At 38.3% G+C, this 72,089-nt stretch overlaps 3 protein-coding genes across 5 annotated transcripts; all 3 read right to left on the reverse strand.

The window, feature by feature from the left end:
* Positions 1-4,680: 4,680 nt before the first annotated feature.
* Positions 4,681-12,962, reverse strand: LOC306883443 (tripartite motif-containing protein 16-like). 2 transcript variants are annotated; one of them, XM_079438712.1, is made up of 6 exons: positions 12,284-12,962; positions 11,738-11,833; positions 11,424-11,657; positions 10,479-10,638; positions 10,305-10,352; positions 4,681-5,780 (listed from the first exon to the last, which is right to left on the reverse strand). In XM_079438712.1, the coding sequence occupies exons 1-6, from the start codon at positions 12,854-12,856 to the stop codon at positions 5,254-5,256; spliced, it is 1,638 nt and encodes a 545-aa protein (XP_079294838.1). In that variant the 5' UTR covers positions 12,857-12,962; the 3' UTR covers positions 4,681-5,253. The 2 variants fall into 2 exon arrangements, with proteins under 2 accessions (XP_079294838.1, XP_079294839.1); XM_079438713.1 differs by lacking the exon at positions 4,681-5,780 and adding an exon at positions 9,856-10,052.
* Positions 12,963-30,582: 17,620 nt separating this feature from the next.
* On the reverse strand, positions 30,583-36,803 carry LOC306883449 (tripartite motif-containing protein 16-like). The gene is made up of 6 exons (XM_079438723.1): positions 36,159-36,803; positions 35,610-35,705; positions 35,296-35,529; positions 34,888-35,047; positions 34,714-34,761; positions 30,583-31,724 (listed from the first exon to the last, which is right to left on the reverse strand). The coding sequence occupies exons 1-6, from the start codon at positions 36,729-36,731 to the stop codon at positions 31,201-31,203; spliced, it is 1,635 nt and encodes a 544-aa protein (XP_079294849.1). The 5' UTR covers positions 36,732-36,803; the 3' UTR covers positions 30,583-31,200.
* Positions 36,804-53,915: 17,112 nt separating this feature from the next.
* LOC306883442 (tripartite motif-containing protein 16-like) lies at positions 53,916-59,821 on the reverse strand. 2 transcript variants are annotated; one of them, XM_079438711.1, is made up of 7 exons: positions 59,166-59,814; positions 58,614-58,709; positions 58,300-58,533; positions 57,369-57,528; positions 57,195-57,242; positions 54,831-55,031; positions 54,173-54,721 (listed from the first exon to the last, which is right to left on the reverse strand). In XM_079438711.1, exons 1-7 carry the CDS (start codon positions 59,736-59,738, stop codon positions 54,696-54,698), a joined length of 1,338 nt encoding a protein of 445 aa, XP_079294837.1. In that variant the 5' UTR covers positions 59,739-59,814; the 3' UTR covers positions 54,173-54,695. The 2 variants fall into 2 exon arrangements, with proteins under 2 accessions (XP_079294836.1, XP_079294837.1); XM_079438710.1 differs by having other exon boundaries at positions 53,916-55,031; positions 59,166-59,821.
* Positions 59,822-72,089: the final 12,268 nt, after the last annotated feature.

Genomic DNA, 72,089 nt, shown 5'->3' on the forward strand with positions numbered 1-72,089 from the left:
AACAATGCAAGTGTTTGCTGGTGCCTCCATGTCCTGCAGAGCGCGCTTTAGCTTCCACTCGCCGCACAAACAGATATAGCCTAGGCTACACACATTATTATTATAGCACAGGCTTAGCATTTAAACATTGTTATATACTTGAACTGTTTTAGTATATCTATAGATTTAATTTTAGGCAAGTCGTGATGATATGAGAAGGCTAAATTGATCAAACATAGGCTATGATCAGCTCATGCCGCTGGCCGCTTCGTCGTTACTTAAAAAAAAATAACTTATAGGCTATTTCACGAACAAAAATGCTCCAAACGTCTTTCTAAATTAACCTGATAAAAAAACAAAACGAAATATAATAATTTTGCCATTACACACAAAACTGAAATATTTTAATAGCCGAAACAGTAGTATAAACTCTTTTAGTGGGGGGGGGGGGGGGCTCGGGTCGGTAATTCTGATAAGCTGTCGGACATGGGTCGGGCTAGGGCCTAAATTTGAGGCCCGTGCAGGGCTCTAAGTCATTCTAAGTCACAAAGTCCACAATCCCATAGACCCCCAGGAGCATCCCCCCCCCCCCCCCCCATAAAAAAAAAAAAAAGAAGGTAGGCTCCCCCAAAGTCCACGGTATAGATCGAACTTAAGAGCACGTGACATTGCAGAGCTATTTGGAGTTTGCGAGAGGACAATTCGTTATAGAATGGCACAAAATGGTTTAAGGTTGAGGCTCTTTACGGTACTCGATATTACAAATTTAGTTTCTGTGTTTACATATAAGTTTATCAATGAGTCAAAAGGGATTTATCTCATTTTGCAAGTACATTTTGTGCAGTCGTGGCCTAATGGTTAGTGAGTCCGACTGTTAACTCAAAGCTTGCTGGTTCGATTCCAGTACCGGCGTGCGGCAGGAAATGACTGAGGTGCCCTCGAGCAAGACACCTAACCCCCAATCGCTCCCCCGGGCGCCACAGTATAATTGCTGCCCAGTGCCCACTTGTGTGAGTGAGTGAGTGAGTGTGCGCGTTTTTGTGACAAATCAGGACATAGATTTGTATAATAACAAGGGTATGACACGTGTTACAAGGAGAAGGTGACTTTTCAGGACATTACCCCATGTCCCCACTTTTCAAAACCCTTATAAATCACACAGAATGGAGTGTATTGAAAATCTGAAATAGCAGAAAGTCTCCTGTAAGGGGTAGGTTTAGGTGTAGGGCAATAGCACAAGCAGTTTGTACAGTATAAAAACCATTCGGTTGTGAAAAAATAGCAATTTTTACATATGATTTACAGTAGATTTGAATAAATATAATCAGATTTTTTTTATATAAACCTAAGACAAACTAATCTAACACATGAACACACGCATTCACACGTTGCAGAAAGAGAGAAAGTGAGGAAAGGATGAGTTTAAGAGAATGGAAATGTGAAATCCCAAGTTTAGTTGTATAGTTGCATAGACCTGAACAACCATCAATCACTTATTTAACCCTCGTTTTGAGTTTCTCAATGAGGCTAAGATTTATATATATATATATATATATTTAAACTCAGCTTTCAGACTGTCCCATCTGGACGTCTTGACCAATTAGATACTGTCCTTGCTTGGGGTATTGCTTTGTTCCTCGACCCCCCTAATAAATCAATTTGTTATCTGTTCAGTCAGAGGTCCGAACTTTACAGGCTCTTGCAAAGTATACTTTTAACATCGATTTCTATAACAAGACTACGATACATTTGACAAAGAATTGATTGGAAGAAACATTTAAAGCATGAATTTTCAAACTCATACATATCAAACATGCATCTGAATCCTTCAGCTATTCAATAATGATTAAAAAGACACATATTATTTGATTAAAACATGATATGTGGGTTACAACATAATATGGGGTTCTGTATAAAAATGTCCTTTTAGGATGATTTTATGTGCATATGAAAAAGAAAATCTTTGTGTGGTTCTAAGGAGAACGAAGGCATGTTCTTTAGACAAAGGGATTTTGGTTTGGTCTGTCTTCTATGTGTGGAGACCCCCCCCCCCCCCCCCCCAAGAGAGTCTGTAGCTCGTGATTTTCTATCACAGGTTTACATGTGAACATCAGTCTTGATTACTTGCAACACATTTGACAGTCTCCTTCCTGAATTGGAATTATCAATAAGTGTTCTTTTGTCTCAAGGTTGTAAGCAATTCTGTGAAAGAGGCTTGCTGGTTAGTTTGCTTGTTAGGAGCCAGGAATCTGATTTATGACGTTGTCCTGTTACAGCTTTGAGGCCTCTCTGCATTCCAGCTCCTCAGGTTTCAATCTTCTGATGCATCTTAAATTCGTCTGATTCTGTCTCTGATATCTTACACCTATGACAGTACATTGCTCTATATCAAGAGTGTTATTGCCATATATGCTACTTATAAGGCGATATATAGCATCATTTTCACATACACTTCTGGGTGAAGGTATAACTTAATAAAATAGTCTATATAAAATCCCCCTAGTAAAATGTATGTATATATGTTAATAATGTTTTTGGTATTTTATTGCAACCATATGTCAGAAATATTTTATTTATATATAAAACTTATTTAAAACATATACAATCACCTAAAGGATTATTAGGAACACCTGTTCGATTTCTCATTAATGCAATTATCTAATCAACCAATCACATGGCAGTTGCTTCAATGCATTTAGGGGTGTGGTCCTGGACAAGACAATCTCCTGAACTCCAAACTGAATGTCAGAATGGGAAAGAAAGGTGATTTAAGCAATTTTGAGCGTGGCATGGTTGTTGGTGCCAGACGGGCCGGTCTGAGTATTTCACAATCTGCTCAGTTACTGGGATTTTCACGCATAACCATTTCTAGGGTTTACAAAGCATGGTGTGAAAAGGGAAAAACATCCAGTATGCGGCAGTCCTGTGGGCGAAAATGCCTTGTTGATGCTAGAGGTCAGAGGAGAATGGGCCGACTGATTCAAGCTGATAGAAGAGCAACTTTGACTGAAATAACCACTCGTTACAACCGAGGTATGCAGCAAAGCATTTGTGAAGCCACAACACGCACAACCTTGAGGCGGATGGGCTACAACAGCAGAAGACCCCACCGGGTACCACTCATCTCCACTACAATTAGGAAAAAGAGGCTACAATTTGCACGAGCTCACCAAAATTGGACGGTTGAAGACTGGAAAAATGTTTCCTGGTCTGATGAGTCTCGATTTCTGTTGAGACATTCAGATGGTAGAGTCAGAATTTGGCGTAAACAGAATGAGAACATGGATCCATCATGCCTTGTTACCACTGTGCAGGCTGGTGGTGGTGGTGTAATGGTGTGGGGGATGTTTTCTTGGCACACTTTAGGCCCCTTAGTGCCAATTGGGCATCGTTTAAATGCCACGGCCTACCTGAGCATTGTTTCTGACCATGTCCATCCCTTTATGACCGCCATGTACCCATCCTCTGATGGCTACTTCCAGCAGGATAATGCACCATGTCACAAAGCTTGAATCATTTCAAATTGGTTTCTTGAACATGACAATGAGTTCACTGTACTAAAATGGCCCCCACAGTCACCAGATCTCAACCCAATAGAGCATCTTTGGGATGTGGTGGAACGGGAGCTTCGTGCCCTGGATGTGCATCCCACAAATCTCCATCAACTGCAAGATGCTATCCTATCAATATGGGCCAACATTTCTAAAGAATGCTTTCAGCACCTTGTTGAATCAATGCCACGTAGAATTAAGGCAGTTCTGAAGGCGAAAGGGGGTCAAACACAGTATTAGTATGCTGTTCCTAATAATCCTTTAGGTGAGTGTATGTTGTATTCATTACATTTTCATATCTTATCTCATTACGGAGTTGTAGACTGTTGAATAGAGAATGTGCACTTGTGACAATTTGCCCCATCGGCAGGTAAGTTGTCACACTAGATTATCTAAAAATAAGAACACAATTACTTAATTGTGAATATAGATTTAAATTTTTAAATTGAAACCAGAACTGCAAATATAAACAATCATGCCTAGAGAACTTGGAAAAACAATTATTTCAATCCTAACAAATATTCTCTGGCTTGCACATAGATCCATGATAACTGAATGGAATGCTGCTTAACTTAACATGTTTAACTCTGAACAAAGCAGATGCCCTGTATCTGACTAATCAGACTCATCGGGAGTGACGTCATAGGCTGTCGCCGGCCAAAATTTGGTGTTTTTTGTATATATGCTTCAGACACGAGTCACGTAGATGGAGTTCCCCATAGCGACCTCTAGAGGACGCAGTGTCTCGTTCCCTCTCAGGGAACTATGGTTACATACGTAACCTGAGACGTTTTGATTGCTTCTATTGTCATCATTTGTAAGCGGCTTTGGATAAAATCATCTGCTAAATAAATAATGTAAATGTAAATAATTATTGCAGTTGCAACATTTCTTTGATTTGTTATGATTTAAATAATAATGAAATATGATTAATATTTTGGTAATTGTTATGTATTTGTATTATTTTATATTATTGAATAGTCTCTTTTTATTTGATAGCAGAATTATTGTATTTGTAACACATTTCTGTAAGTATTTGTTATAACTGAATTAATAATTAAATGAATAAAAATTATTATATTTCAGCTAAAGTCATATTTGCTTTATTTCTATGGTAATATTTGTTTAAATGAATTAAGCAAAGCCTGCAGATGTTTGAACACATTTGGACATGTTTTAATAAATAAAAGAGCTGATTTGACTGATTCAGTGAATATACAGTCATTAAAACATTTCCCTACTCAGAAGAAAAGACATATTTCAGAAAGTAAATATTCTGTCATGATCTTTCACTGAAGATCTCATCATAATTGAATATGTCTTTACTGTAGTTAGAATGAATGTATTTGATTAAATGCTGTGATTTATGTCATATTTCCTGAAGCTGATTTCAGTCGATTCATAAATTTTATTCATAATTCATGCAGCATTCAGACATTTGACACATTCATCAGATGATTTGACATTGTGTTTTATTACAAACAATAGAGAAAATCAGATGAATGATAATATCAGGCTGAGTTTGATAGTAAGAATACAAATGACTGATGTGAGTTTGAGAAAAGCCCAGAAACACAGATCATCACTGATTTACTGTCTAGATGAGGATTTCTGATTCATGTTCATATTAATGTGATGAAGAGACTCTATAACATCTGTTACTGATTGATCCTGCAGCTCAAAGCATTATGGGTAGAATCTCTCATCGGTCTATTCTGATTCATCAACACAGTTTCACTGATGATCCAATATAACCAACCCAAAACCCAGGATAGAGGGTCTGAGTGAATGTGGTCTGGACTGTGTGGATGAGGCTCATTGTGTCAGAGACGCTGTAGAAGGACAGAGTTCCTGCTCTGGGATCCACAAACACTCCTATTCTCCTGCTGATGGGCTTCACAGAGAGATCAGTCACTATGTTATTGTGTTTGAATGAGTAACTGGAGGGAGAGCAGAACAAACTCCAGGACTGATCATTATATCCAAACCAACACTCTTTACCCTGTCCCTTCCTGCTGATGCTCTTATATGACACTGATATACACACACCATTATCTCCACTGCACTCAATCTCCCAGTAACAGCGTCCACACACACTCTCTCTACACAACACCTGACGATAATAATCAAATCTGCCTGGATGATCAGGATACGGCTGGACTGTGCCAGTGACAGTAATCACTCTGTTGTTCTCAGACAGATGGAGGCGTTTATGTGCTGTGTTCAGATCCAGAGTGAACTGATGAGAATCTGATGGAGATAAAACACATCAGAATCAGGAATTATGAATCTGTCTGATCTTCTCATGTAGCTGAACTCTTCATGTTCAGGGTTCACAACACCCAACCTATCTGAGGGGTGTCCTTGTCCCCCCTAAAATAGGATTAAAACCACGCTTTGTACTGTAAACAATGTTTTATACTTAAAATAATTTGAGTAGTAAAACAACACAATCGGGGCAAAAATGTAATTTTGAGTCTACCTCCCTTGACTCTCAGTGCTTTGGTCCAAATGCTTTCCTCTTTTATATCATAAACACAAGTCTGGTGAGAGAACAAGTCAATATTTGTGGAACTCCAGGCTGTAAATTGGCTATTTTATTCACTTAAACATCGGATGAAGTGATTATTTTCTCTTTGCGCGTGCACAGGACACAGTTTGCGCGAGCACACTTTGAGTGAGAGGAGAGACAAGTGCGCGCGTGCATCTGAGAGCGCGTGTCCGGTTTCGCGCACATTTCGGCTGTTTAAGGAAGTGACGTCTTTGTTCTTCGGACGTTTCCGGTTAGTGTTGGAGGGCATTCAAAACAATGGCGGCAAAAAAAAAGTAAGTAAAGTGAGAGGATGTCTTTTGTTTAAATGCAGTACTGGTCAAAAGTCACACTATACATTACTATTAGTATTATATTTATTACTATTAGACACATTACTATTTTTAATGTTTTTAAAAGACGTCTCATATGTTCATGAAGTGTCTTACGCTCATCAAGCCTCCATTTTATTTGATAAAAAATACAGACAAAACCGTAATATTGTGAAATATTATTACATTTTAAAATAATGTTTTGTTTGAATATTCTTTATATTTATTTCTGTGATGCAAAGCTGAATTTCCATCAGCCTTTACTCGTCTTGTGTCACAGGATCCTTCAGAGATCAGTCTAATGTGCTGATTTGATATTTGGTTATTGTCAGTGTTGGAAACAATTGTGCTGCTTAATTTTTTTCTGGAACCTGTGATGCTTTATACAGGATTGATTGATTGATTGAACCCTGGCAGGGATTTTCAAAATATAGAAATATTTCCTGACAGTATGTCTTTACTATCACTTTTTTAATCAATTTAAAATCCTTGCAAAAAAACAAAAAATTACTGACCCCAAACTTTTGAACAGTAGTGCAGTAGTCCGTCCAACGCTGGACGGACCAATCGGTGGCCGCTCTGCAGGACGCGCTAGATGACGCAGACTGGGACATGTTCCGGCGCAGCTCTGATGACGTCAGCTTGTTTACGGAAGCGGTTGTGGGATTTATACAGAAACTAATGGATGATACGGTGCAGAAAACCATCATCAGGACGTTTCCCAACCAGAAGCCGTGGGTGGATAAAACCATCCGCGACGCCCTGAGATCCCGCTCCGCTGCCTACAACACAGGGCTCATCACCGGGAACATGGATGATTACAAGACTGCATCTTACAGCGTGCGCAGATCGGTGAAGGCGGCGAAGCAGCGCTACGGGAGGAAACTAGAGTCGCAATTCCAACATGGCGGCTCTAGGAGTCTGTGGCAGGGACTTAGAACCATCACGGACTATAAAACACCACCCTCCAGATCGGGGAATGCGGACGCTTCTCTGGCTGATGAGCTGAACACTTTTTATGCTCGCTTCGAGGCTGCAGCTAATCACGCTAACGGCGCTAGCAGTGCTAACTGCATGCACGGTGAGGACAACGTGTTCACCATCACGGAGCATGACGTGAGGAGGGCATTCAGGAGAGTGAACATCAGGAAGGCAGCAGGACCAGATGGCATCACAGGTCGGGTTCTGAAGGCTTGCGCTGACCAGCTAGCACCGGTGTTCACCGAGATCTTCAACCTCTCCCTGGAACAGTCCATAGTCCCCTCATGCTTTAAGCAGTCCACCATTGTTCCTGTCCCCAAGAAACCGCAGCCCACCTGCCTAAACGACTATCGCCCTGTAGCCCTCACATCAGTGGTGATGAAGTGCTTTGAGAGACTGGTCAGAGACTTCATCATTGCATCACTACCAGACACACTGGATCCACTACAGTTTGCATACAGACATAACCGCTCCACGGAGGATGCCATCTCACACCTCCTCCACACCACAACAAGTCACCTGGACTGCAGAAAAGGGAATTATGTAAAAATGCTGTTTGTGGACTACAGTTCAGCGTTTAACACCATAATTCCCTCCACACTCACCTCCAAGTTGGAGGTCCTTGGTCTCAGCACATACTTGTGCCAATGGATCTCCAGCTTCCTGAAGGACAGACAGCAAGCCGTACGGATGGGTAAACACACCTCATCCTCCATCACCCTAAGCACTGGAGCCCCTCAAGGTTGTGTTCTGAGCCCCCTGCTGTACTCACTGTACACTTATGACTGCGTGGCCACTTCCAACTCCACCACCATCATCAAGTTTGCTGATGACACGGTTGTGTTGGGCCTGATCTCAGACAACGACGAGACGGCCTACATACAGGAGATTAAGAACCTGGAGAGTTGGTGCCAGGTGAATAGTCTACACCTGAACATCAGCAAAACTAAGGAGCTGATAGTGGACTTCAGTACGAAGCAGGAGCGGTCATACCAGCCAATCACGATCAGCGGGAATCCAGTGGAGAGAGTGGACAGCTTCAGATACCTGGGTGTTCACATCACGCAGGACTTGACTTGGTCCTGTCATACCAGCACCCTGGTGAAGAAGGCCAGGCAGCGTCTGTACCATCTGAGACGCTTAAAGGACTTTAGACTTCCCTCTCGGGTGCTTAAGACTTTTTACACCTGCACCATCGAGAGCGTCCTGACGGGCAGCATCACTTCCTGGTTCGGGAACTGCACTATGCAGGACAGACGAGCCCTCCAGAGGGTGGTGCGTTCAACGGAACGTACCATTCACACCGAGCTCCCTAACCTGCAGGAGATCTACAGCAAGCGGTGCCTGACCAGGGCCAGGAAGATAGTGAAGGACCTCAGCCATCCCAACAATGGACTCTTTTCTCTGCTGCGTTCAGGGAGACGCTTCCGCTCCATGAAGGCGAACACAGAGAGAATGAGGAGGAGCTTCTTCCCGCAGGCCATTCGGAGTCTGAACCACTCTCCACTATAATCACATCACCCCACACTTCCACTTTGCACATTTTTCAAGTACAATCTGCACTAATTTGTAAAAGGTTACGTAAGGATAAATGAGTGGGACTTACATACCATTTGTCTTTGTCTTTAGTATTCCTTTTACTCACTTATACACTTTACTGCACTGCACAGCACACGGACACTTTATCACTGACATACACTTTACTTTATAGAATCTATATAGAATCATATTCTATTTTTTATTCCTCATATCTATTTTTATTCTCATATCTATTTGTTATTTTATTTTATTGCTAGTTTATTTCTGTATATATGTTTACTGTACTTTTTCTATTTGTATTTTTGTAAACTTGAGGTTTTTCTTAAATTTTGTTGGACAATTTGTTGGACAGTCGTACAATACATTTCACTACATGTCGTACTACGTATGTATATGTATGTGACAAATAAAATTTGAATTTGAATTTGAATTTTTGAATTTGAATGTTGTTACAAAATATTTATATTTTAAATAAATGCTGTTCTTTCATTCTTCAAAGAATCCTAAAATTATCACAGGTTATAAAAAATATTAAACAGCACAATTGTTTCCAAAACTGATAATAAATCAGCATTTTAGAATGATTTCCGAAGGATCATGTGACACTGATATCTGGAGTAAATATGCTGTAAATTCAGATTTGATCACAGAAATAAATAATATTTTAAAGCACATTAAAATAGAAAACCGTTATTTTAAATTGTAATAATATTTCAAGATATGCCTCTTTTTTGATCAATTAAATGCAGGCTTGATGAGCATTGGAGACTTCCTTCAAAAACATTAAAAACAGTAATAGTGCCCACACTTTTGACCAGTACTACTGTGTGTGTGTTTACAGTAAATGTGCACAAAAACATGCATACCCACATATATGCTGTATGTGTGTGCATTTATTAATCTGCATGTAGGCTATACTTTTATCAAAAAAACAAACGAATATAGGTTTATCACCATTTATTTATTATTTTTTTAAATACCTGAACTGTTACGTCTTCGCTAGACTTAAATAGTACGTGCTTGTTTTGACAGATCTGAGATTTGAAGATGGCGCTACCGGAAATGCTTCAGGACCAGACATGCGCAGTAGCTTTCCAACGCCTTTGTTATTGTTTACGTCCGGTTTTCATCATTTTGAGTCTGCAAAACATTGAAATGGTCTATTAATGTGCTTTCGCTCTACAATAATGCGCTCTCGACATTTGTCATTAAAATAACGCAATAGTCTCCCTGCTACACTAATAGTAAGGTTTGCCTCTGTGTATATCCTTACAAGTAAATTTTAGCTGTATTATTTGTGTCCCCTTCAAAAACTGCTCTTGAGAAATTGTTTATTGTCCCCCCTACTGTTAGACCAAATGAGTTTTTCTGCTTGTTTTCTTACTGACTTACATTTTAGGAAGTCGTTCCTGGTCCAGAGATCAATGTTGGTGAATGTGACTGTGGAAATCAACAGACATGAACAGTGTGATTCTCATGATCCTGCATCCATTCCTAACACATTTCTAATATGATGTTCTCCATGATATGAGATGATGATGAGCAGATGAATCTCCAGGACTTTACCTCTGTCTGAGATCTTCTTGAGCTCCTCTTTGCAGAAATCCTCCAGTTTGTCTCTCAGCTGATGGACAGATTCTCTCAGATCATCAAAAGAGACGAGAGAACTGAAGAGATCATCATTTACGTCTGTAGATTCAGGAGGAGCTGAGAGAGACTGGAAACTCTACAGAAAACAGAAATCAAAACTCATCAGCTCCACACTTCACCCAATAACCTGCTCCAACATCAGATTTGACTGATCTTTAGTAACGTAATCCAGCATTTTCACAGCATCAGCTTTATTCTTCTCATATTCATTACATCACATTAGAGCTACAGATTCTAGTATTTGCTGCTTACACTATATGTGAACTTTCTAGGAAATAGTTTGTATGATAAAACATCTGCTAAGAACATAAATGTCCATCTAACATATCAAGCACATCAATGGAGTCTGATTGTAGAGTTGAGTAGATTTGCTCAGGAAAAGCAGCTCAAAGGCTATGATTGGATTGACCATTATTTATTACTTTACAGCAAATAGAAACACTGAAACAAACTAACACTGACCCTTAAGACACACTCAGGTTTGGTTTCAGTACACTGAAGCATTGTTCAGTCAGTCAAGTAAACACAGATTATTTGTGGCAGCTTGCATTTTGGTCTTTTTTAGTAATTTTGAGAGGGGGAGGCAATATTGTAAAGTGAGCAAGGATGGACTGACTATACGGAGCAGTGGGACGCCGCTTTTACAAGTGATTTAAAGAAAAGTACTGACATAAGACCCATCTGAGCAAGATTTCTGGTCCTTAAACCTAAGAGGCGTCTCTTTTAAAAGAAGATGATCAGATGAGAGTCTGACTGATGATTATATAATAAGACACTCATGAAATGTTTCTCTGTGAGTCTGGTGTCACAGCAGGATCTGCTCAAGTTCACTATGATCCTGTTCTTCTAGATCTGTGTTACCTGCAGGAACTGGATGTGATCCTGTGTGTGTGAAAGCTGCTCCAGCTCAGCGTCTCTCCTCCTCAGATCATTGATCTCCTGCTCCAGTCGCTCCAGTCGTCCTTCAGCTGGACTCACTGCTTGCTTTTCCTGATCTCTGATCAGCCGTATCAGCTCAGAGCGGCTTCTCTCAATGGAGCGGATGAGCTCAGTAAAGATCCTCTCACTGTCCTCCACTGCTGTCTGTGCAGAGCGCTGTTAGGACACACAGTGATTCAGGCTTCAGTGAGTCTGAACTGAGACTGAGACAAACTTCTCTTCTTCTCCAGACTCACCTTATGAGACTCCACAGCCTCTCTCAGCTGCTGGAGATCTTTCTCTCTCTGCTGGATTCTCTGCTGGAGCATCTTCTGTGTCTCCTTCAGCTGGTGCTGGAGGACAAACAGATGATAGTGAATCTCACAAAAAAGGGCTGTAGATTAAAACTCTAGAAGGTATGATTAATCATTTACCACTATTGTACATGAATTATTATAAAGATCAAGGCCTGTTTCACACTGTAAGTGTAACTATCATAAAAGTTAACCTGACACATACATAGCTTCACACTGACAGTGTTTCTGTGTCTGTCACTGCATTTAACCTGCATTTTGACTGATAGAAGTATATATATGTTTCTTAATCAAGGCCTATTTTATGAAAGATTATGTTGATAAAGGTTTATGGTTCATTTTCAGCAAACAGTGAAACTCTTCCTGCAGCTGCTATTCATTTCTGCTGTCGTGTTCAGTGTGAATGCTGTAAGCTGTTAATATGGTGCTGATATAAACACATTTGAAATGAGTGTCAGCAATATTTCACCAGTGTCTAGTGTTAAATACCTGTTTCTCTGTCCTCTGTGCTGCAGCTGATACAGTATCATGGTTTTTATGTTCATCCACCAAACACAACATACATATACATTTCTGATCAGTGCGACAGAAAACCTCAAGGAGCTTCTCATGTTTCTGGCAGATCATCTCCTGCAGTCGTCCAGTGGCTTCAGTCAGATTGTGTCTCTTTCCTTTAAAGAAACTCTCATGTTGTTCGAGGTGATTCTGACAGTAAGAGTTCAGACACATCAGACAGGACTTGACGGCTTTGTATTTTCTTCCAGTACAGACGTCACACTGAACATCTCCAGCTCCAGCAGGAGCCACACTTTGAAGATTAGTCTTCTTCAGTTTCTCCACCATTTCAGCCAAGATGGTGTTTCTAGATAAAGTAGGTCTTGGACTGAAGGTCTGCCTGCACTGAGGGCAGCTGTAGACTCCCTTCTGATCCTCCAGATCCCAGCAGTCTGCAATACAGCTTTTACAGTAACTGTGTCCACAGGGAATAGCCACTGGATCCTTCAGGAGATCCAGACACACTGCACACAAGAACTCATCCTGAGAAACTCTGGCTTCTGCCATTTTACTGCACTAATACAGAGACACAAACACACAACGGCTCAACTACACTTCAGTTTCTGTTTCCCTGAACTCACGTGTTTCCTGTTTCCTGGTTCTGTGTTTGAGTGACGTGTGCAAAACAAGTGTGTCTGTAAAACAGGTTCCTCATTCCTGAGTTTAGTTTCAACACACCTGACTGTTATTAAAGTAAATGCAAAGACCTTGACTAGTTTTTTCAGGTGTGTTTAATTAGAGATCAATCTAAACTCACAGGACAGGACAGATAATAAAATAATAAAAAAAATAGAACAAGTACATAAGGAATAACAATATACAAATTGACAATTGTATGTGCAACAAGTATATTGGGGGCAGTCATGGCCTAATGGTTGGAGAGAGTTGGACTTGTAACCTGAAGGTTGAAGGTTTGAGTCTCAGGTCCCGCAGGAATTGTAGGTGGGAGGAGTGACTGTCCAGCACTCTCTTCACCCTCAATACCACGACTGAGGTGCCCTTGAGCAAGGAACCAAACCCCCAACTGCAAATTCCAAGCATGGGACACCATACTTGGCCACATGTCACATACTTTCCTTTCCTTCCAATAGGCAGTTTTGTATGTACAGGTATATTATGTGCAAATTGAAATGTAGACTAAGTATGTGTGTTAGATAAATAAGTGTATAAATAGTGTGTGTTCCACAATTATTGCTGGGCCTTTTTAAACAATGGACTCAATGTGATTGTGCCACTTCAGGTCCTGAGAAATTGCAGTGCCCAGGAATCTGAATGACTCCACTGCAGTCACAGTGCTGTTCATGATGGTGAGTGCATGTTAGCTGAGCGCATCTCAGGGTCTGCTCTCCCCTCTCTGCAGGACATCAACCTCAAACGCTGCAAAAGTAGAGCTCTCAAAATCATCAAGACTCAAATCACCCTGGTAACCATCTATTCACTTTGCTACCATCTGGCAAGCGCTTCCGTAGCCTGATGGCAAAAACTGAGAGACTTAGGAGAAGCTTCTTCCCCCAGGCCATCAGGCTCCTAAACTCTAACTCTGTGTCATAACATCTCATGACTCCATGTAAATATCACTACATCAATAAGCTATTCATAATTTTTTCTACTCCGTATTGCTGCTATGTAAATACCCTGTACAACGTTTTTGCACATTCTTTTGCATATTCCTCTTATACCACCATTTAAGTCAACAACATACTGACCTGAACATTTATATTTATATTTTTTATCTTTTATTTGATTCTATTCTTTTAATTTTTTCTACTTTTCTTTTCCTTAATATTTATGTACATTCGGTGTTTTGTATTCTATATAAATGCACTGTCCTTGGAGCAGACCTGACTTACATTTCACTGCTGGTTATACTCTGTATAATTGTGTATGTGACAAATAAAAATCTTGAATCTTGAGTGGGGGGAGAGCAGGGGGGGTTTTCCTGAAGTCCACTATCATCTCCACAGTTTTGAGCGTGTTAAGCTCCAGGTTATTAAGACTGCACCAGACAGCCAGCTCCTTAACCTCCTGTCTGTAAGCAGACTCGTCACCGTCCTGGATGAGGCCGATCAGTATGGTGTCGTCTGCAAACTTCAGGAGCTTGACAGAGGGGTCTTTAGATGTGCAGTCATTGGTGTAGAGGGAGAAGAGCAGTGGGGAGAGAACGCAGCCCTGAGGAGCTCCAGTGCTGATGGTGCGGGTGCTGGATGTGAATTTTCCCAGCTTCACTAGCTGCTGCCTGTCTGTCAGGAAGCTGTTGATCCACTGACAGACGGAGGTAGGCACAGAGAGCTGAGTTAGTTTGGGCAGGAGGAGGTCTGGAATGATAGTGTGTTAAAGGCCGAGCTGAAGTCCACAAACAGGATCCTCACACAAGTCCCTGGTCTGTCTAGGTGTTGCAGTGTGTAATGCAGTCCCATGTTGACTGCATCATCCACAGACCTGTTTGCTCTGTAGGCAAACTGCAGGGGGTCCAGTAAGGGTCCAGTGATGTCCTTCAGATAAGCCAAAACCAGTTTTTCAAATGACTTCATGGCCGCAGACGTTAGAGCCACAGGTCTGTAGTCATTAAGTTCAGTGATTTTAGGTTTCTTTGGGATGGGGATGTTGGTGGAGCGTTTGAAGCATGAAGGGACTTCACACAGCTCCAGTGATCTGTTGAAGATCTGTGTGAAGATGGGGGCCAACTGGTCAGCACAGGATTTCAGACAGACTGGTGTGACAGCCTGGTGCTTTCTTTCTCTTCTGCTTCCGGAACACCTGGTGCACATCGTCTTCACTGATCTGCAGTGCTGGAGGGGGGGATAGGGGGGTTGCCGGAGGTGTTAATGGTTGTGTGGAGAGGTGTTCAGGGCGGGTGTGGGGTGTTTTTTCAAACCTGCAGTAGAACTCATTCAGATCGTCTGCCAGTTGTTGATTCTCCACAGTGCTGGGGGATGGCGTCTTGCAGTTGGTGATCTCTTTCAGACCTTTCCACACTGATACTGAGTCGCTGGAAGTGAACTGAATACTTAACTTTTCTGAATAATTCCTCTTTGCCACTCTGATAACCTTTTCCAGTGTGTATTTGGCCTGTTTATACTAGACTTTGTTCCCCTTCCTGTAAGCATCTTCTTTGGCCTGACGGAGCTGTCTGAGTTTTGCAGTGAACCACGGTTTGTCATTGATGTAAGTTAAATGAGTCCTGGTAGGAATGAACATATCCTCACAGAAACTGATATAAAATGTTACAGTCTCTGTGAGCTCGTCCACATCGGTGGCAGCAGCTTCAAAAACAGTCCAATCAGTGAGAGAGAAACAGGCTTTTAAATCCTGCTCTGCTTCATTAGTCCATCTTTTACCAGTCTTTAATACAGGCTTAGCTGATTTCAGTTTCTGCCTGTAGGTCGGAATAAGATGAACCAAACAGTGATCAGAGAGCCCCAAAGCTGCTTGTGGAACCGAGTGGTATGCGTCCTTTATCGTTGTGTAACAGTGATCCAATATATTACTTTCTCTGGTGGGACATGTGATGTGCTGTCTGTATTTTGGCAGTTCTCGGGAGAGATTTGCTTTATTAAAGTCTCAGAGAATTATTAAAACAGAGTCCGGGTGTTGTTGTTCTGTGTCTGTGCTCTGATCAGCGAGTTTCTGTAAAGCTGTGCTCACGTGCGCTTGCGGATGTAGCATTTTGACCAATCAGACACACAATTTTGCATTTGATTTAACAAATCAATTAGTTATTAGATTAACAAATGGTCACAGACCCCCCCACCCAATACACATACTGGTGCTGGTGTGTCTGTCAAGGACTCCAGGCCCCTGGTTTCATGGCAACCCATCTGATAACACTTGTTTTATTGCTCAATGGAATGCAGGTAGAGCAACACTTCCTCTTAGGAAAGACACATTACTTCATAAAATAGAATCTCCTCTAATTAATTCATAGAAAAACCTTTCTTTGAATGAACACACATACCTTTAGGTCATTGTGTATATTATTACTGTTCTTGTATATGTTTTTGTGTATTGTACACTGTTTTCTGCATGCTTATGATAGATCACTAGTTAATATCACTTTAGCTGCATCATGTTTAGTCTCTATCAATTTGTCTTCGGATTATCTAATTGAGAGTGAATATTACATGTCGATACCTATGCAACATATTAGTGTCCTAAGAATCTTTAGAAGTTTGTGCATTAACCCATAGGCGAATTACCTATGCAAATTACCATGTTCAGAGACAAAGGGTCGTAAAACTTTCCCTCCAAAAATCCAGGACTCCATTGGGTATTTGACACCCCAGAGGTGTGACCTCTATAGCAGATAAGCTCTCACTTCAGAGATGCCCAAGCAGTCTGCGGTTTTGTTAGATCCTAAGAGGATGTGAGCTAGAACTTTTTCTGGACCCTCTAAGTTTTTGTACCAGGCCTTTGCTGCCTTGTCTTTCCATTCAACCATGCTCCTTGGACCTCAGCAGATCTTTTTTTTTTTTTTTGTGCTCTTTTTCCATTCAATACTCAGAAGAAGATTTCTACCTGAAAACATCTTTGGAATTCATCACTCTTCAACCCAGAAGAATGTGATCGGGAGTCCAAAACTTTGAAACCATTAAGACTTTCATCTGAGACAGCATTCCGGACACTCGACCCGACAAAAGGCAGTGCAAGTATAACATTTAACGATAACACTTTAGAATACTGATCCTTTGTTAATGAATAACTACACAGGAACAAGTCACCAATGCACTATTAACATTGTAGTAACTACTATTACCTAACAAGAAACTATGTTTAGTGATTTAGTAAGTAATAGCGCTCAGTTGAAACTGGTAGTTCACTATTAGCTAATCAATAACTACTATTTTTTTAAATATATCCTGGAGAACTACTAAGAACCACTGTATACAGGTTCATAATTAATGTGAATTATGCATAATGTATAATTAATTCTAAAATGAAGATGATGGTAACCCACTAGTAATGACTCAAGAATTATCAAATTATTTTAAAGGAACTACTAACTACTTGGATCAGTATTCTAAAGTGAAAAGCATCATAACTCCCTAATATTGACTGACGTGATTTAAAGCGTTTGAGATATATGTAAGGGTTTGGATAGTAATGACTCAAGTGTTACTACATTCTTCTGAAGAAGCTACTAATTATTTGGATCAGTATTCTAAAGTGAAGATCACGGTAACCCACTAGTAATGATTTAAGTGTTACCAAATCTAGCAAAATGAATTACTAACCAAAACCTTACAAAAACCTTAAAAGTTTACAATGACTTCAGTAATTACTAGGGAGTTATCATGATCTTCACTTTAGAATACTGATCCAAACAATTAGTAATTCCTTCTGAAAAATGTTGTAATACTTGAGTCATTACTAGTGGGTTACATGACCTTTACTTTAGAATTAATTATTCATATTAATTATGAACCTGTATACAGTAGTTCTTAGTAGTTCTTAGGGAGGTATGAAAAAATAATAGTTACTGATTAGTTAATAGTGAACTACCACATTCGACTAAGCACTATTACTTACTAATTCATTAATCAGAGTTTCTTGTTAGGCACTAATAGTTACTAGAGTGCTAATATTGCGTTACTCGTTTGTTCTTGTGTAGTTATTCATTAATGATGGAACAGTATTCTAAAGTGTTACCCATTTAACTAAACGAAACATAGGTTTAGTATATGGTTTTACTCAGGTGGCTAAATGACTTTCTCCATAACTGCATTCTCTGGTTTTCCTGATGGTTTCATCCATCAACGCTCATTAGCCTTTCCCATGTATGAGTGATTGTATGTTTGTTTGTTAGTTAGTTAGTTTGCTCAAGCAAAACTCCCACGGCGAGTAGAAAGCCTTACAGTTAATGAAAAGGGCTTCTAGATCGGGACAGCACATCTTCTTTAACACTGTTACATCTGTACAACCCCTTTCATTGATGTAGAAGCATGTCCCGCCGCCGTGCGATTTCCCCTTTGATTCTGCGTTGTGGTCTGCTCTAATCAGCTGAAAGCCCAGCAGATGTAACGCGCTGTCTGGAATGGCATCGTTTAGCCAGATTTCCATGAAACACAGAGCAGCAGAGTTTGAAAAATCTTTATTTGTCCGGGAGAGCAGAAGGAGTTTGTCCGTTTTGTTGGGTAGAGAGCGGAGATTTGCTAGATGGATGCTTGGCAGCGCTGTCCGGAATCCGCGCTGTCTGAGCTTCACGAGCGCTGTCTGAGCTTCACGAGCGCATTGGCTTTCTTCCTCTATCTGTGCTTCCTGAAGCGTTTGATCAGTGCCGCGCTCCACCAACTACTATGTCCAACAAAACATCAGAACAGTCGAAAACCAGTGAAATATCGTGTGGTATCTACTGCGGAATGTCTAGCAATTCGTCTCTGGTGAAACTGATTGCAGGGATCTAACTAAAGACAGGACAAACTAACAAAAACAAAAAAACAACTGCGAAGCACGCCACGGAGGCTGCCATCAGCAGCACCATCTTGATTTTTGATTCTGTCTAAAAGGGCAGGCTGGTCAGAGGGTGGAGCCCATGGCCTTGTGCTGTCTGGAATGAAATCTCTTGATACACTGCTGTAATTCTGTCTCAGAGCTGTTAATGAGCGACCTTTGAGACGTTATGAGCACACAGAGACACACGGCCGTCATGTGGATACTGTATGATCCTTGAGCCCAGCGTGTCTGCTTTTACAGTGTTTGTGTGGATGTGAATCACCGTCGCTTCACGCTTTAGTGTGTGTGTGATCTGACAGATTACGTGTTAAAGCTGTGGACAGCGTGACCTGTTTTTACCTGCATGCATATTTGGAAAACAGTGCTGTGTGTGCTAAAACTAAGGTTCATGAAACACAATAATAAATGAATTATTTTAAAATAAAAACAATCAAAATAAAATGAAATGCATATTGAAAAAAGCTTAAATATTTTATTAAATATTTTGTTTGTCTCGTGACTGTTAAATACATCAGAGAACCATGAACATGCAAATTTGTTAAATTATTCAAATATTAACTAAATCATAAAATTTTAAATTAAAATGAATAAATATGATAAAATATCAAAATAAATTATTTTTAAATATCCAAATGAAACACTAAAAATGCTCAAATATTTTATTTGTTTACCTGCATGTCATGTGACCATTGACCAAATTAAGAGAACCTTGAAAGTGCAAATGTGTTAAATTATTGAAATATTAACTACATCATAAAAATGTAAAATTTAAATGCATAAATAATTTTAAAACACGTACAAAAACAAACACAAAAAGTGTACCTGAACCATGAACATGCATGCTGTTATTGAAATATTAACTATATCATAAAAATGTCAAATCAAAATGCATAATAATTGTAAAAAATACAGTATATATAAAAAAAGCTACAAAATATGTGAATGCTATTAAAATATTAACTAAATCCTGAAAATGTCAAATTAACATGAATACATAATTTTAAAATATCAAAATAAAACACTTGCTAGAATGAATATGCAAATGTGTGCAAATTATTGAAATAACAACTAAATCATGAAAACCTAAAATAGATCAATAAAATTAAAAAATAAATATATATATATATATATATATATATATATATATATGTATATATATATTTTTTAAACAAATCTAAAAACACTAAAAAAGATTAAATGTTTTCAATGGTTGATTATTATGTAAAAACTTTAAATTTCAAATATTAACAAATTTTAATTTATTTTCATGTCAAAAGGGGTTCAGCTGATAAAAAGAAATTGGGAATCCATATGCTAAATAATTTTGGGTTATATCAAAGTGATCATAATGCAGATTTTGCTTGGTATTTAAAAGTTCTTCGAAATTGCGTTTTTAGACTAAATTCATGATCGGTCTTTGTACTGAATAGATGTTAACTGATGGACTGGAGTGGTGTGGATTATTGTGATGTTTTTATCAGCTGTTTGGACTCTCATTCTGACGGCACCCATTCACTGCAGAGCATCCATTGCTGAGACACTGATGCAGAGACACATTTCTACAAACCTGATGAAGAAACAAACTCATCCTCATCTTGGATGGCCTGAGGGTGAGCAGATTAAAGGAAATGTTCATTTTTGGATGAACTGTTGCTTCAAACACAGGAAAATATGCATAAACAAAGTAGAATATCATCCTAAACACTGCACATAATTAAACAACAAATATATCCAGATCGACATCTGGTTCAGAGTTAAAACGCTTTGAAGTAAACCAGGAAACACAATGCACTTTAAAATGCACACATTTAAGTACAGCCAACCTGAAAAGTTGCATGTGATAAAACTGCATACAACCCAAACCCTAACTAACCCTGAAGCTTTCACACCATACGTGCAGGGATACAAGAAAAGTGCTTTTTTCCATCTAAAACAGTCCCACCTCAAAATATGACACGATACAGCTCAAATAATGCACTTTGACAAAAATACAAGCATCACATTTCTGCTTCAAACTCTCCAGAAGTTATCTTTCATTGAGTGATTCTTCAAGGGATTCTTTCATTTAGTTCCTCAGTAAATGTTTGACTCAAGATCTTGTCTTGAACCAAGAACGCTGCTTTCAGGAAGGTTTGTGTATATTTTGTGTAATATTTCTGGAGGAGCTGTCTCTATTCTTGCAGAATCGTCCATCAGGAGCAGCTGCTGCATCTGAATCCACGTTGGTTGGTATTTGTTCAAAAGATTAATGCCCGACTTTTACTTTTTGATGGATTTTGACTGAATTTTTAAAGTGAAGGAAAATGGAAACAATTCAATGATGAATGTGTGCTGTATATTCTGTAATACTGTAAATAATAATAACATTAAATAATATTGTTTAAACCTGCTTAAGATCAAGCTGTATCAAACCATCCATATGGAAATGTAATAACATATATTGTCTTGTTTCAAGAGTGATATTGCCAGTGTTTATACAGTATATGTTATCTGTAAGGCGATATATGTAATTTGCACACACGTACATTCTCTGGGTAGATGGAAATGTTTTTGTAACCTTTGTGTAAGTGAGTGATACCCAAAAGTCACACTTGATTCCAACTCCACCACCGGGGATTTATACCCACGGAAATTAAGTGAATTTATACTTGAAACAAGAACAAATATGTATCAGTGAGCTATGAAAACCTTTTGAATTACACTGAATTTTTCTGAGCCTGTTGGCAGATGTTTTAATCATAAACTCACTTAATTTTTATCAGTTAACTGCTTTGATTTTCAGTTTGTCTTGATTTCAACTTTATACATTTGCACTGGAGAACAAGACAAAATGCAGCTTTATCCATTAAGAGCCCATTAAATATATTGATGTAGTCTGATAAAATAAAATATGCTAAAAACAATGGAAATGTTTGAAGGATTGCAACTCAAAACTTGGACATTTTCTTATTTTAATTATTACTATTAAGTCCTGTTTATGGAGGACCAAACCTGCAAAAACAATAAATAAATAAATACGCAAATAAATAAATAAATACATAAATAACTCTACAAAATAATACATAAATAGATAAATAAATAAATGTGCAAATAAATACATAAATAAATATATAAATCCACATATTCCTGTATAAATAAATATATAAATAATTAAATATGCAAGAAAATAAATAATTAAATAAATTAAACGAATGTTGGGGGAAATAAGCCCCCCCCCCCATCAAATGTTTATTCATTTTTGAATGTAGTTCCGTATTTATTTTTCCTCAGCTCAACATGCTAATGAGAGGGTGTCTATCAAGCATCGGAGAAGGCGGTCTTTATGCCACCATTGGTTGATTGTTATAAAAGTTCTGCGTTCGATTGTTTGCCTGCGCAATGCCCGTTAACGTAAAGGCAACTGACAAGCATCGATTCAGCATTGTGTTTTAGAGAGATGGTTGAAGTCATCATGCAAACAGTTGCCAGAGACTTGCGAAGGCTAGCTGACACTGTTGAAATTAGTAGTACGCTATCTGCTGATTATATTCTCTTCAGAGTAGATTCATCTATACACTCTTTAGGTCAGTTAGCAGCTACATTTGATGTGGCTGTAGATCCTTTTGTCCTCGAAAAGCTGGAACAGGTTACTCTCTTTTTAAGACATACGGGTGTCAACAGAAATGTAACTGGACGTCCTTTACTCCCTATTCCAGCAAGTGCAATTGAGTCTTATTTATTATCAGGCTTAAAAAAAAAGTTGTGACGTATTGTCGAGTATGGTGACCCATACTCGAAATTGGTGCTCTGCGTTTAACCCATCCAAGTGCACACAGACACACACCGTGAACACACACACCCGGAGCAGTGGACAGCATTTATGCTGCGGCGCCCGGGGAGCAGTTGGGGGTTCGGTGCCTTGCTCAAGGGCACCTCAGTCGTGGTATTGAGGGTGGAGAGAGCAGGGTGCGAACTACGGGGGAGCTAGGGGGAGCTCGGCTCCCCTTAATAAGACATGGGCTCCCCTGAAAACGTGATTTGTGAAATGTTGGGGGGTCTCAAAAAATATTGACAATGTGTTATTTTTACGTGCAATTTCAGTTTTGTGTAATGTGATCATCTTGGATTAGTATGTGTAAAATCGCAAAAATATTCATTCATGCATGACGGCGATTTAAACCTAATTCACTTCAATAAAGATAACTATACATGCTATTCTTGTCATGAGCATCAAGGTGTGGGGGCGCTGCGGTGCAAATTCATTCCACTCATGTTTAATACGTTAACTCAAAGATTCGTAGGAAAAATATAAACGTTGGATTCAACATTGGCCGTAGTCCTTGAAATCCATTCTGCAGTTAGCATCATCATACAGCCACCATGGCAAAAAGAACACAAGGCAGTTTAATGGCACGACCGAATCACCTGCTGCAAGCCCTGTTAGCACACCTCCCTCCGGGATGACAACCCAAGAAGTAAGTCATTGTAGAGCCCTGGATTTCTGCCCGACTTTTTTACGCCTCTAGGGCCGGGCTTCGGGCCAATTTCCACGTCATAGTTCAGACGCAGGCTGGGCATCGGGCCTGTTTTGGGTTTCTCATTATTTTTATATTGTAGACATCCATCGATGAAAAAAATTGGCAGGCTGGTGGAAACAACACGAGAACGGGACTGAGAGCAGCTCGATGGTGTTTAGTGTCCCGCAGCAGCAGCAGGTGCGCAAGTGACTTCAGCGCAGCTGAATAGTTCTGCGTTCAAATGCACGCAATAGACCAAAGCTTGCTGAAAAACCCCAGCAAACATAACCATGAATGTGTCTGCGGGAAATAGTAAGGAGATATTTGAATTATTTACTAATAAACTAATGTTTTCTGAGTCTGTATCGCAAGGATGAAGTTGCTGATCCTGACTCGCCGTCTCCTCATTAGACGCGCCTTTAGAGAGAAAATGCATCTTTATTGATTATGATTAAGATTATAATAAAATAGTTTTTGATTTCGTATTTTTTTATTTCATTAAGTAATAATTTTAAGCTTTCTATAGATATATTTATCATGTCTGTGAGGCATGTATTCGCTCAGCTTCGGTTCATTTTTATGAAGCGCTCCTGTTCAAGACGAGACGGCAGAAAGCGCATCATGTTTGTTTTCTTTGGTTTATAAAAGAACTACCTTTTGTTGGTATTGTGAGTGCGCACAAATACAAGTAGACCCTTGACAGGTCCGAATGATGCATTACTCTTACCTTTATCAAAAAATAAATAATAAAAATAAAAAATGAGGGTGTATGCTATTTTAATTTGTTTCCACTGAAAGCAATGCAAGTGTTTGCTGGTGCCTCCATGTCCTGCAGAGCGCGCTTTAGCTTCCACTCGCCGCACAAACAGATATAGCCTAGGCTACACACATTATTATTATAGCACAGGCTTAACATTTAAACATTGTTATATACTTGAACTGTTTTAGTATATCTATAGATTTAATTTTAGGCAAGTCGTGATGATATGAGAAGGCTAAATTGATCAAACATAGGCTATGATCAGCTCATGCCGCTGGCCGCTTCGTCGTTACTTAAAAAAAAAAAACTTATAGGCTATTTCACGAACAAAAATGCTCCAAACGTCTTTCTAAATTAACCTGATAAAAAAACAAAACGAAATATAATAATTTTGCCATTACACACAAAACTGAAATATTTTAATAGCCGAAACAGTAGTATAAACTCTTTTAGGAGAGGAGGGGGGGGGCTCGGGTCGGTAATTCTGATAAGCTGTCGGACATGGGTCGGGCTAGGGCCTAAATTTGAGGCCCGTGCAGGGCTCTAAGTCATTCTAAGTCACAAAGTCCACAATCCCATAGACCCCCAGGAGCATCCCCCCCCCCCCCCCCCCCCCCCATAAAAAAAAAAAAAAGAAGGTAGGCTCCCCCAAAGTCCACGGTATAGATCGAACTTAAGAGCACGTGACATTGCAGAGCTATTTGGAGTTTGCGAGAGGACAATTCGTTATAGAATGGCACAAAATGGTTTAAGGTTGAGGCTCTTTACGGTACTTGATATTACAAATTTAGTTTCTGTGTTTACATATAAGTTTATCAATAAGTCAAAAGGGATTTATCTCATTTTGCAAGTACATTTTGTGCAGTCGTGGCCTAATGGTTAGTGAGTCCGACTGTTAACTCAAAGCTTGCTGGTTCGATTCCAGTACCGGCGTGCGGCAGGAAATGACTGAGGTGCCCTCGAGCAAGACACCTAACCCCCAATCGCTCCCCGGGCGCCACAGTATAATTGCTGCCCAGTGCCCACTTGTGTGAGTGAGTGAGTGAGTGTGCGCGTTTTTGTGACAAATCAGGACATAGATTTGTATAATAACAAGGGTATGACACGTGTTACAAGGAGAAGGTGACTTTTCAGGACATTACCCCATGTCCCCACTTTTCAAAACCCTTATAAATCACACAGAATGGAGTGTATTGAAAATCTGAAATAGCAGAAAGTCTCCTGTAAGGGGTAGGTTTAGGTGTAGGGCAATAGCACAAACAGTTTGTACAGTATAAAAACCATTCGGTTGTGAAAAAATAGCAATTTTTACATATGATTTACAGTAGATTTGAATAAATATAATCAGATTTTATTTATATAAACCTAAGACAAACTAATCTAACACATGAACACACGCATTCACACGTTGCAGAAAGAGAGAAAGTGAGGAAAGGATGAGTTTAAGAGAATGGAAATGTGAAATCCCAAGTTTAGTTGTATAGTTGCATAGACCTGAACAACCATCAATCACTTATTTACCCCTCGTTTTGAGTTTCTCAATGAGGCTAAGATTTATATTAAAGTCACCAATTCAGAACTTGGAGGCATTACTTGCTTGCTTTGGGTTGTGTCGTCGTTGCAGACGGGGTTCCCCGAAGTGTCTGATGGGTTGAGGGTTCAGTAGTCTTTGAAGTGAGGTCTTGGGCGTTGGCTGAGGATGCGGAGTTGGTCTGGTCGAAGTTTGAAGCGAGTGCAGTCGGAGCTGGACTTTGTAGCAAACTTACATTAGAACACGATACTCCACGGAAAGAAAAGAAACTAAAGTAAAAGACTAAAAGGATGTAACGAGACTAGGGTGGTTTTCTTTCCATCACGGTAGCAGCTGGCATGTGGGCCAGAGCACGCTCAAAGAGCAGCACGCGGTGGCAAAAGTGAAGCACAAAGGGCGTAAGAGAGTAAGAGGTTTTGAAAAAGAGCGAATAAAATATGGTGTCCTGAGCTTTTAAACACGGCTTTCAGACCGTCCCATCTGGACGTCTTGACCAATTAGATACTGTCCTTGCTTGGGGTATTGCTTTGTTCCTCAACCCCCCTAATAAATCAACTTGTTATCTGTTCAGTCAGAGGTCCGAACTTTACAGCCTCTTGCAAAGTATACTTTTAACATCGATTTCTATAACAAGACTACGATACATTTGACAAAGAATTGATTGGAAGAAACATTTAAAGCATGAATTTTCAAACTCATACATATCAAACATGAATCCTTCAGCTATTCAATAATGATTAAAAAGACACACATATTATTTGATTAAAACATGATATGTGGGTTACAACATAATATGGGGTTCTGTATAAAAATGTCCTTTTAGGATGATTTTATGTGCGTATGAAAAAGAAAGTCTTCGTGTGGTTCGAAGGAGAACGAAGGCATGTTCTTTAGACAAAGGGATTTTGGTTTGGTCTGTCTTCTATGTGTGGAGACTCCCCAAGAGAGTCTGTAGCTCGTGATTTCCTATCACAGGTTTACATGTGAACATCAGTCTTGATTACTTGCAACAAATTTGACGGTCTCCTTCCTGATGTTACATGTCGGGTTTTCTGTTTTCCCCTGTGACTGTTCCGTGTCGGGTTTTCTGTTTTCCCCTTTGACCTAGTTCAGTTTGATTAGTCATTGTGTTCACCTGTCCTCCCCAATTATCTGCCCCTTTATAAGTTCCTGTGTTTGTTAGTCTGACCGTCGGTTATTGTTGCTATCATTGATGTGTGTGCACTCCCCTGTTTGTATCTGCTCCTGGAATCCTGATTAAAGGAAAAACTATTGTATATCCTCGTCGTGCGCTCCTTGTTCCGCACAGCATCGTAACACCTGAATTGGAATTATCAATAAGTGTTCTTTTGTCTCAAGGTTGTAAGCAATTCTGTGAAAGAGGCTTGCTGGTTAGTTTGCTTGTTAGGAGCCAGGAATCTGATTTATGACGTTGTCCTGTTACAGCTTTGAGGCCTCTCTGCATTCCAGCTCCTCAGGTTTCAATCTTCTGATGCATCTTAAATTCGTCTGATTCTGTCTCTGATATCTTACACCTATGACAGTACATTGCTCTATATCAAGAGTGTTATTGCCATATATGCTACTTATAAGGCGATATATAGCATCATTTTCGCATACACTTCTGGGTGAAGGTATAACTTAATAAAATAGTCTATATAAAATCCCCCTAGTAAAAATTGTGTATGTACATATGTTAATAATATTTTTGGTATTTTATTGCAACCATATATAAAACTTCTTTAAAACATACACACACAAATCTGTGTTTATAAATGCTTTTGTCGTTAAAAAAATATATAATATCAACATGTATTGTCAGGTTTTCAAAATATATTACACATACATATACATACAACTTAACCTTTTACTTCTATTGAAATTCATTACAATGATTAAAAAGTTTAACTATTAATAAGGTCATAATCACAGTAAAACAATGCTCCTCGTTACCATGGATATATAAAATAAAAAATAATAAACTATAGAATTTAGAATAAAAAATAGTGTAAACACATGCAGAAATTATGAAAACAACCTCTATGAAAGTGATTTATATTCCCCAGTATTTAATTTAAGTAATAACAGCAACGTTTTATATAACACAATTCTGAGTCAAATATGATATTTGCACTTTTATGAGAGTATGTAAAGTTTAGCAGCGTGACAACTCTGTTCTCTCAAAGTTATGAACAAACGTTCTTCCAGTAACATTAACAGAATATTCATTCAAAGTTATCTGATCTTTAACAGCGTTCTCAAAACTTTAGCACAAAAACATGATTTATACGTTTATGGAGAGTTCTGAAACAGCTGGAGGTTCATCTAAGATGGTTTAGAGAACATTCAAAATCAACATCAAACATATAAGTTTGAGTTTAATGTTAAGGAACTTGATTATATGATATTAAAGTCAAAGTTAATGGATTAAAGCACGTGTTGAAGCACGGATGAATGGAGATTAAAGAACGGCACGTGCTTGATTGATCCTCTAAACCTGATCTCTGTGCACGCGCTCTGCATTCAAGTTCAGAAATGTGTTCTGATTCATAAACATAAACACACAGAGTTGTAAAATACCAATCTTTCTTAGTATTCTCATAAACACAGGTTATGTCTAAAATGAAGGCGAACAGTTAGGAGAAAACAGATGTGGATCAGTATATTAGATTCTTTCTTCTTAAAGTGACAGCAGCCTAAATAAACCTGCTGTGGAATGTTATTAATGTTAATCAAACAAAAGATAAAGAGAAAATAACTCTTTAATAAATAACTGTCCTTTACTAAATAACTGTTGTAGCTTGAACAAACTCTAAGTATTCTTTAATGGATATATATGTGTGTGTGTGTGTGTCATTTTAATGTTTTATTTATTTTCTATGCTTTTTTTATATTTATGGTCAGTTAGGTTTTATCTGCTGTTGTTCATGAATTAAGTGAGTTGTTTATGTGCATCATCATATTACAGACCCGTGCCTGCTGGATTAATATGATTTGAGCAGATACCAAAGCTGATTCCAAAGCAATACGTATATGAGGTTAGCTTCTTTAATATAATACAAAGTGCATGAGTGCAAATTATGCTAAAGATATCGATCATTAATGTGTTTTTTGTTGTTCTACAACTAATCAGTTCTTTTCTCTAAATCTCTTAATCCTGGCAGGAAAAACAGACAGCTTGGAGAAGGTATGTGATGACTTTGTTTGGCAGAAAAGGATGTTTTAAAGGGATGTTCTTGCCAAAAATCTAAATGATCTGATCATTTATTCATTCTTATACTGTCCTATGACTTTTTTTCTTCAGATAAATACAACGATTTTTAGAAAAATAATCCATCTATGTGAGACCATATAATGCTACAGGAAGGGACCCTTAAAGTTAATGCTTCAAAAACGAGAGCGATGTTGTGAAGAAGATGTCTTTAGCAGATATTTATTCCTCCTCATATGAATTACTGTCACAATTGCTGTGTGTGGTGTTTTTAAAGCATCAAATATGGACTCACAGAGATTGAGGATTTTTCTAAAAATCGTTGTATTTATCAGAAGAAAGTAATATACATGGAGGTTAGCATGAGGGTGATAAATGATAAGAGAATTTACATTTTTAGAAGGACTACCTCATTAAATGAAATGGATTGTCAGCAAATTAAAAACAATAAATAAGACATTCTTTATACAGAATAACATGGAATCTCATTCTATATACTCTTCCCTCTTTTCAGCAAACTGAGGTTACTCTTCAACACACTGCAGTTCTCCGTGGCATTGCTGTCCTGCTTGGGCACAACACAGAGAGGAAAGCTCTTGCGTGTTTATTTTCATGTTTTCTCTTGATTCAGCTGTTGTTTACTTGATGACACAAGTTGACATTGCAATACATGTCAAAGGAGTTAGACAGTATGAGCAAATGTTTTTGTTACTATGTAAGTTAAAGTATATTGAGTGTGCGTTCGTTTTATTGTTTTTACCTGCTCAGGGAATATTATTATTCTTAAATGCTCTTTTGTTGGTTTTCATTGCTTCTATTGTCCTCATTTGTAAGTCACTTTGGATAAAAGAGTCTGCTAAATAACTAAATGTAAATGTATTTTTTACAGTGCAGTAGCATTATTGTATTGCAATCATACAATTTTTATTTATGTGTTTAATTGATATAATAAAAAAATAACAATTAATATTTGGGAAATTATTAATATTCATAATTTGATTTTACCAGTGCAGTAACATTATTGCAAGCATACCATATTTAAAATAATAAAAGGTAATTTATATTTTGAAAGTATTATTATTATTGGTTTTATTATTATTAATATTATTGTTAAATACAGTTTTTAAATTTAGTATGAAATCAAATTAATATTTTGAAAGAATTATTATTATTATCCATTTTTATTATTATTATTAAATTCTGACTGATTTTTTGTTTTTAAATAGTGATTTTTTTTACAATGCAGAAGTGTTATTGCAATCATAATATTTTGTGTTCAATTGATATAATTAAAAATCAATCATAAAATAACATTTATATTTTGGAAATTATTATTATTATTATCATCATTATTATTATTAAATACTGACCTTTTTACAGTGCAGAAGCATTATTGCAATCATACAGTTTTATGGATGAGTTTATTTTATATATATTTGATATATAATGTTTTGATTGCTTCTATTGTCATCATTTGTAAGCGGCTTTGGATAAAATCATCTGCTAAATAAATAATGTAAATAATTATTGCAGTTGCAACATTTCTTTGATTTGTTATGATTTAAATAATAATGAACTACTATTAATATTTTGGTCATTGTTATGTATTTGTATTATTTTATATGATTGAATAGTCTCTTTATTTGACAGCAGAATTATTGTATTTGTAGCACATTTCAACTGAATTAATAATTAAATGAATAAAAAGGATTATATTTCAGCTAAAGTCATATTTGCTTTATTTCTATGGTAATATTTGTTTAAATGAATTAAGCAAAGCCTGCAGATGTTTGAACACATTTGGACATGTTTTAATAAATAAAAGAGCTGATTTGACTGATTCAGGGAATATACAGTCATTAAAACATTTCCCTACTCAGAAGAAAATACATATTTCAGGAAGTAAATATTCTGTCATGATCTTTCACTGAAGATCTCATAATAATTTAATATTTTACTGTATAAAATTAATATTTTACTGTCTTTACTGTAGTTAGAATGAATCTATTTGATTAAATGCTGTGATTTATGTCATATTTGATAACATCAGAAACTCTCCTGAAGCTGATTTCAGTCGATTCATAAATTTTATTCATAATTCATGCAGCATTCAGACATTTGACACATTCATCAGATGATTTGACATTGTGTTTTATTACAAACATCTGAGAAAATCAGATGAATGATAATATCAGGCTGAGTTTGATAGTAAGAATACAAATGACTGATGTGAGTTTGAGAAAAGCCCAGAAACACAGATCATCACTGATTTACTGTCTAGATGAGGATTTCTGATTCATGTTCATATTAATGTGATGAAGAGACTCTATAACATCTGTTACTGATTTATCCTGCAGCTCAAAGCATTATGGGTAGAATCTCTCATCGGTCTATTCTGATTCATCAACACAGTTTCACTGATGATCCAGGACCAACCAAAAACCCAGGATAGAGGGTCTGAGTGAATGTGGTCTGGACTGTGTGGATGAGGCTCATTGTGTCAGAGACGCTGTAGAAGGACAGAGTTCCTGCTCTGGGATCCACAAACACTCCTATTCTCCTGATGATGGGCTTCACAGAGAGATCAGTCTCTATGTTATTGTGTATGAATGAGTAACTGGAGGGAGAGCAGATCAAACTCCAGGACTGATCATTAAATCCAAACACACACTCATTACCCTGTCCCTTCCTGCTGATGCTCTTATATGACACTGATATAAACACACCATGATCTCCACTCCACTCAATCTCCCAGTAACAGCGTCCACACACACTCTCTCTACACAACACCTGACACCACTCATCAAATCTGTCTGGATGATCAGGATACGGCTGATCTGTGTCAGTGACAGTAATCACTCTGTTGTTCTCAGACAGACGGAGGCGTTTATTCACTGTGTTCAGATCCAGAGTGAACTGATGGGAATCTGATGGAGATAAAACACATCAGAATCAGGAATTATGAATCTGTCTGATCTTCTCATGTAACTGAACTCTTCAGGGTTCACAACACCCAACCTATCTGAGGGGTGTCCTTGTCCCCACTAAAAATAGGATTAAAACCACACGGTGTACTGTAAATAATGTTTTATACTTAAAATAATTTGAGTAGTAAAACAACACAATCGGGGCAAAAATGTAATTTTGAGTCTCCCTCCCTTGACTCTCAGTGCTTTGGTCCAAATGCTTTCCTCTTTTATATCATAAACACAAGTCCGGTGAGAGAACAAGTCAATATTTGTGGAACTCCAGGCTGTCAATTGGCTATTTTATTCACTTAAACATCGGATGAAGTGATTATTTTCTCTTTGCACGTGCACAGGACACAGTTTGTGCATCTGAGAGCCAATGGCGCCACCAGGGGGTGGCCCACCCCTGGCCGACTCCTGGCCACCACACTGGCCACCCCACTGGCCAGTATAAATTTTAGTAGCATCAGTTATGCATTTCATCCCTAATGCACAGTCAGGCAGGCATGAAAACGCGCGTTCTTAGCGCGCGCTTTGGGATTATGGCGAACGCGCGTCGGAAACGCACGGTTTTGTGTATCAAAACGCGCGTCTTCGACGTGTGATTTCCTATGAAACGCGCGTTCTTGACGCGCGCTTTGGAGTCACCAAAAACGCGCGTTTTTGACGTGCGTTTATCATAACAGGAAATGGGCGTCGAATGCGTGCGTTTGGAGTCGGACAAAACGCACGTTCTGAACGTGTTACAGGTAAACCACACAGGCAGAGCAAACGTCTTTTGAAGTATCCACACAGGCGAAAACAACGTGCTCTTTCTGTAGTGTTCTCAAAATGGCACGCGTCAAAAGCGTGTGCTGACTTCATTGCCGATTCTGTCATGTGTCCGCTATATCCTCCTGAGACCCCCCCAAAAAAGCTTTTTTTCATGTCATTACATTGTTTAGAGCATTAGAAAAAAAATGGAAAATTAAAATTTTTGAAAAAATATATTTTATTCATATTTTTTCCTAAAAAATAAAATGGCATGAATAGACATAAAAAAGGCAAAAACAATGGGATTTTTTTTTTTAAATCACCAATACATTTTTAGGGTTTATAGTTTTGGTGTGCCACCCCAAGATTTTAAGTGGCCCCATCTGGCCACCCCAATGAAAAATTTCTGGAGGCGCCACTGCTGAGAGCGCGCGTCCGGTTTCGCGCACATTTCAAACGGCTATTCGGCTGTTTAAGGAAGTGATGTCTTTGTTCCTCGGACGTTTCCGGTTAGTGTTGGAGCGCATTCAAAACAATGGCGGCCAAAAAAAAAAAAGTAAGTAAAGTGAGAGGATGTCTTTTGTTTATATGCAGTACTGGTCAAAAGTCACACTATACATCACTATTAGTATTAGATTTATTACTATTACAAAATATTTATATTTTAAATAAATGCTGTTCTTTCATTCTTCAAATAATCCTAAAATTATCACAGGTTATAAAAAATATCAAACAGCACAATTGTTTCCAAAACTGATAATAAATCAGCATTTCAGAATGATTTCTGAAGGATCATGTGACACTGATATCTGGAGTAAATATGCTGCAAATTCAGATTTGATCACAGAAATAAATTGTATTTTAAAGCACATTAAAATAGAAAACCATTATTTTAAATTGTAATAATATTTCAAAATATGCCTCTTTTTTGATCAATTAAATGCAGGCTTGATGAGCATTGGAGACTTCCTTCAAAAACATATTATTATTATTAATAGTAATAGTGCCCACACTTTTGACCAGTACTTCTGTATGTGTGTGTGTTTACAGTAAATGTGCATAAAGACATGCATACCCACATATATGCTGTATGTAGTGTGTGTGCATTTATTAATCTGCATGTAGGCTATACTTTTAATAAAACTAACGAATATAGGTTTATGCAAAACATGGTAGCCAGCACTGAACTGCATTCATCTTGTTTATTTATGACCACAGGATGGCTCAGATAGAGCACTCAAATTCTTTCTCGCACTGTTCCACAGCAACAAACTTGACCAAACTAAGCACACATTATAAAACGATTGAAATCAGTAATAATGGGATGTAGTGATTAGTTTATTAGCTTTAATTTAGTGTTGTAATAAACATGCATGTTCTGTAAAGCTGCAGTGAAACTATATGTATTGTGAAAACTGCTGTATAAATAAATATGAAAAAGAACATTTGCATAGATATACAGACTGACCCAGCAATGCAAGTGAAATGTCCACTAAAAACCTCCCCGGACATCTTAGTGACAAACCATGATAAGATCGTAAGTGACACTGTTTGTCTCGCTTCAGTTTAACCAAACATAAGACTGATGTCATCCATTGTACGAACAAATGATCCCAAACGTTCCGCTATGCAGTTAACTGTAAGCATCCAGACAGCAATACATTTAACATTACCACCATCTCTCGAGTAAACGCACGCATCAATCAGAGCCGTCTGGAAATACCTTAACTGTTACGTCTTCGCTAGACTTAAATAGTACGTGCTTGTTTTGACAGATCTGAGATTTGAAGATGGCGCTACCGGAAATGCTTCAGGACCAGACATGCGCAGTAGCTTTCCTTTGTTATTGTTTACGTCCGGTTTTCATCATTTTGAGTCTGCAAAACACTGAAATGGTCTATTAATGTGCTTTCGCTCTACATTTGTAGATTCGTCGACATTTGTCATAAAATAACGCAATAGTCTCCCTGCTACACTAATAGTAAGGTTTTCCTCTGTGTATATCCTTACAAGTAAATTTTAGCTGTATTATTTGTGTCCCCTTCAAAAACTGCTCTTGAGATATTGTCCCCCCTACTGTTAGACCAAATTTACACCCCGTTTACATCATCAATTATAAACTCTTCTTTCACCTTCTACAGAAGAACATGAACACACTCAGTGAGGTTTTCTGCTGGTTTTCTTACTGACTTACATTTTAGGAAGTCGTTCCTGGTCCTGGGAACAATGTTGGTGAATGTGACTGTGGAAATCAACAGACATGAACAGTGTGATTCTCATGATCCTGCATCCATTCCTAACACATTTCTAATATGATGTTCTCCATGATATGAGATGATGATGAGCAGATGAATCTCCAGGACTTTACCTCTGTCTGAGATCTTCTTGAGCTCCTCTTTGCAGAAATCCTCCAGTTTGTCTCTCAGCTGATGGACAGATTCTCTCAGATCATCAAAAGAGACGAGAGAACTGAAGAGATCATCATTTACGTCTGTAGATTCAGGAGGAGCTGAGAGAGACTGGAAACTCTACAGAAAACAGAAATCAAAAGCGCTTTTACAAGTGATTTAAAGAAAAGTACTGACATAAGACCCATCTGAGCAAGATTTCTGGTGCTGAAACCTAAGAGGCGTCTCTTTTAAAAGAAGATGATCAGATGAGAGTCTGACTGATGATTATATAATAAGACACTCATGAAATGTTTCTCTGTGAGTCTCCTGTCACAGCAGGATCTGCTCAAGTCCACTATGATCCTGTTCTTCTAGATCTGTGTTACCTGCAGGAACTGGATGTGATCCTGTGTGTGTGAAAGCTGCTCCAGCTCAGCGTCTCTCCTCCTCAGATCATTGATCTCCTGCTCCAGTCGCTCCAGTCGTCCTTCAGCTCGACTCACTGCTTGCTTTTCCTGATCTCTGATCAGCCGTATCAGCTCAGAGCGGCTTCTCTCAATGGAGCGGATGAGCTCAGTAAAGATCCTCTCACTGTCCTCCACTGCTGTCTGTGCAGAGCGCTGTTAGGACACACAGTGATTCAGGATTCAGTGAGTCTGAACTGAGACTGAGACAAACTTCTCTTCTTCTCCAGACTCACCTTATGAGACTCCACAGCCTCTCTCAGCTGCTGGAGATCTTTCTCTCTCTGCTGGATTCTCTGCTGGATCGTTTTCTGTGTCTCCTTCAGCTGCTTCTGCAGGACAAACAGATGATAGTGAATCTCACAAAAAAGGGCTGTAGATTAATAAAACTCTAGAAGGTATGATTAATCATTTACCACTATTGTACATTAATTATTATAAAGATTAAGGCCTGTTTCACACTGTAAGTGTAACTATCATAAAAGTTAACCTGACACATACATAGCTTCACACTGACAGTGTTTCTGTGTCTGTCACTGCATTTAACCTGCATTTTGACTGATAGAAGTATATATATGTTTCTTAATCAAGGCCTATTTTATGAAAGATTGTGTTGATAAAGGTTTATGGTTCATTTTCAGCAAACAGTGAAACTCTTCCTGCAGCTGCTATTCATTTCTGCTGTCGTGTTCAGAGTGAATGCTGTAAGCTGTTAATATGGTGCTTATATAAACACATTTGAAACGAGTGTCAGCAATATTTCACCAGTGTCTAGTGTTAAATACCTGTTTCTCTGTCCTCTGTGCTGCAGCTGATACAATGTCATGGTTTTTATGTTCAATAATCGTACACAACATACATATACATTCCTGGTCAGTGCAACAGAAAACCTCGAGGATCTTCTCATGTTTCTGGCAGATCATCTCCTGCAGTCGTCCAGTGGCTTCAGTCAGATTGTGTCTCTTTCCTTTAAAGAAACTCTCGTGTTGTTCGAGGTGATTCTGACAGTAAGAGTTCAGACACACCAGACAGGACTTGACAGCTTTGTATTTTCTTCCAGTACAGACGTCACACTGAACATCTCCAGCTCCAGCAGGAACCGCACTTTGAAGTTTAGTCTTCTTCAGTTTCTCCACCATTTCAGCCAAGATGGTGTTTCTAGCTAAAGCAGGTCTTGGACTGAAGGTCTGCCTGCACTGAGGGCAGCTGTAGACTCCCTTCTGATCCTCCTGATCCCAGCAGTCTGTAATACAGCTCTTACAGTAACTGTGTCCACAGGGAATAGCCACTGGATCCTTCAGGAGATCCAGACACACCGGACACAAGAACTCATCCTGAGAAAATCTGGCTTCAGCCATTTTACTGCACTAATACAGAGACACAAACACACAACAGCTCAACTACACTTCAGTTTCTGTTTCCCTGAACTCACGTGTTTCCTGTTTCCTGGTTCTGTGTTTGAGTGACGTGTGCAAAACAAGTGTGTCTGTAAAACAGGTTCCTCATTCCTGAGTTTAGTTTCAACACACCTGACTGTTATTAAAGTAAATGCAAAGACCTTGACTAGTTTTTTCAGCTGTGTTTAATTAGAGATCAAACTAAACTCACAGGACAGAACAGATAATAAAATAATTAAAAAATAGAACAAGTACATAAGGAATAACAGTATACAAATTGACAATTGTATGTGCAACAAGTATATTGGGGGCAGTCATGGCCTAATGGTTGGAGAGAGTCGGACTTGTAACCTGAAGGTTGAAGGTTTGAGTCTCAGGTCCCGCAGGAATTGTAGGTGGGAGGAGTGACTGTCCAGCACTCTCTTCACCCTCAATACCACGACTGAGGTGCCCTTGAGCAAGGAACCAAACCCCCAACTGCAAATTCCAAGCATGGGACACCATACTTGGCCACATGTCACATACTTTCCTTTCCTTCCAATAGGCAGTTTTGTATGTACAGGTATATTATGTGCAAATTGAAATGTAGACTAAGTATGTGTGTTAGATAAATAAGTGTATAAATAGTGTGTGTTCCACAATTATTGCTGGGCCTTTTTAACAATGGACTCAATGTGATTGTCCCACTTCAGGTCCTGAGAAATTGCAGTGCCCAGGAATCTGAATGACTCCACTGCAGTCACAGTGCTGTTCATGATGGTGAGTGCATGTTAGCTGAGCGCATCTCAGGGTCTGCTCTCCCCTCTCTGCAGGACATCAACCTCAAACGCTGCAAAAGTAGAGCTCTCAAAATCATCAAGACTCAAATCACCCTGGTAACCATCTATTCACTTTGCTACCATCTGGCAAGCGCTTCCGTAGCCTGATGGCAAAAACTGAGAGACTTAGGAGAAGCTTCTTCCCCCAGGCCATCAGGCTCCTAAACTCTAACTCTGTGTCATAACATCTCATGACTCCATGTAAATATCACTACATCAATAAGCTATTCATAATTTTTTCTACTCCGTATTGCTGCTATGTAAATACCCTGTACAACGTTTTTGCACATTCTTTTGCATATTCCTCTTATACCACCATTTAAGTCAACAACATACTGACCTGAACATTTATATTTATATTTTTTATCTTTTATTTGATTCTATTCTTTTATTTTTTTCTACTTTTCTTTTCCTTAATATTTATGTACATTCGGTGTTTTGTATTCTATATAAATGCACTGTCCTTGGAGCAGACCTGACTTACATTTCACTGCTGGTTATACTCTGTATAATTGTGTATGTGACAAATAAAAATCTTGAATCTTGAGTGGGGGGAGAGCAGGGGGGGTTTTCCTGAAGTCCACGATCATCTCCACAGTTTTGAGCGTGTTAAGCTCCAGGTTATTAAGACTGCACCAGACAGCCAGCTCCTTAACCTCCTGTCTGTAAGCAGACTCGTCACCGTCCTGGATGAGGCCGATCAGTGTGGTGTTGTCTGCAAACTTCAGGAGCTTGACAGAGGGGTCTTTAGATGTGCAGTCGTTGGTGTAGAGGGAGAAGAGCAGTGGGGAGAGAACGCAGCCCTGAGGAGCTCCAGTGCTGATGGTGCGGGTGCTGGATGTGAATTTTCCCAGCTTCACTAGCTGCTGCCTGTCTGTCAGGAAGCTGTTGATCCACTGACAGACGGAGGTAGGCACAGAGAGCTGAGTTAGTTTGGGCAGGAGGAGGTCTGGAATGATAGTGTGTTAAAGGCCGAGCTGAAGTCCACAAACAGGATCCTCACACAAGTCCCTGGTCTGTCTAGGTGTTGCAGTGTGTAATGCAGTCCCATGTTGACTGCATCATCCACAGACCTGTTTGCTCTGTAGGCAAACTGCAGGGGGTCCAGTAAGGGTCCAGTGATGTCCTTCAGATAAGCCAAAACCAGTTTTTCAAATGACTTCATGGCCGCAGACGTTAGAGCCACAGGTCTGTAGTCATTAAGTTCAGTGATTTTAGGTTTCTTTGGGATGGGGATGTTGGTGGAGCGTTTGAAGCATGAAGGGACTTCACACAGCTCCAGTGATCTGTTGAAGATCTGTGTGAAGATGGGGGCCAACTGGTCAGCACAGGATTTCAGACAGACTGGTGTGACAGCCTGGTGCTTTCTTTCTCTTCTGCTTCCGGAACACCTGGTGCACATCGTCTTCACTGATCTGCAGTGCTGGAGGGGGGGATAGGGGGGTTGCCGGAGGTGTTAATGGTTGTGTGGAGAGGTGTTCAGGGCGGGTGTGGGGTGTTTTTTCAAACCTGCAGTAGAACTCATTCAGATCGTCTGCCAGTTGTTGATTCTCCACAGTGCTGGGGGATGGCGTCTTGCAGTTGGTGATCTCTTTCAGACCTTTCCACACTGATACTGAGTCGCTGGAAGTGAACTGAATACTTAACTTTTCTGAATAATTCCTCTTTGCCACTCTGATAACCTTTTCCAGTGTGTATTTGGCCTGTTTATACTAGACTTTGTTCCCCTTCCTGTAAGCATCTTCTTTGGCCTGACGGAGCTGTCTGAGTTTTGCAGTGAACCACGGTTTGTCATTGATGTAAGTTAAATGAGTCCTGGTAGGAATGAACATATCCTCACAGAAACTGATATAAAATGTTACAGTCACTGTGAGCTCGTCCACATCGGTGGCAGCAGCTTCAAAAACAGTCCAATCAGTGAGAGAGAAACAGGCTTTTAAATCCTGCTCTGCTTCATTAGTCCATCTTTTACCAGTCTTTAATACAGGCTTAGCTGATTTCAGTTTCTGCCTGTAGGTCGGAATAAGATGAACCAAACAGTGATCAGAGAGCCCCAAAGCTGCTTGTGGAACCGAGTGGTATGCGTCCTTTATCGTTGTGTAACAGTGATCCAATATATTACTTTCTCTGGTGGGACATGTGATGTGCTGTCTGTATTTTGGCAGTTCTCGGGAGAGATTTGCTTTATTAAAGTCTCAGAGAATTATTAAAACAGAGTCCGGGTGTTGTTGTTCTGTGTCTGTGCTCTGATCAGCGAGTTTCTGTAAAGCTGTGCTCACGTGCGCTTGCGGATGTAGCATTTTGACCAATCAGACACACAATTTTGCATTTGATTTAACAAATCAATTAGTTATTAGATTAACAAATGGTCACAGACCCCCCCACCCAATACACATACTGGTGCTGGTGTGTCTGTCAAGGACTCCAGGCCCCTGGTTTCATGGCAACCCATCTGATAACACTTGTTTTATTGCTCAATGGAATGCAGGTAGAGCAACACTTCCTCTTAGGAAAGACACAATACTTCATAAAATAGAATCTCCTGTAATTAATTCATAGAAAAACCTTTCTTTGAATGAACACACATACCTTTAGGTCATTGTGTATATTATTACTGTTCTTGTATATGTTTTTGTGTATTGTACACTGTTTTCTGCATGCTTATGATAGATCACTAGTTAATATCACTTTAGCTGCATCATGTTTAGTCTCTATCAATTTGTCTTCGGATTATCTAATTGAGAGTGAATATTACATGTCGATACCTATGCAACATATTAGTGTCCTAAGAATCTTTAGAAGTTTGTGCATTAACCCATAGGCGAATTACCTATGCAAATTACCATGTTCAGAGACAAAGGGTCGTAAAACTTTCCCTCCAAAAATCCAGGACTCCATTGGGTATTTGACACCCCAGAGGTGTGACCTCTATAGCAGATAAGCTGTCACTTCAGAGATGCCCAAGCAGTCTGCGGTTTTGTTAGATCCTAAGAGGATGTGAGCTAGAACTTTTTCTGGACCCTCTAAGTTTTTGTACCAGGCCTTTGCTGCCTTGTCTTTCCATTCAACCATGCTCCTTGGACCTCAGCAGATCTTTTTTTTTTTTTTTGTGCTCTTTTTCCATTCAATACTCAGAAGAAGATTTCTACCTGAAAACATCTTTGGAATTCATCACTCTTCAACCCAGAAGAATGTGATCGGGAGTCCAAAACTTTGAAACCATTAAGACTTTCATCTGAGACAGCATTCCGGACACTCGACCCGACAAAAGGCAGTGCAAGTATAACATTTAACGATAACACTTTAGAATACTGATCCTTTGTTAATGAATAACTACACAGGAACAAGTCACCAATGCACTATTAACATTGTAGTAACTACTATTACCTAACAAGAAACTATGTTTAGTGATTTAGTAAGTAATAGCGCTCAGTTGAAACTGGTAGTTCACTATTAGCTAATCAATAACTACTATTTTTTTAAATATATCCTGGAGAACTACTAAGAACCACTGTATACAGGTTCATAATTAATGTGAATTATGCATAATGTATAATTAATTCTAAAATGAAGATGATGGTAACCCACTAGTAATGACTCAAGAATTATCAAATTATTTTAAAGGAACTACTAACTACTTGGATCAGTATTCTAAAGTGAAAAGCATCATAACTCCCTAATATTGACTGACGTGATTTAAAGCGTTTGAGATATATGTAAGGGTTTGGATAGTAATGACTCAAGTGTTACTACATTCTTCTGAAGAAGCTACTAATTATTTGGATCAGTATTCTAAAGTGAAGATCACGGTAACCCACTAGTAATGATTTAAGTGTTACCAAATCTAGCAAAATGAATTACTAACCAAAACCTTACAAAAACCTTAAAAGTTTACAATGACTTCAGTAATTACTAGGGAGTTATCATGATCTTCACTTTAGAATACTGATCCAAACAATTAGTAATTCCTTCTGAAAAATGTTGTAATACTTGAGTCATTACTAGTGGGTTACATGACCTTTACTTTAGAATTAATTATTCATATTAATTATGAACCTGTATACAGTAGTTCTTAGTAGTTCTTAGGGAGGTATGAAAAAATAATAGTTACTGATTAGTTAATAGTGAACTACCACATTCGACTAAGCACTATTACTTACTAATTCATTAATCAGAGTTTCTTGTTAGGCACTAATAGTTACTAGAGTGCTAATATTGCGTTACTCGTTTGTTCTTGTGTAGTTATTCATTAATGATGGAACAGTATTCTAAAGTGTTACCCATTTAACTAAACGAAACATAGGTTTAGTATATGGTTTTACTCAGGTGGCTAAATGACTTTCTCCATAACTGCATTCTCTGGTTTTCCTGATGGTTTCATCCATCAACGCTCATTAGCCTTTCCCATGTATGAGTGATTGTATGTTTGTTTGTTAGTTAGTTAGTTTGCTCAAGCAAAACTCCCACGGCGAGTAGAAAGCCTTACAGTTAATGAAAAGGGCTTCTAGATCGGGACAGCACATCTTCTTTAACACTGTTACATCTGTACAACCCCTTTCATTGATGTAGAAGCATGTCCCGCCGCCGTGCGATTTCCCCTTTGATTCTGCGTTGTGGTCTGCTCTAATCAGCTGAAAGCCCAGCAGATGTAACGCGCTGTCTGGAATGGCATCGTTTAGCCAGATTTCCATGAAACACAGAGCAGCAGAGTTTGAAAAATCTTTATTTGTCCGGGAGAGCAGAAGGAGTTTGTCCGTTTTGTTGGGTAGAGAGCGGAGATTTGCTAGATGGATGCTTGGCAGCGCTGTCCGGAATCCGCGCTGTCTGAGCTTCACGAGCGCATTGGCTTTCTTCCTCTATCTGTGCTTCCTGAAGCGTTTGATCAGTGCCGCGCTCCACCAACTACTATGTCCAACAAAACATCAGAACAGTCGAAAACCAGTGAAATATCGTGTGGTATCTACTGCGGAATGTCTAGCAATTCGTCTCTGGTGAAACTGATTGCAGGGATCTAACTAAAGACAGGACAAACTAACAAAAACAAAAAAACAACTGCGAAGCACGCCACGGAGGCTGCCATCAGCAGCACCATCTTGATTTTTGATTCTGTCTAAAAGGGCAGGCTGGTCAGAGGGTGGAGCCCATGGCCTTGTGCTGTCTGGAATGAAATCTCTTGATACACTGCTGTAATTCTGTCTCAGAGCTGTTAATGAGCGACCTTTGAGACGTTATGAGCACACAGAGACACACGGCCGTCATGTGGATACTGTATGATCCTTGAGCCCAGCGTGTCTGCTTTTACAGTGTTTGTGTGGATGTGAATCACCGTCGCTTCACGCTTTAGTGTGTGTGAGATCTGACAGATTACGTGTTAAAGCTGTGGACAGCGTGACCTGTTTTTACCTGCATGCATATTTGGAAAACAGTGCTGTGTGTGCTAAAACTAAGGTTCATGAAACACAATAATAAATGAATTATTTTAAAATAAAAACAATCAAAATAAAATGAAATGCATATTGAAAAAAGCTTAAATATTTTATTAAATATTTTGTTTGTCTCGTGACTGTTAAATACATCAGAGAACCATGAACATGCAAATTTGTTAAATTATTCAAATATTAACTAAATCATAAAATTTTAAATTAAAATGAATAAATATGATAAAATATCAAAATAAATTATTTTTAAATATCCAAATGAAACACTAAAAATGCTCAAATATTTTATTTGTTTACCTGCATGTCATGTGACCATTGACCAAATTAAGAGAACCTTGAAAGTGCAAATGTGTTAAATTATTGAAATATTAACTACATCATAAAAATGTAAAATTTAAATGCATAAATAATTTTAAAACACGTACAAAAACAAACACAAAAAGTGTACCTGAACCATGAACATGCATGCTGTTATTGAAATATTAACTATATCATAAAAATGTCAAATCAAAATGCATAATAATTGTAAAAAATACAGTATATATAAAAAAAGCTACAAAATATGTGAATGCTATTAAAATATTAACTAAATCCTGAAAATGTCAAATTAACATGAATACATAATTTTAAAATATCAAAATAAAACACTTGCTAGAATGAATATGCAAATGTGTGCAAATTATTGAAATAACAACTAAATCATGAAAACCTAAAATAGATCAATAAAATTAAAAAATAAATATATATATATATATATATATGTATATATATATTTTTTAAACAAATCTAAAAACACTAAAAAAGATTAAATGTTTTCAATGGTTGATTATTATGTAAAAACTTTAAATTTCAAATATTAACAAATTTTAATTTATTTTCATGTCAAAAGGGGTTCAGCTGATAAAAAGAAATTGGGAATCCATATGCTAAATAATTTTGGGTTATATCAAAGTGATCATAATGCAGATTTTGCTTGGTATTTAAAAGTTCTTCGAAATTGCGTTTTTAGACTAAATTCATGATCGGTCTTTGTATTGAATAGATGTTAACTGATGGACTGGAGTGGTGTGGATTACTGTGATGTTTTTATCAGCTGTTTGGACTCTCATTCTGACGGCACCCATTCACTGCTGAGCATCCATTGCTGAGACACTGATGCATAGACACATTTCTACAAACCTGATGAAGAAACAAACTCATCCTCATCTTGGATGGCCTGAGGGTGAGCAGATTAAAGGAAATGTTCATTTTTGGATGAACTGTTGCTTCAAACACAGGAAAATATGCATAAACAAAGTAGAATATCATCCTAAACACTGCACATAATTAAACAACAAATATATCCAGATCGACATCTGGTTCAGAGTTAAAACGCTTTGAAGTAAACCAGGAAACACAATGCACTTTAAAATGCACACATTTAAGTACAGCCAACCTGAAAAGTTGCATGTGATAAAACTGCATACAACCCAAACCCTAACTAACCCTGAAGCTTTCACACCATACGTGCAGCGATACAAGAAAAGTGCTTTTTTCCATCCAAAACAGTCCCACCTCAAAATATGACACGATACAGCTCAAATAATGCACTTTAACAAAAATACAAGCATCACATTTCTGCTTCAAACTCTCCAGAAGTTCTCTTTCATTGAGTGATTCTTCAAGTGATTCTTTCATTTAGTTCCTCAGTAAATGTTTGACTCAAGATCTTGTCTTGAACCAAGAACGCTGCTTTCAGGAAGGTTTGTGTAATGTTTCTGGAGGAGCTGTCTCTGTCCTTGCAGAATCGTCCATCAGGAGCTGCTGCTGCATCTGAATCCACGTTGGTTGGTATTTGTTCAAAAAATTAATGCCCGACTTTTACTTTTTGATGGATTTTGACTGAATTTTTAAAGTGAAGGAAAATGGAAACAATTTAATGATGAATGTGTGCTGTATATTCTGTAATACTGTAAATAATAATAACATTAAATAATATTGTTTAAACCTGCTTAAGATGAAGCTGTATCAAACCATCCATATGGAAATGTAATAACATATATTGTCTTGTTTCAAGAGTGATATTCCCAGTGTTTATACAGTATATGTTATCTGTAAGGCGATATATGTAATTTGCACACACGTACATTCTCTGGGTAGATGGAAATGTTTTTGTAACCTTTGTGTAAGTGAGTGATACCCAAAAGTCACACTTGATTCCAACTCCGCCACCGGGGATTTATACCCACGGAAATTAAGTGAATTTATACTTGAAACAAGAACAAATATGTATCAGTGAGCTATGAAAACCTTTTGAATTACACTGAATTTTTCGGAGCCTGTTGGCAGATGTTTTAATCATAAACTCACTTAATTTGTATCAGTTTCTCAGAAAACAAGACTTATCTTATGCTGCTTTGATTTTCAGTTTGTCTTGATTTAAACTTTATACATTTGCACTGGAGAACAAGACAAAATGCAGCTTTATCCATTAAGAGCCCATTAAATATATTGATGTAGTCTGATAAAATAAAATATGCTAAAAACAATGGAAATGTTTGAAGGATTGCAACTCAAAACTTGGACATTTTCTTATTTTAATTATTACTATTAAGTCCTGTTTATGGAGGACCAAACCTGCAAAAACAATAAATAAATAAATACGCAAATAAATAAATAAATACATAAATAACTCTACAAAATAATACATAAATAGATAAATAAATAAATAAATGTGCAAATAAATACATAAATAAATATATAAATCCACATATTCCTGTATAAATAAATATATAAATAATTAAATATGCAAGAAAATAAATAATTAAATAAATTAAACGAATGTTGGGGGAAATAAGCCCCCCCCCCCATCAAATGTTTATTCATTTTTGAATGTAGTTCCATATTTATTTTTCCTCAGCTCAACATGCTAATGAGAGGGTGTCTATCAAGCATCAGAGAAGGCGGTCTTTATGCCACCATTGGTTGATTGTTATAAAAGTTCTGCGTTCGATTGTTTGCCTGCGCAATGCCCGTTAACGTAAAGGCAACTGACAAGCATCGATTCAGCATTGTGTTTTAGAGAGATGGTTGAAGTCATCATGCAAACAGTTGCCAGAGACTTGCGAAGGCTAGCTGACACTGTTGAAATTAGTAGTACGCTATCTGCTGATTATATTCTCTTCAGAGTAGATTCATCTATACACTCTTTAGGTCAGTTAGCAGCTACATTTGATGTGGCTGTAGATCCTTTTGTCCTCGAAAAGCTGGAACAGGTTACTCTCATTTTAAGACATACGGGTGTCAACAGAAATGTAACTGGACGTCCTTTACTCCCTATTCCAGCAAGTGCAATTGAGTCTTATTTATTATCAGGCTTAAAAAAAAGTTGTGACGTATTGTCAAGTATGGTGACCCATACTCGAAATTGGTGCTCTGCGTTTAACCCATCCAAGTGCACACAGACACACACCGTGAACACACACCCGGAGCAGTGGACAGCATTTATGCTGCGGCGCCCGGGGAGCAGTTGGGGGTTCGGTGCCTTGCTCAAGGGCACCTCAGTCGTGGTATTGAGGGTGGAGAGAGCAGGGTGCGAACTACGGGGGAGCTAGGGGGAGCTCGGCTCCCCTTAATAAGACATGGGCTCCCCTGAAAACGTGATTTGTGAAATGTTGGGGGGTCTCAAAAAATATTGACAATGTGTTATTTTTACGTGCAATTTCAGTTTTGTGTAATGTGATCATCTTGGATTAGTATGTGTAAAATCGCAAAAATATTAATTCATGCATGACGGCGATTTAAACCTAATTCACTTCAATAAAGATAACTATACATGCTATTCTTGTCATGAGCATCAAGGTGTGGGGGCGCTGCGGTGCAAATTCATTCCACTCATGTTTAATACGTTAACTCAAAGATTCGTAGGAAAAATATAAACGTTGGATTCAACATTGGCCGTAGTCCTTGAAATCCATTCTGCAGTTAGCATCATATAGCATCGTACAGCCACCATGGCAAAAAGAACACAAGGCAGTTTAATGGCACGACCGAATCACCTGCTGCAAGCCCTGTTAGCACACCTCCCTCCGGGATGACAACCCAAGAAGTAAGTCATTGTAGAGCCCTGGATTTCTGCCCGACTTTTTTACGCCTCTAGGGCCGGGCTTCGGGCCAATTTCCACGTCATAGTTCAGACGCGGGCTGGGCATCGGGCCTGTTTTGGGTTTCTCATTATTTTTATATTGTAGACATCCATCGATGAAAAAAATTGGCAGGCTGGTGGAAACAACACGAGAACGGGACTGAGAGCAGCTCGATGGTGTTTAGTGTCCCGCAGCAGCAGCAGGTGCGCAAGTGACTTCAGAGCAGCTGAATAGTTCTGTGTTCAAATGCACGCAATAGACTAAAGCTTGCTGAAAAACCCCAGCAAACATAACCATGAATGTGTCTGCGGGAAATAGTAAGGAGATATTTGAATTATTTACTAATAAACTAATGTTTTCTGAGTCTGTATCGCAAGGATGAAGTTGCTGATCCTGACTCGCCGTCTCCTCATTAGACGCGCCTTTAGAGAGAAAATGCATCTTTATTGTTTATGATTAAGATTATAATAAAATAGTTTTTGATTTCGTATTTTTTTATTTCATTAAGTAATAATTTTAAGCTTTCTATAGATATATTTATCATGTCTGTGAGGCATGTATTCGCTCAGCTTCGGTTCATTTTTATGAAGCGCTCCTGTTCAAGACGAGACGGCAGAAAGCGCATCATGTTTGTTTTCTTTGGTTTATAAAAGAACTACCTTTTGTTGGTATTGTGAGTGCGCACAAATACAAGTAGACCCTTGACAGGTCCGAATGATGCATTACTCTTACCTTTATCAAAAAATAAATAATAAAAATAAAAAATGAGGGTGTATGCTATTTTAATTTGTTTCCACTGAAAGCAATGCAAGTGTTTGCTGGTGCCTCCATGTCCTGCAGAGCGCGCTTTAGCTTCCACTCGCCGCACAAACAGATATAGCCTAGGCTACACACATTATTATTATAGCACAGGCTTAACATTTAAACATTGTTATATACTTGAACTGTTTTAGTATATCTATAGATTTAATTTTAGGCAAGTCGTGATGATATGAGAAGGCTAAATTGATCAAACATAGGCTATGATCAGCTCATGCCGCTGGCCGCTTCGTCGTTACTTAAAAAAAAAATAACTTATAGGCTATTTCACGAACAAAAATGCTCCAAACGTCTTTCTAAATTAACCTGATAAAAAAACAAAACGAAATATAATAATTTTGCCATTACACACAAAACTGAAATATTTTAATAGCCGAAACAGTAGTATAAACTCTTTTAGGGGGGGGGGGGGGGGGGGGGGGGGGGGGGGGGGGGGCTCGGGTCGGTAATTCTGATAAGCTGTCGGACATGGGTCGGGCTAGGGCCTAAATTTGAGGCCCGTGCAGGGCTCTAAGTCATTCTAAGTCACAAAGTCCACAATCCCATAGACCCCCAGGAGCATCCCCCCCCCCCCCCCCCCCCCCCCCATAAAAAAAAAAAAAAAAGAAGGTAGGCTCCCCCAAAGTCCACGGTATAGATCGAACTTAAGAGCACGTGACATTGCAGAGCTATTTGGAGTTTGCGAGAGGACAATTCGTTATAGAATGGCACAAAATGGTTTAAGGTTGAGGCTCTTTACGGTACTCGATATTACAAATTTAGTTTCTGTGTTTACATATAAGTTTATCAATGAGTCAAAAGGGATTTATCTCATTTTGCAAGTACATTTTGTGCAGTCGTGGCCTAATGGTTAGTGAGTCCGACTGTTAACTCAAAGCTTGCTGGTTCGATTCCAGTACCGGCGTGCGGCAGGAAATGACTGAGGTGCCCTCGAGCAAGACACCTAACCCCCAATCGCTCCCCCGGGCGCCACAGTATAATGGCTGCCCAGTGCCCACTTGTGTGAGTGAGTGAGTGAGTGTGCGCGTTTTTGTGACAAATCAGGACATAGATTTGTATAATAACAAGGGTATGACACGTGTTACAAGGAGAAGGTGACTTTTCAGGACATTACCCCATGTCCCCACTTTTCAAAACCCTTATAAATCACACAGAATGGAGTGTATTGAAAATCTGAAATAGCAGAAAGTCTCCTGTAAGGGGTAGGTTTAGGTGTAGGGCAATAGCACAAGCAGTTTGTACAGTATAAAAACCATTCGGTTGTGAAAAAATAGCAATTTTTACATATGATTTACAGTAGATTTGAATAAATATAATCAGATTTTATTTATATAAACCTAAGACAAACTAATCTAACACATGAACACACGCATTCACACGTTGCAGAAAGAGAGAAAGTGAGGAAAGGATGAGTTTAAGAGAATGGAAATGTGAAATCCCAAGTTTAGTTGTATAGTTGCATAGACCTGAACAACCATCAATCACTTATTTACCCCTCGTTTTGAGTTTCTCAATGAGGCTAAGATTTATATATATATATATATTTAAACTCAGCTTTCAGACCGTCCCATCTGGACGTCTTGACCAATTAGATACTGTCCTTGCTTGGGGTATTGCTTTGTTCCTCGACCCCCCCCTAATAAATCAACTTGTTATCTGTTCAGTCAGAGGTCTGAACTTTACAGGCTCTTGCAAAGTATACTTTTAACATCGATTTCTATAACAAGACTACGATACATTTGACAAAGAATTGATTGGAAGAAACATTTAAAGCATGAATTTTCAAACTCATACATATCAAACATGCATCTGAATCCTTCAGCTATTCAATAATGATTAAAAAGACACATATTATTTGATTAAAACATGATATGTGGGTTACAACATAATATGGGGTTCTGTATAAAAATGTCCTTTTAGGATGATTTTATGTGCATATGAAAAAGAAAATCTTTGTGTGGTTCTAAGGAGAACGAAGGCATGTTCTTTAGACAAAGGGATTTTGGTTTGGTCTGTCTTCTATGTGTGGAGACCCCCCCCCAAGAGAGTCTGTAGCTCGTGATTTTCTATCACAGGTTTACATGTGAACATCAGTCTTGATTACTTGCAACAAATTTGACGGTCTCCTTCCTGAATTGGAATTATCAATAAGTGTTCTTTTGTCTCAAGGTTGTAAGCAATTCTGTGAAAGAGGCTTGCTGGTTAGTTTGCTTGTTAGGAGCCAGGAATCTGATTTATGACGTTGTCCTGTTACAGCTTTGAGGCCTCTCTGCATTCCAGCTCCTCAGGTTTCAATCTTCTGATGCATCTTAAATTCGTCTGATTCTGTCTCTGATATCTTACACCTATGACAGTACATTGCTCTATATCAAGAGTGTTATTGCCATATATGCTACTTATAAGGCGATATATAGCATCATTTTCACATACACTTCTGGGTGAAGGTATAACTTAATAAAATAGTCTATATAAAATCCCCCTAGTAAAAATTGTGTATGTACATATGTTAATAATGTTTTTGGTATTTTATTGCAACCATATGTCAGAAATATTTTATTTATATATAAAACTTCTTTAAAACACACACACACACAAATCTGTGTTTATAAATGCTTTTGTCGTTAAAAAAATGTATAATAACAACATGTATTGTCAGGTTTTCAAAATATATTACACATACATATACATACAACTTAACCTTTTACTTCTATTGAAATTCATTACAATGATTAAAAAGTTTAACTATTAATAAGGTCATAATCACAGTAAAACAATGCTCCTCATTACCATGGATATATAAAATAAAATAAAAAATAATAAACTATAGAATTTAGAATAAAAAATTGTGTAAACACATGCAGAAATTATGAAAACAACCTCTATGAAAGTGATTTATATTCCCCAGTATTTAATTTAAGTAATAACAGCAATGTTTTATATAACACAATTCTGAGTCAAATATGATATTTGCACTTTTATGAGAGTATGTAAAGTTTAGCAGCGTGACAACTCTGTTCTCTCAAAGTTATGAACAAACGTTCTTCCAGTAACATTAACAGAATATTCATTCAAAGTTATCTGATCTTTAACAGCGTTCTCAAAACTTTAGCACAAAAACATGATTTATACGTTTATGGAGAGTTCTGAAACAGCTGGATGTTCATCTAAGATGGTTTAGAGAACATTCAAAATCAACATCAAACATATAAGTTTGAGTTTAATGTTAAGGAACTTGATTATATGATATTAAAGTCAAAGTTAATGGATTAAAGCACGTGTTGAAGCACGGATGAATGGAGATTAAAGAACGGCACGTGCTTGATTGATCCTCTAAACCTGATCTCTGTGAACGCGCTCTGCATTCAAGTTCAGAAATGTGTTCTGATTCATAAACATAAACACACAGAGTTGTAAAATACCAATCTTTCTTAGTATTCTCATAAACACAGGTTATGTCTAAAATGAAGGCGAACAGTTAGGAGAAAACAGATGTGGATCAGTATATTAGATTCTTTCTTCTTAAAGTGACAGCAGCCTAAATAAACCTGCTGTGGAATGTTATTAATGTTAATCAAACAAAAGATAAAGAGAAAATAACTCTTTAATCAATAACTGTCCTTTACTAAATAACTGTTGTAGCTTGAAAAAAACTCTAAGTATTCTTTAATGGATATATATATGTGTGTGTGTGTCATTTTAATGTTTATTTATTTTCTATGCTTTTGTTTTCCTTCAATCCAGTTAATAATTGCTATCCTTGTCTTTTTTTAGGTGTTATCACATCACAGAAGTAAGTACTTTCAGTCTTTTAGGTATATATTAATGGTCAGTTAGGTTTTATCTGCTGTTGTTCATGAATTAACGGAGTTGTTTATGTGCATCATCATATTACAGACCCGTGCCTGCTGGATTAATATGATTTGAGCAGATACCAAAGCTGATTCCAAAGCAATACGTATATGAGGTTAGCTTCTTTAATATAATACAAAGTGCATGAGTGCAAATTATGCTAAAGATATTGATCATTAATGTGTTTTTTGTTGTTCTACAACTAATCAGTTCTTTTCTCTAAATCTCTTAATCCTGGCAGGAAAAACAGACAGCTTGGAGAAGGTATGTGATGACTTTGTTTGGCAGAAAAGGATGTTTTAAAGGGATGTTCTTGCCAAAAATCTAAATGATCTGATCATTTATTCATTCTTATACTGTCCTATGACTTTTTTTCTTCAGATAAATTCAACGATTTTTAGAAAAATAATCCATCTATGTGAGACCATATAATGCTAGAGGAAGGGACCCTTAAAGTTAATGCTTCAAAAACGAGAGCGATGTTGTGAAGAAGATGTCTTCAGCAGATATTTATTCCTCCTCATATGAATTACTGTCACAATTGCTGTGTGTGGTGTTTTTAAAGCATCAAATATGGACTCACAGAGATTGAGGATTTTTCTAAAAATCTTTGTATTTATCAGAAGAAAGTAATATACATGGAGGTTAGCATGAGGGTGATAAATGATAAGAGAATTTACATTTTTAGAAGGACTACCTCATTAAATGAAATGGATTGTCAGCAAATTAAAAACAATAAATAAGACATTCTTTATACAGAATAACATGGAATCTCATTCTATATACTCTTCCCTCTTTTCAGCAAACTGAGGTTACTCTTCAACACACTGCAGTTCTCCGTGGCATTGCTGTCCTGCTTGGGCACAACACAGAGAGGAAAGCTCTTGCGTGTTTATTTTCATGTTTTCTCTTGATTCAGCTGTTGTTTACTTGATGACACAAGTTGACATTGCAATACATGTCAAAGGAGTTAGACAGTATGAGCAAATGTTTTTGTTACTATGTAAGTTAAAGTATATTGAGTGTGCGTTCGTTTTATTGTTTTTACCTGCTCAGGGAATATTATTATTCTTAAATGCTCTTTTATTGGTTTTCATTGCTTCTATTGTCCTCATTTGTAAGTCACTTTGGATAAAAGAGTCTGCTAAATAACTAAATGTAAATGTATTTTTTACAGTGCAGTAGCATTATTGTATTGCAATCATACAATTTTTATTTATGTGTTTAATTGATATAATAAAAAAATAAAAAAATTAATATTTGGGAAATTATTAATATTAATAATTTTATTTTACCAGTGCAGTAGCATTATTGCAAGCATACCATATTTAAAATAATAAAATCTCATTTATATTTTGAAAGTATTATTATTATTATTGGTTTTATTATTATTAATATTATTGTTAAATACAGTTTTTAAATTTAGTATGAAATCAAATTAATATTTTGAAAGAATTATTATTATTATCCATTTTTATTATTATTATTAAATACTGACTGATTTTTTGTTTTTAAATAGTGATTTTTTTTACAATGCAGAAGTGTTATTGCAATCATAATATTTTGTGTTCAATTGATATAATTAAAAATCAATCATAAAATAACATTTATATTTTGGAAATTATTATTATTATTATCATCATTATTATTATTAATTTTTATTATTATTATTAAATACTGACCTTTTTACAGTGCAGAAGCATTATTGCAATCATACAGTTTTATGGATGAGTTTATTTTATATATATTTGATATATAATGTTTTGATTGCTTCTATTGTCATCATTTGTAAGCGGCTTTGGATAAAATCATCTGCTAAATAAATAATGTAAATAATTATTACAGTTGCAACATTTCTTTGATTTGTTATGATTTAAATAATAATGAACTACTATTAATATTTTGGTCATTGTTATGTATTTGTATTATTTTATATGATTGAATAGTCTCTTTATTTGACAGCAGAATTATTGTATTTGTAGCACATTTCAACTGAATTAATAATTAAATGAATAAAAAGGATTATATTTCAGCTAAAGTCATATTTGCTTTATTTCTATGGTAATATTTGTTTAAATGAATTAAGCAAAGCCTGCAGATGTTTGAACACATTTGGACATGTTTTAATAAATAAAAGAGCTGATTTGACTGATTCAGTGAATATACAGTCATTAAAACATTTCCCTACTCAGAAGAAAAGACATATTTCAGGAAGTAAATATTCTGTCATGATCTTTCACTGAAGATCTCATAATAATTGAATGTCTTTACTGTAGTTAGAATGAATGTATTTGATTAAATGCTGTGATTTATGTCATATTTGATAACATCAGAAACTCTCCTGAAGCTGATTTCAGTCGATTCATTAATTTTATTCATAATTCATGCAGCATTCAGACATTTGACACGTTCATCAGATGATTTGACATTGTGTTTTATTACAAACATCTGAGAAAATCAGATGAATGATAATATCAGGCTGAGTTTGATAATAAGAATACAAATGACTGATGTGAGTTTGAGAAAAGCCCAGAAACACAGATCATCACTGATTTACTGTCTAGATGAGGATTTCTGATTCATGTTCATATTAATGTGATGAAGAGACTCTATAACATCTGTTACTGATTTATCCTGCAGCTCAAAGCATTATGGGTAGAATCTCTCATCAGTCTATTCTGATTCATCAACACAGTTTCACTGATGATCCAATATAACCAACCCAAAACCCAGGATAGAGGGTCTGAGTGAATGTGGTCTGGACTGTGTGGATGAGGCTCATTGTGTCAGAGACGCTGTAGAAGGACAGAGTTCCTGCTCTGGGATCCACAAACACTCCTATTCTCCTGATGATGGACTTCACAGGGAGATCAATCACTATGTTATTGTGTCTGAATAAGTATCTGGAGGGAGAGCAGAACAAACTCCAGGACTGATCATTACATCCAAACCCACACTCATCACCTTCTCCCTTCCTGCTGATGCTCTTATATGACACTGATATAAACGCACCATAATCTCCACTGCACTCAATCTCCCAGTAACAGCGTCCACACACACTCTCTCTACACAACACCTGAGGATACACATCAAATCTGTCTGGATGATCAGGATACGGCTGATCTGTGTCAGTGTAAGTAATCACTCTGTTGTTCTCAGACAGACGGAGGAGTTTATGTGCTGTGTTCAGATCCAGAGTGAACTGATGGGAATCTGATGGAGATAAAACACATCAGAATCAGGAATTATGAATCTGTCTGATCTTCTCATGTAGCTGAACTCGTCATGTTCAGGGTTCACAACACCCAACCTATCTGAGGGGTGTCCTTGTCCCCACTAAAATAGGATTAAAACCACACGGTGTACTGTAAACAATGTTTTATACTTAAAATAATTTTAGTAAAACAACACAATCGGGGCAAAAATGTAATTTTGAGTCTCCCTCCCTTGACTCTCAGTGCTTTGGTCCAAATGCTTTCCTCTTTTATATCATAAACACAAGTCCGGTGAGAGAACAAGTCAATATTTGTGGAACTCCAGGCTGTAAATTGTCTATTTTATTCACTTAAACATCGGATGAAGTGATTATTTTCTCTTTGCGCGTGCACAGGACACAGTTTGCGCGAGCACACTTTGAGTGAGAGGAGAGACAAGTGCGCGCGTGCATCTGAGAGCGCGTGTCCGGTTTCGCGCACATTTCAACGGCTATTCGGCTGTTTAAAGAAGTGACGTCTTTGTTCCTCGGACGTTTCCGGTTAGTGTTGGAGGGCATTCAAAACAATGGCGGCAAAAAAAGTAAGTAAAGTGAGAGGATGTATTTTGTTTAAATGCAGTACTGGTCAAAAGTCACACTATACATTACTATTAGTATTAGATTTATTTAGACACACTACTATTTTTAATGTTTTTAAAAGACGTTACTGATGTTCATGAAGTGTCTTGCTCATCAAGCCTCCATTTTATTTTATAAATAATACAGACAAAACCGTAATATTGTGAAATATTATTACATTTTAAAATAATGTTTTGTTTGAATATTCTTTATATTTATTTCTGTGACGAATTTCCATCAGCCTTTACTCGTCTTGTGTCCCAGGATCCTTCAGAGATCAGTCTAATGTGCTGATTTGATATTTGGTTATTGTCAGTGTTGGAAACAATTGTGCTGCTTAATTTTTTTCTGGAACCTGTGATGCTTTATACAGGATTGATTGATTGATTGAACCCTGGCAGGGATTTTCAAAATATAGAAATATTTCGTGACAGTATGTCTTTACTATCACTTTTTTAATCAATTTAAAATCCTTGCAAAAAAACTAAAAATTACTGACCCCAAACTTTTGAACAGTAGTGCATGTTGTTACAAAGTATTTATATTTTAAATAAATGCTGTTCTTTCATTCTTCAAATAATCCTAAAATTATCACAGGTTATAAAAAATATTAAACAGCACAATTGTTTCCAAAACTGATAATAAATCAGCATTTTAGAATGATTTCTGAAGGATCATGTGACACTGATATCTGGAGTAAATATGCTGCAAATTCAGATTTGATCACAGAAATAAATAATATTTTAAAGCACATTAAAATAGAAAACCATTATTTTAAATTGTAATAATATTTCAAGATATGCCTCTTTTTTGATCAATTAAATGCAGGCTTGATGAGCATTGGAGACTTCCTTCAAAAACATTAAAAACAGTAATATTGCCCACACTTTTGACCAGTACTTCTGTATGTGTGTTTACAGTAACTGTGCATAAAGACATGCATACCCACATATATGCTGTATGTAGTGTGTGCGCATTTATTAATCTGCATGTATGCTATACTTTTATCATAAAAAAACAAACAAATATAGGTTTATAACCGTTTATTTATTTATTTTTTAAAATACCTTAACTGTTACGTCTTCGCTAGACTTAAATAGTACGTGCTTGTTTTGACAGATCTGAGATTTGAAGATGGCGCTACCGGAAATGCTTCAGGACCAGACATGCGCAGTAGCTTTCCAACGCCTTTGTTATTGTTTACGTCCGGTTTTCATCATTTTGAGTCTGCGAAACACTGAAATGGTCTATTAATGTGCTTTCGCTCTACAATAATGTGCTCTCGACATTTGTCATTAAAATAACGCAATAGTCTCCCTGCTACACTAATAGTAAGGTTTTCCTCTGTGTATATCCTTACAAGTAAATTTTAGCTGTATTATTTGTGTCCCCTTCAAAAACTGCTCTTGAGATATTGTCCCCCCTACTGTTAGACCAAATTTACACCCCGTTTACATCATCAATTATAAACTCTTCTTTCTCCTTCTACAGAAGAACATGAACACACTCAGTGAGTTTATCTGCTGGTTTTCTTACTGACTTACATTTTAGGAAGTCGTTCCTGGTCCTGGGAACAATGTTGGTGAATGTGACTGTGGAAATCAACAGACATGAACAGTGTGATTCTCATGATCCTGCATCCATTCCTAACACATTTCTAATATGATGTTCTCCATGATATGAGATGATGATGAGCAGATGAATCTCCAGGACTTTACCTCTGTCTGAGATCTTCTTGAGCTCCTCTTTGCAGAAATCCTCCAGTTTGTCTCTCAGCTGATGGACAGATTCTCTCAGATCATCAAAAGAGACGAGAGAACTGAAGAGATCATCATTTACGTCTGTAGATTCAGGAGGAGCTGAGAGAGACTGGAAACTCTACAGAAAACAGAAATCAAAACTCATCAGCTCCACACTTCACCCAATAACCTGCTCCAACATCAGATTTGACTGATCTTTAGTAACTCAATCCAGCACTTTCACAGCATCAGCTTTATTCTTCTCATATTCATTACATCACATTAGAGCTACATATTCTAGTATTTGCTGCTTACATGATTATGTGAACTTTCTATGAAATAGTTTGTATGATAAAACATCTGCTAAGAACATAAATGTCCATCTAACATCTCAAGCACATCAATGGAGTCTGATTGTAGAGTTGAGTAGATTTGCTCAGGAAAAGCAGCTCAAAGGCTATGATTAGATTGACCATTATTTATAACTTTACAGCAAATAGAAACACTGAAACTAACTAGAACCCTTAAGACACACTCAGGTTTGGTTTCAGTACACTGAAGCATTGTTCAGTCAGTCAAGTAAACACAGATTATTTGTGGCAGCTTGCATTTTGGTCTTTTTTAGTAATTTAGAGAGGGGGAGGCAATATTGTAAAGTGAGCAAGGATGGACTGACTATACGGAGCAGTGGGACGCCACTTTTACAAGTGATTTAAAGAAAAGTACTGACATAAGACCCATCTGAGCAAGATTTCTGGTGCTGAAACCTAAGAGGCGTCTCTTTTAAAAGAAGAGAGTCTGACTGACGATTATATAATAAGACACTCATGAAATGTTTCTGTGTGAGTCTGGTGTCACAGCAGGATCTGCTCAAGTCCACTATGATCCTGTTCTTCTAGATCTGTGTTACCTGCAGGAACTGGATGTGATCCTGTGTGTGTGAAAGCTGCTCCAGCTCAGCGTCTCTCCTCCTCAGATCATTGAGCTCCTGCTCCAGTCGCTCCAGTCGTCCTTCAGCTCGACTCACTGCTTGCTTTTCCTGATCTCTGATCAGCCGTATCAGCTCAGAGCGGCTTCTCTCAATGGAGCGGATGAGCTCAGTAAAGATCCTCTCACTGTCCTCCACTGCTGTCTGTGCAGAGCGCTGTTAGGACACACAGTGATTCAGGCTTCAGTGAGTCTGAACTGAGACGGAGACAAACTTCTCTTCTTCTCCAGACTCACCTTATGAGACACCACAGCCTCTCTCAGCTGCTGGAGATCTTTCTCTCTCTGCTGGATTCTCTGCTGGATCGTTTTCTGCGTCTCCATCAGCTGCTTCTGCAGGACAAACAGATGATAGTGAATCTCACAGAAAAGGGCTGTAGATTAAAACTCTAGAAGGTATGATTAATCATTTACCACTATTGTACATTAATTATTATAAAGATCAAGGCCTGTTTCACACTGTAAGTGTAACTATCATAAAAGTTAACCTGACACATACATAGCTTCACACTGACAGTGTTTCTGTGTCTGTCACTGCATTTAGACTGATAGAAGTATATATATATATATATATATATATATAGATATTTGTTTCTTAATCAAGGCCTATTTTATGAAAGATTGTGTTGATAAAGGTTTATGGTTCATTTTCAGCAAACAGTGAAACTCTTCCTGCAGCTGCTGTTCATTTCTGCTGTCGTGTTCATTGTGAATGCTGTAAGCTGTTAATATGGTGCTGATATAAACACATTTGAAAGCAATATTTCATCAGTGTCTAGTGTTAAATACCTGTTTCTCTGTCCTCTGTGCTGCAGCTGATACAGTATCATGGTTTTTATGTTCATCCACCAAACACAGCATACATATACATTTCTGATCAGTGCGGCAGAAAACCTCAAGGAGCTTCTCATGTTTCTGGCAGATCATCTCCTGCAGTCGTCCAGTGGCTTCAGTCAGATTGTGTCTCTTTCCTTTAAACCAACTCTCATGTTGTTCGAGGTGATTATGACAGTAAGAGTTCAGACACACCAGACAGGACTTGACAGCTTTGTATTTTCTTCCAGTACAGACGTCACACTGAACATCTCCAGCTCCAGCAGGATCCGCACTTTGAAGTTTAGTCTTCTTCAGTTTCTCCACCATTTCAGCCAAGATGGTGTTTCTAGATAAAGCAGGTCTTGGACTGAAGGTCTGTCTGCACTGAGGGCAGCTGTAGACTCCCTTCTGATCCTCCAGATCCCAGCAGTCTGTAATACAGCTCTTACAGTAACTGTGTCCACAGGGAATAGCCACTGGATCCTTCAGGAGATCTAGACACACTGAACACATGAACTCATCCTGAGAAAATCTGGCTTCAGCCATTTTACTGCACTAATACAGAGACACAAACACACAACAGCTCAACTACACTTCAGTTTCTGTTTCCCTGAACTCACGTGTTTCCTGTTTCCTGGTTCTGTGTTTGAGTGACGTGTGCAAAACAAGTGTGTCTGTAAAACAGGTTCCTCATTCCTGAGTTTAGTTTCAACACACCTGACTGTTATTAAAGTAAATGCAAAGACCTTGACTAGTTTTTTCAGGTGTGTTTAATTAGAGATCAATCTAAACTCACAGGACAGGACAGATAATAAAATAATAAAAAAATAGAACAAGTACATAAGGAATAACAATATACAAATTGACAATTGTATGTGCAACAAGTATATTGGGGGCAGGCATGGCCTAATGGTTGGAGAGAGTTGGACTTGTAACCCGAAGGTTGAAGGTTCGAGTCTCCGGTCCCGCAGGGATTGTAGGTGGGAGGAGTGACTGTCCAGCACTCTCTTCACCCTCAATACCACGACTGAGGTGCCCTTGAGCAAGGAACCAAACCCCCAACTGCAAATTCCAAGCATGGGACACCATACTTGGTCACATGACAATAACAATTTATTTATATAGCACAATTAATTTCAACTTCTGTCGACCAATGTGCTTTCCAGTAAGACTTTAAAAACAGAAAAACACACACAATGAACAAACAGTAAAATTATGACATCATTTAACTATGCCGTCAGCCATACGCTTTAGAAAATAAAAATGTCTTTAGCCTGGACTTGAAGATATTAACAGAAGAAGCTTGTCTAATGGAGAGTGGCAAGGCGTTCCAAAGCCTGGGGGCAGCAATACAAAAGGCACGATCACCCCTGCACTTAAGCCTTGACCTAGGTGTAAACAATAGATCCTGGTTGGAAGACCGAAGGGATCTAATGGGTTGATATTCAGTCAGTAACTCACAAAGATAGGTAGGAGCCAAACCATTTCGAGATTTATAAACGAGGAGCAAAACTTTAAAATCCACTCTAAAACAAACAGGCAACCAATGTAATGAGCGTAAAATAGGAGTAATATGCTCCCTCTTCTTGACCCCGCTCAAAAGTCGAGCCGCAGCGTTTTGAACAAGCTGCAAGCGGGATATAGCTGTCTGGCTAATTCCAAAATAAAGTGAGTTACAGTAGTCCAGCCTAGATAAAATAAAAGCGTGAATTACTTTTTCAAAATCTTTAAAAGAAAGAAAAGGCTTTGCTATAGAGAGTAAACGCAGCTGAAGAAAGCAAGCTTTGACTACTGAATTTATTTGACGGTCAAACTTTAAGCCATCATCAAAAATGAATCCCAGGTTTTTTACCCATGGTTTCAGACATGGAGACATCTCACCCAGATCCAATTTTGGGGAATCTAAAGATTCAGAAGGGCTAAAAACAATAATTTCAGTTTTCTTTTCATTAAAAATTAAGAAATTTAATGAAAGCCAAGCCTTCACATCCGCCAAACATGCCATAACAGACTCAAAACCCACAGAATTCCGTTTAACAGGCAGATAAACCTGAGTGTCATCCGCATAGCAGTGAAATGATAATCCATGTTTTCTAAAAATCGAGCCAAGAGGGAGCATATAAAGAGAAAATGCAGAGGAGCCAGAATGGAACCCTGGGGAACCCCACAAGGTAAAGAAGCATTTATCGAGTAATGTTCACCCATCTTGACTGAAAACTCCTATTTGCAAAATACGATTTAAACCAATCTAGAGCTATACCTCTTAAACCAATGCAATGTTCTAATCGATCAATGAGAATAGCATGGTCAACTGTATCGAAAGCGGCCGTCAAATCTAAGAGCACAAGAACTGCAAAATCCCCAGAATCACATGATATTAAAATATCATTAAGAACCTTCAAAAGCGCAGTCTCAGTGGAATGGCATTTACGAAAACCTGACTGAAATGTTTCAAACATTAAGTTATCAGCTAAAAAACTTTGTAGCTGTGAGAAAACAATTTTTTCCAGAATCTTGGAAATGAAAGGCAAATTAGAAATAGGCCTAAAATTCGTTAAAACTGATGAGTCCAGATTCTGATTTTTGAGCAATGGATAAACTACTGCATGCTTTAAGCAATCAGGCATAATACCAGATTCTAAACTGCGATTAATTATAATCAAGAGATACGCTGCAACATCAGTAAAAATTTGCTTAAATAAAAAAGGGGGAATTATATCCAAAGATGATCAAAAAATAAATAAAAATTCTTCACATGATGGAGAAGAAACCCCAGGGGCTAGACCGGCCGAAGGGTTGAGAGTAGCATTAATAATATTAAAGAGAGTCTTTGGACTAGAGCAGTTCTTATTAATAATAGCTGACAAATGTTGGCATTTTGCTTTTTTCACTGCTTTCTGATATTTGAATAGAGTGTCCTTTAAAATCTCAAAAGAAACATAAAGCCTGTCCTTTTTCCATTTCCGTTCTGCTCTTCTACAACATCGCCTAAGAGAACGAATGGAATCGTCAATCCAGGGTTCAGAACGAGTTTTTGACTGAAAAGTCCTAAAAGGAGCCACAGTATTTAAAACGTTTGAACAGGTGAAATTAAACCTGGAGAGGAGCTCCTCAACACTAGCATCACAGGAAAAATTGACAATAGATGGCATCACTTCATGAAAAATTGATAAAAAAGAGTCTTTAGTAGTGGGAGTAATACACCGAGAAAGGCGGCCACAAAATGAGACTGTAGGTGCAACAGCAGAACATGAGACAGTAAACATAACAGTCTTATGGTCAGAAAAGCCATTTTCGCATATTTCTAAATCAGTGATACTAAGTCCATGCAGAAGCACCAAGTCAAGTATATGGCCACCCTTATGAGTGGGAGCATTAACCCCGATAGAAAAATCAAAAGCATTTAGTAAATGGGTAAACTCCTTAGCTATGTGATCATTCATGCAACAAACATGAACATTAAAATCGCCGAGTACAAGAACCTTATCATATTTCGGAGTCACATCACCCAGGAACTCAGCAAACTCCGTTAAAAAGTTCGTATTAGATTTTGGCAGTCGATAAATTACCGCTATCAAAAGCGGATCGCCAAGTTCCAAAACAAACAACTGAAGTTCAAAGCTGTTGTAGGTACTACTCGCCACTGAGCGACAGATGAAATGATCTTTAAAAATAGAGACAAGTCCGCCACCCCGACCAGTTGTGCGTGGGGAATTAAAAAACAAACATTTAGGTGGCAGAAGTTCAGAGAAAGGGCTCAAATCACCTGGACAGAGCCAGGTTTCAGTAAGAAATAAAAAATCCAAGTTTCGAGAGGAGAAACATGTCACATACTTTCCTTTCCTTCCAATAGGCAGTTTTGTATGTACAGGTATATTATGTGCAAATTGAAATGTAGACTAAGTATGTGTGTTAGATAAATAAGTGTATAAATAGTGTGTGTTCCACAATTATTGCTGGGCCTTTTTAAACAATGGACTCAATGTGATTGTCCCACTTCAGGTCCTGAGAAATGGCAGTGCCCAGGAATCTGAATGACTCCACTGCAGTCACAGTGCTGTTCATGATGGTGAGTGCATGTTAGCTGAGCGCATCTCAGGGTCTGCTCTCCCCTCTCTGCAGGACATCAACCTCAAACGCTGCAAAAGTAGAGCTCTCAAAATCATCAAGACTCAAATCACCCTGGTAACCATCTATTCACTTTGCTACCATCTGGCAAGCGCTTCCGTAGCCTGATGGCAAAAACTGAGAGACTTAGGAGAAGCTTCTTCCCCCAGGCCATCAGGCTCCTAAACTCTAACGCTGTGTCATAACATCTCATGACTCCATGTAAATATCACTACATCAATAAGTTATTCATAATTTTTTCTACTCCGTATTGCTGCTATGTAAATACCCTGTACAACTTTTTTGCACATTCTTTTGCATATTCCTCTTATACTACCATTTAAGTCAACAACATACTGACCTGAACATTTATATTTATATTTTTTATCTTTTATTTTATTCTATTCTTTTATTTTTTTCTACTTTTCTTTTCCTTAATATTTATGTGCATTCGGTGTTTTGTATTCTATATAAATGCACTGTCCTTGGAGCAGACCTGACTTACATTTCACTGCTGGTTATACTCTGTATAATTGTGTATATGACAAATAAAAATCTTGAATCTTGAGTGGGGGGAGAGCAGGGGGGTTTCTTCTGAAGTCCACGATCATCTCCACAGTTTTGAGCGTGTTAAGCTCCAGGTTATTAAGACTGCACCAGACAGCCAGCTCCTTAACCTCCTGTCTGTAAGCAGACTCGTCACTGTCCTGGATGAGGCCGATCAGTGTGGTGTCGTGTGCAAACTTCAGGAGCTTGACAGAGGGGTCTTTAGATGTGCAGTCGTTGGTGTAGAGGGAGAAGAGCAGTGGGGAGAGAACTCAGCCCTGAGGAGCTCCAGTGCTGATGGTGCGGGTGCTGGATGTGAATTTTCCCACCTTCACTAGCTGCTGTCTGTCTGTCAGGAAGCTGGTGATCCACTGACAGACGGAGGTAGGCACGGAGAGCTGAGTTAGTTTGGGCAGGAGGAGGTCTGGAATGATAGTGTGTTAAAGGCCGAGCTGAAGTCCACAAACAGGATCCTCACACAAGTCCCTGGTCTGTCTAGGTGTTGCAGAGTGTAATGCAGTCCCATGTTGACTGCATCATCTAGGGGTCGACCGATATGTGTTTTTCAGGGCCGATGCCGATACCGATTATTACAGACCAAGTAGACCGATAACCGATATATTGCACCGATATATATGTCTGGTGTAAAAATTAAAATGAATGTCAAAATTAAGAATAACAAGGGCTCTGACAAAAACGGCCTTCCCTAGTGTTGGTTGCACTTCTTACTCTTGTCTTCCTCCATGCACCCATCTACAATAAGGGTAATATATAAAGAGAGAGTTAAAAGTGGGGCCACTGTATGCTTCATGATTAAGCCTATGAATACTAAATACTACAGCTAAACAGCTTGGGGAAATGTAAGTATTTGGCTTCAATAATTTACATGTTAGAAATGTATGTGTAATAGCATAACCTCTCATAATTCTTCATTAATTATTTTCGGTTGACTAAATCATAACCTACAAGAGGTGACTATTCAATTCATCATCTAATGCATATCAATTGATTAATTTAAAAAATAATTTAATTGTCTTCATAGCTCCATTGTAGAAGTTGCGTAGAAGACCGCAACTATTTTAATGAAACTGTAACACTAATAGCCTGTTATAGGCTCACTTGGTTCAATAGCCTATTGAAATGTCCCAATTTCCGTCATCCTAATCTTGGCCTATGTGACAGTATCTTAATCTTGGCCTATGTGACAGTATCTTAGTCTTGGCCTATGTGACAGTATCTTAGTCTTGGCCTATGTGACAGTAATTTCCATTAGTTTTCATTTACAGAGCAGTGCAAATGAAGGCATAAAACATTAATTTAATTTATATTTTAATCAAATGACAGTTGAACTCTATTTTTTGGCAAACAAATGTGTTTACTATTAAAATTAAAACATGTAAAAAATAGCGTATTGTGTGATTGTTCTTTTACACAAAAGTTGTAATAATTGTAGTAGTATTAGTAAATAAACCGAACTTTTATTTTGACGGATTGCCATGAGGACCTCTTAAGTTTCTGTAGCCTATTTATGATATGACGATCGTTTTACTCAAACGAAACAGTCAAATGCTCAAGAAGTAACTCTCAGAGCAGTTCTGGGGATGATGTTCATGTATTTATGTCCTCATTTAGTGACATGGCAGATGCGGAAAACACCGCGAGCGTCGCGCACTTCAGTGTGTGTGTGTGTGTGTCAAAACCGCGCGTCTGTGCCTTTCACATATACAGAGACACGCCGAACATGCAGAATTCATATTTAAATGGTCTTTTTGCAGCTTAATGTTTACAGATAGTCCATATCATGAGTCGATTTAAGTGTACTGACCTACTTTTGATTAATTCATCCAAACTTTGACTAATTCCGTGACTCTGCGTTATACAGTAAATGCTATTTATATGACTGGATGCCGCGATTCCCCCTGCGTTTCCCCCATCTCGGAAACCATAAATAGATAATATTGAGGTTTTTACAACTTCAGTGTAGTGGATTGTAATTTATTGCAACTTGAGCAAGATCTGCTGCTGCCTTTGAGAGATAACTGATGCGTGATGAAGCAGCACCAGTTAGCAAGCGCGTTCGGTGTGAGAGCGCCTTTAGTCTTCCACGTTGATTGGTCGGACTCCTGACTCTCAACAAATCAGATGCGCGGTGGGCGGAGACTGCTCTAGGCCACAGAGTGGTGAGTTCCGACAGGCTGCATCAGAGCCAAATAGCGCGTTTCATAATTAAATAATTTTATCGGCACATCGGTTTTGAAAATGACCGATGCCGATTATCATAAAAATGCTTAATATCGGTGCCAATAATCGGCCAGGTCGATAATCGGTCGACCCCTAGCATCATCCACAGACCTGTTTGCTCTGTAGGCAAACTGCAGGGGGTCCAGTAAGGGTCCAGTGATGTCCTTCAGATAAGCCAAAACCAGTTTTTCAAATGACTTCATGGCCGCAGACGTTAGAGCCACAGGTCTGTAGTCATTAAAGCCGGGCTCACACTGTGCGATTTTTAAAAGTATTTTGCGATTGTTGCTTGTCACACTGTACGAACATGATCCCCATGTCAGACTGTAGGATCTCAGTTGTCTTAATGTCAGACTGTACGACAGTCAAGACGCGATAAAAACGGACGTACTCAAGAAGATTTGTCCGGAGTTTTACGTCATCAATACGTGACCCGCGTTCTCTCGCTATAATGGTAGCTAGCAAACAACAGCAACGTGCAGCGTTAGTTTTATTAATTACATGCCTTGATGTTAAAAAAAAAAAAAAAACGAAAAAGACGACGTGTGTGGAGCAAAAGAGGACTTTATGGACTTCCAGTTCTACAGAGCGAACTTGAGGTAATTTTGTTATTCGAGTTTAAACATCCTGCCCCTTAATAAATAAACTTTAAGTAAACTTTACCTTGTACATGTATTGTTTTTACAAATAATGAATGGTTTGAAGTTGTTGCGCTAATTGCGTCATCAAGTTCAGTGCTCCTATTGGTTCTTGGTTTGACGGTCGTCGTAGGAGATGTCACACTGCAGGAAACTAGAGGAAAGTGTCTGAAATCTTCTGACACTGCCAGAATTTAATCAGAGGAAAAAAATTATTGCAACGGCCATTAATCGGCTGTCGGTGAACATGTCAAACCAGCGATCTAGACAACCGATTTTAGCCTAGGATTATAGGAATCTTTTAGGATTTTAGGATTTTCAAAATTTGTCTCAGACGAACAAATCGTGGCCAAAATCGCACAGTGTGAGCCGGGCTTTAGTTCAGTGATTTTAGGTTTCTTTGGGATGGGGATGTTGGTGGAGCGTTTGAAGCATGAAGGGACTTCACACAGCTCCAGTGATCTGTTGAAGATCTGTGTGAAGATGGAGGCCAGCTGGTCAGCACAGGATTTCAGACAGACTGGTGTGACAGCCTGGTGCTTTCTTTCTCTTCTGCTTCCGGAACACCTGGTGCACATCGTCTTCACCAGAGGTGGGTAGAGTAGCCAAAAACTGTACTCAAGTAAAAGTAAAAGTACTTCTAGAAATATTTACTCAAGTAAAAGTAAAAGTAATAGTCTGAATAGTTACTTGAGTAAGAGTAAAAAAGTATCGGATAAAAAAACTACTCAAGTAGTTAGTTACTAGTTACTTTGGATCATATAGGTACTGAATATAGTCTATTTTTATTTAGATATAGATTACATTTATGTAATGTGTATGTGTATACACACACTGCCGTTCAATATATATATATATATATATATATATATATATATATATATTAATGTAATTTATTTCAGTGATGCAAATCAGAATTTTCATCAGCCTTTACCCCAGTCTTCAGAGTCACAAAATCCTTCAGAAATCATGTTGATTTATTATCAGTGCTGCTCTTTTTAGCTTTATATTCATCAAAGAATACTGAACAAAATGTCACAGGTTCCAAAAAATATGAAGCAGCAAAACTGTTTCCAACACTGGTAATAAATCGATATATTATAATGATTTCTGAAGGATCATATGACTCCGAAAACTGGAGTAACAGCTGATGAAAATTCTGATTTGCATCACTGAATTAAATGATATTTGAAAGTAAATTAATGATGTATTATTCTATAACCTCTGACACTGAAACCTCTGAAAACGCCTCACATGACTGCTCTGAACATAACGAAACAATGCATATTGACGGATCTTCTGTTCTGCAAAATGTAAACAAATGTAGCCTATATTTTTGCAAGAGTAAATATTGTAAAAATATGAATATTAATTGTGTCTAGAACAGGCCGCGGGCCGCTGCGCAGAGCTAACGCGGGTTCCGCGGGTGTTCATTTCATACTCTGTGACAGCTTATTTAATGTATAAATTATACATTGTATTTAATGTAAGGTACATGTACAACAAACTGGTAATGTCATAGTGGTATCGTGGCCTGTACCTGTGGAACAGTAGACAGCACACGCGGTGTTCATCTAATAAAGATCTTCATATAGCTCTAGCAAACAAGCCTTTGCAGATTTGCTTTCAACTGACTGTAGATCCAAAGCCACGTCTTCAGCGCTCTTGATGTTCTTAAACTCTCTGTTATCTGAGTGAGAACCGCTTCAGAGACTCAGCGCGTGCGGCAGGGAACTGAACGAATCATTCAAACTGATTCGCGAACCGATTCACTGGTTTGCCAACTGGTTTGATAGAGCCTTTAAACAGAATCGACTCAAAAGAATGAATCATTCGCGAATGGGCATCGTTCATTGCCCAGAGAAAAGTAGACGGCGCGTTTGGAATAAACTGAAGCATTTTTAACTTGTATTGCATTAAGATACAGTAACGAGAGGAGAGTCGCCCACAGTAACGAAGTAAAAGTACAGTTTTTTCTCTAAAAATATACTTGAGTAAGAGTAAAAGTACCCATTTTAAAATATACTCTAAAAGTATTAGTTACCCAAAAAATGTACTCAAGTAAATGTAACGAAGTAAATGTAACTCGTTACTACCCACCTCTGGTCTTCACTGATCTGCAGTGCTGGAGGGGGGGATAGGGGGGTTGCTGGAGGTGTTAATGGTTGTGTGGAGAGGTGTTCAGGGCGGGTGTGGGGTGTTTTTTCAAACCTGCAGTAGAACTCATTCAGATCGTCTGCCAGTTGTTGATTCTCCACAGTGCTGGGGGATGGCGTCTTGTAGTTGGTGATCTCTTTCAGACCTTTCCACACTGATACTGAGTCGCTGGAAGTGAACTGAATACTTAGCTTTTCAGAATAATTCCTCTTTGCTACTCTGATCACCTTTTCCAGTGTGTATTTGGCTTGTTTATACTAGACTTTGTTCCCCTTCCTGTAAGCATCTTCTTTGGCCTGACGGAGCTGTCTGAGTTTTGCAGTGAACCACGGTTTGTCATTGATGTAAGTTAAATGAGTCCTGGTAGGAATGAACATATCCTCACAGAAACTGATATAAAATGTTACAGTCTCTGTGAGCTCGTCCACATCGGTGGCAGCAGCTTCAAAAACAGTCCAATCAGTGAGAGAGAAACAGGCTTTTAAATCCTGCTCTGCTTCATTAGTCCATCTTTTACCAGTCTTTAATACAGGCTTAGCTGATTTCAGTTTCTGCCTGTAGGTCGGAATAAGATGAACCAAACAGTCATCAGAGAGCCCCAAAGCTGCTTGTGGAACCGAGTGGTATGCGTCCTTTATCGTTGTGTAACAGTGATCCAATATATTACTTTCTCTGGTGGGACATGTGATGTGCTGTCTGTATTTTGGCAGTTCTCGGGAGAGATTTGCTTTATTAAAGTCTCCGAGAATTATTAAAACAGAGTCCGGGTGTTGTTGTTCTGTGCTCTGATCAGCGAGTTTCTGTAAAGCTGTGTTCACGTGTGCTTGCGGATGTAGCATTTTGACCAATCAGACACACAATTTTGTGATCAGACATCACAATTCACTACTTAGTTTGCTCAAGCAAAACTCCCACGGCGAGTAGAAAGCCTTACAGTTAATGTAAAGCGCTTCTAGATCGGGACAGCACATCTTCTTTAACACTGTTACATCTGTACAACCCCTTTCATTGATGTAGAAGCATGTCCCGCCGCCGTGCGATTTCCCCGTTGATTTAGCCAGATTTCCATGAAACACAGAGCAGCAGAGTTTGAAAAATCTTTATTTGTCCGGGAGAGCAGAAGGAGTTTGTCCATTTTGTTGGGTAGAGAGCGGAGATTTGCTAGATGGATGCTTGGCAGCGCTGTCCGGAATCCGCGCTGTCTGAGCTTCACGAGCGCACTGGCTTTCTTCCCCTATCTGTGCCTCCTGAAGCGTTTGATCAGTGCCGCGCTCCACCAACTACTATGTCCAACAAAACATCAGAATAGTCGAAAACCAGTGAAATATCGTGTGGTGTCTACTGCCGAATGTCCAGCAATTCGTCTCTGGTGAAACTGATTGCAGGGATCTAACTAAAGACAGGACAAACTAACAAAAACAAAAAAACAAATGCGAAGCACGCCACGGAGGCTGCCATCAGCAGCACCATCTTGATTTTTGATTCTGTCTAAAAGGGCAGGCTGGTCAGAGGGTGGAGCCCATGGCCTTGTGCTGTCTGGAATGAAATCTCTTGATACACTGCTGTAATTCTGTCTCAGAGCTGTTAATGAGCGACCTTTGAGACGTTATGAGCACACGGCCGTCATGTGGATACTGTATGATCCTTGAGCCCAGCGTGTCTGCTTTTACAGTGTTTGTGCGGATGTGAGTCACCGTCGCTTCACGCTTTAGTGTGTGTGTGATCTGACAGATTACGTGTTAAAGCTGTGGACAGCGTGACCTGTTTTTACCTGCATGCATATTTGGAAAACAGTGCTGTGTGTGCTAAAACTAAGGTTCATGAAACACAATAATAAATGAATTAGTCAGCGGCAATCCAGTGGGCTTTGAGTCAGAGGCTGGCCGGCGGGCATTGAGTCAGAGGCGGATCGGCGGCGTGCACAGGGAAGCTGCGGACGGCGGCGTGAATAGGGGAGCCGCCGACGGTGGGTGGGCTTTCCCCACGGACGGCGACGTGATCTCCCGCGAACAGCGGGGTCGGTGAGCCGCGGGTAGCGGCGTGAATAGGGGGAGCCGCCGACGGCGGGTTGGCTTTCCCCGCGGACGGCGGCGTGAACTCCCGCGAACGGCGGGCTCGGTGTGAGCGGCGAGGTTGGGAGCCGCGGACGGCGGCGGATATTTCCCACGATCGGCGGGTTGGATGAGCCGCGGACAATGGCAAACTTCTCCCGCGATCGTCAGACAGACTGGAGGGCTCGCGGCCAGCGGACTCGCGGCACTCGCGGCAATCCTGCCGAACTCCCACGCCCACTTGACGCGGGCTAAGGCAGGATGAAGAGCGGCGACTTCCATGCCGCGAGGGACAGACAAAACAAGACTTTTGAAAACGAAAAACAAAGGGCGCCGCTTACTGTTGTGGTCTGGTCTTCTATCACAGTGCACACAGCAGGGAGAAACAAGGAACACGCATACGAGGATGTAAACTCAAAACACAGTCTTTACTGGACGTCAAGACATGGCAGGACAAGGCAAGGCTGACACAGACAGGAACACCGGGGAGTAACGAGTAGACCAGACCACACGAAACTGAACAGACAGAACTATAAACACACACGCTAATGAGAATAACACACCTGAACAGAATAAACTAATAATCACATGAAACAAGGACAGGAAACAAACCAAATATGGACACAAGGGGCAGGAACACATGACACACAGGACAGAACCCTGACAACTACATCATAAAAATGTAAAATTTAAATGCATAAATAATTTTAAAACACGTACAAAAACAAACACAAAAAGTTTACCTGAACCATGAACATGCATGCTGTTATTGAAATATTAACTATATCATAAAAATGTCAAATCAAAATGCATAATAATTGTAAAAAATACAGTATATATTAAAAAAAGCTACAAAATATGCAAATGTTATTAAAATATTAACTAAATCCTGAAATTGCCAAATTAACATGAATACATAATTTTAAAATATCAAAATAAAACACTTGCTAGAATGAATATGCAAATGTGTGCAAATTATTGAAATAACAACTAAATCATGAAAACCTAAAATAGATCAATAAAATTAAAAAATAAATATATATATATATATATATATATGTATATATATATATTTTTTTAAACAAATCTAAAAACACTAAAAAAGATTAAATGTTTTCAATGGTTGATTATTATGTAAAAATTATTATACTTAAAAA

Source organism: Barbus barbus (assembly GCF_936440315.1).
Source record: "Barbus barbus genome assembly, chromosome: 17".
NCBI classification, from domain to species: Eukaryota; Metazoa; Chordata; class Actinopteri; order Cypriniformes; family Cyprinidae; genus Barbus; species Barbus barbus.

What these genes read in the sequence shown, in the direction of transcription:
- LOC306883443 (XM_079438712.1), bottom strand. Translation starts at nt 12,856, where the DNA reads ATGGCAGAAGCCAGAGTTTCTCAGGATGAGTTCTTGTGTGCAGTGTGT. An exon ending in CACAGAGGACAGAGAAACAG is followed by an intron (nt 11,834 to 12,283) that starts GTATTTAACACT and finishes TTTGTCCTCCAG; the next exon opens with CACCAGCTGAAGGAGACACA. An exon ending in ATCACATCCAGTTCCTGCAG is followed by an intron (nt 10,639 to 11,423) that starts GTAACACAGATC and finishes TGTTTTCTGTAG; the next exon opens with AGTTTCCAGTCTCTCTCAGC.
- LOC306883442 (XM_079438710.1), bottom strand. Translation starts at nt 59,738, where the DNA reads ATGGCTGAAGCCAGATTTTCTCAGGATGAGTTCATGTGTTCAGTGTGT. An exon ending in ATCACATCCAGTTCCTGCAG is followed by an intron (nt 57,529 to 58,299) that starts GTAACACAGATC and finishes TGTTTTCTGTAG; the next exon opens with AGTTTCCAGTCTCTCTCAGC. An exon ending in CAAGAAGATCTCAGACAGAG is followed by an intron (nt 57,243 to 57,368) that starts GTAAAGTCCTGG and finishes TGATTTCCACAG; the next exon opens with TCACATTCACCAACATTGTT.
- LOC306883449 (XM_079438723.1), bottom strand. Translation starts at nt 36,731, where the DNA reads ATGGCTGAAGCCAGATTTTCTCAGGATGAGTTCTTGTGTCCGGTGTGT. An exon ending in AGGCTGTGGAGTCTCATAAG is followed by an intron (nt 35,530 to 35,609) that starts GTGAGTCTGGAG and finishes GTGTCCTAACAG; the next exon opens with CGCTCTGCACAGACAGCAGT. An exon ending in ATCACATCCAGTTCCTGCAG is followed by an intron (nt 35,048 to 35,295) that starts GTAACACAGATC and finishes TGTTTTCTGTAG; the next exon opens with AGTTTCCAGTCTCTCTCAGC.